This window comes from Camelus dromedarius, chromosome 14, assembly GCF_036321535.1.
Source record: "Camelus dromedarius isolate mCamDro1 chromosome 14, mCamDro1.pat, whole genome shotgun sequence".
NCBI classification, from domain to species: domain Eukaryota; kingdom Metazoa; phylum Chordata; class Mammalia; order Artiodactyla; family Camelidae; genus Camelus; species Camelus dromedarius.
Genome location: NC_087449.1, coordinates 52983765 through 53051462, shown reverse-complemented (window position 1 = coordinate 53051462; position 67698 = coordinate 52983765). Strand labels below are relative to the sequence as shown.

Sequence of the window (67698 nt, the reverse complement as noted above, 5' to 3'; positions counted from 1 at the left end):
GCAGCTGCGGCCTCCTCGTCTGCCTGTGGCCTCCTCCCCAGGCCCCGGGCGTCAGCCGCCGGCCCCCGAGGAGTCGGGGCAGTTGCAGGACTGGCTCCTCGGGGTGAAGGGCCTCGGGAGGATCCCCTCCGGGTTTCATCTGGAAGCAGCCGAGGAGGGGGAGGGCCTGATACTTGTCCAATGAGCGGGGCCCTGAGCCGCCGCGTCCGGCAACACCTCTGCCCAGGACTGGCCCTTCCCGGGCGCCAGCAGGTGTACGGCCTGGCGGGCCCACGTCCGAGCGCTGGGTTCGCCTGACAGGCACGAGGGCCCGGGGGTTGCAAGTCGTTAAGTCACCCAGGTTCGCACGGGACGCATCACCGTGCAGTGTTTTCATTCAAGATCTTATGGATTTCATAAACACCTCTCCTCCACTTTATTCAGGTGTTCTTTGTAGGGCGATATGGGACAGCTTCAAAGACACGAGCCACTTTAAGATAGGTAGTAATTGGAGATCCACGGAGAACAGGAAAGAATGTCCACTTTCATATTTGGGGCAGAGGATTCTGTGACAGGAAATCAGACGCTAGGAAATACAGCAGGAATTCGAAGAGTGGGTGTCCAGTTAGAGGAAGTGGGACTAAGAAGCAGCCTCAGAAACTTTCATTTTCTTTATTAAATCTATCCTACGGACTTAAAGTAGCTGGTCCCAATTTCTCAGGCTCTGGTGTCGGTACCTTTTTATTCCCCTAACTGTACAATATTAAAAATTGTACAATTTCAGGTTACTTTTCTTGCCCATGGTGGCAATCTACAGATGAGAATTTTTTCCCGAAGCGCATTAAAATTTTGACATTCTTCGTAAAGGGAAGAGGCACGCTTGAGAGTTTCTTGATTCAATACGTGAGCATTTCTATGTAGGGCCTTTGCCCCTGTCTTTAAATGATTCATCAAGTTGAATTCCAAAGAACTTAATATGAACTCCAGAGAGCCTCTTAATATGTAGGACAGTTTTTGTTGGCAAAAAAATGACCTAGACCTAAATAGCTATTGTCGAAACAACAGAAAGATAACCATATTCTAGGTAACTTACTTTATCTTTAAAGGAACATTTTTCTCCATAAACTTCATCTATTTTGCGAGAAATAAAGAAATAACAAAAGCAAAATTAAAATAAGAACATATACAGTTTGACTGTTTTAAATAATAAAAGCAACTACACATTTTCACTTCTATATGTGATCTGGTTCACTTTTAGTGCCTAAACATAAGCCAGGTGTTTGTACTTCTAACTGTGTGAGTTTGTTTTTCATTTTGCCATGTTTATGACCTTTTATGTGTGTGTCAGCTTTCAGGAGAAGCTGGAGTTTTGTTTGTTTTTTCATGATCAGTAAATAAGAGTACTGAATTTTTTTGGTTTTAGCAGTGATGTTTTGAAGCAGTTCATGTAAGAGGCAGTATAGTGTAGTGGTTAAAATTAAGGATGTCAGAGCTAGATGGCCTGGTTTCAAATCCCAGGTCCACTAGTTACTAGCTGTTTGACCTTGGCCATATTGCTTAAACTCTCTGTGCTTTAGTTTCCTCGACTATAAAATGACCATAATAGTATCTACCTCATCATATTGTTAGGATTAAATGAACTTAATATTATAAAGTGTTTGGAACAGTTCATGATACATGGTAAGTACTACATGTTAGCTGCTTTACTATTATTATTAAAATATTTAGATTTGCCCAAGGCATAGCAAATATTGCTCAAGCACTGCAAACAGTGAGACAGTTGGCAACTAAATTGTATATAAGAAGGAATACAAGCCAATAGGTATATTAATTTCAACAGAGTACTTTGTTGATTTTTCCAGAAACCTTGACCTTGAAGATGGTGAGTAGCCAGCCAAAGTACGATCTAATACGGGAGGTAGGCCGAGGTAGTTACGGTGTTGTGTATGAAGCAGTCATCAGAAAGACCTCTGCACGGGTGGCAGTGAAGAAAATTCGATGCCATGCGCCTGAAAATGTTGAACTAGCCCTGCGTGAGTTCTGGGCACTAAGCAGTATCAAGAGCCAACATCCAAATGTGATTCACTTGGAGGAATGCATCCTGCAAAAAGATGGAATGGTGCAAAAGATGTCCCATGGCTCTAATTCTTCCCTTTATTTACAGGTATGTGTGGTTGAATGGGAAATAGTAGTAATTTGATCATAGCATTGGTCAGCAGTAAGAGAAATGAGTCAGACGAACTTTACTTTTAAACGCAGGTGTTTATACAGTTAGGAGTAGATGGGGTCTGCCAAGAATTGAGTAGATGTTTGCTTTAAAGCAAGGTTTTATTTAAACCTGTGATGCAAATACCTAAAAATAACAAAGCCACCTGTTATGCCATGATACTTGCCAATCTGCATAGGAATGGGGCAACATAGGAGCTAGAGAAGTGATTGAGACTAGAATCTAATTAGTTCACTTATTTGAAATCAGTTTTTTTGGAACTGAAGGCAGAAGAAAGGGAAAAAATCCACAACCAATAGCAGCACCCATAGGTAATTGAACATTTCTTTATGTATCACTGGCTTGAACATAAGCCTCTGCTTTTTTAGGGGGTTATTTTATTTCTTAACTATGCAGTTACAGTTAATTTTCATGGAGTGTGTGGCTTAGCACCTGAATGTTATTAACAGTACTAATAGCTTACTATTTGGGTTCCTACTTGTTCTGTGCTCTGGGCTAAGTGCTTTAAAGGCAGTTGCTCAGAACAATCTTATGAGAAAAATACTATTATTATCATCATTACAAATGAAACTGAGGTTTAGAATCCATAATGAATCTATCCAAAATCATATAGCTAGCAAGTGGCAGAATTGGGAGCTAAACATCTGACAGCTAAAACTTGTGCTTTCTTAACCTCTAAATTGTTCACTTGCCTCCAAATTACTCTTCTGTAGACCTGGAGAAAGCATTAACATAAGAAAACAGAAAAGCTTTTTTTTTTTAGATTGGCTTCTGCCGTAGATCAAAATCTCTAGTAGCTCCATACTTGATAAAGAGAAAAGATACTTAAGACATAGCTAGCTAAAGGCCAGAGCATAATTTCTTAAGTCCAGTCATTCTTGGAACAGGAAACAACTTTCCATGAGTGTGTCTAAATTCAGAATTCACCATCAGGGTACAAAAGTCTGTTTTAAAACAACAAATGCTTTTGGACTAGAAACAACAAAGAAAACAAACACATTAATCTGTGTAAGTAGAAACTTGAAAGTTTCATTGAATGGTGAACAAATATCAGTCTTGAGAACCTAGTTTATACTGCAAGTTTAGCATGCTATAACCTGAAGTCTTAAGACAGGGACTATAAGACACAACCATTTAGCCTCTATTTATTGTTTATTTTTCTACAAGTGCTTATTATGTAACTTGCAAGGATAGGAAATATCAGAAACATTCTTACTATACTCCCTCCTAAAAAGGGATAGACCGTTGCTGGACTTTGCATTGAATTTTAGATACTAAAATGTGTAATCTCTTTCAGATTACACATGCAAGTACATAAACATATGACTTAGTGTTGATGGTATTCTTGAGTCCACATCAAGCAACCGTCATGGTAACTAGGCATTAGTTAGCTAATCTTTCAAGACTTTAAGATTTCAAGTACTTCCAGACTTGATTCAGTGATTTTTTGTTTTAATCTACAGCCCCTTTTTGTTTAGTAATCTCTTTCATCTTTTTAAAGCCCAATAGACTTGTGTTTCACCTGTGGTTCTTTTTGCTGGCTGTATGACCTTGGATAAATAACCCAACTTTTCCCAGCACCTATATCTTCATATGTAAGGAATGATAATTTCTACCTTCCATGGGAGTTGTCTAAATTAGAAGTGATGCAGATACAATAATTGGCACATAGGAAATATTCAGTAATAGGTAGCTCTATTAAAAGTTGTCTTTTGTATGGATTTATTTAGTTAACCAGACATTCATCAACACATTAACAAGTGCCTTCTCTAAATTTACACTAGTAAAGGCAACCAATATTTACATCTAATAAAGACAAATCTGTAGTGTGACCACACAGCCCCTACACATGGTCTTCTCCATTCTTTTACACGAATTTTTTTTTTCTCCATGTTTTTCTGGATATCTTCCTTGTTCTCATTTGGAATTATTCAGTTAGTTCCTCATAGCTAAAAACCTCATCTAGAAGAATTGTAAAGCAAAAATTGAAAGAGGACATATCTTATGCATAGGAACTTAGTGGCCAGTCTGTGTACTTGTAATAACTTGTCAAGAATGAAAAGTACAGGATGGTATAGGTGCATATAGTAGGGAACCTGTCATAATCCCTAGGTTCAGGAATTATGAACTGTTTCAGCTGAAACTTGTGGGGTGAACTGGAGTTAGCCAGGTGAGTCAGTGAGAAAGGTTCCCAGGCAGAAAGAACTGTACATACAAATGTCTAGAAGTAAAAAGCATGAAGCGTTCTAAGAATTGAAAGAAGATAGTAAGACTGCAGTGTACAGGGAGAGTTGTTTTAGATGAGGATAGAAAGAAGCAGGGATCAGAGCACACAGGGTCCCACAGCACATGTTAAACAGCTTAGACTATATCCTAAGAGAACAGGGGAGCTATTAAAGGATTTTAGACAAGAGAACCAATGGCTAACATTCTCTACACTTGAAAATAAGCAGATTGGGCTGTGTATTTCTGTAGCTCTCAACCAGGGGTCCTCAAACTATGGCCCTCAGCCTGTTTTTGTATAGCCTGGATGCTAAAAATAGTTTTTACATTTTTTAAGAGAAGAAGAAAAAGAAGAAGAATATGGAAGAGACCTTATGTGACTTGTCAAGCCTAAAATATATACCGTCTGACTTTATTCTAAATCATTATTTGAATGATGAGACTCTGCATTGCTCAAAATTATTTAGGAAGTTTGCTTTTGAGAATGAAGACAGAAGAAGAGAAGAAATGAAGAAAGAGTGATGGTGCTAGTCTTTAATCTCATCATATTAGTAACAGTGCATCTGGTAAAATAATTGTGTGATCCGGACCTTTCTGTTCTTTCTTTTGGTGTCTCAATGGCAAACAGGCAACAAGGAAAATGCACGCAAAAAAGACATCTGCAAACCATTGCAGTTATGGCTGTTTGCTGTAGGAGGAAGGTGACATGGAGAGGTGTTCCTTGCCCCTGCCCACCAAAATGACAAAAGAGAATACTAGTAGATATACACTTAAAATTAGCGGTTCACTCCCTCTTCAATAACTCTTCACCTTCCCTACTGAGTTTCTGTTCAACTCTTGAGTCTGAAAAGGACACCATAGGGCAAATGCTTTCAAAACACTGTATGCCTGTATTTTAGAATGGTAGTTCATGTTCAGTGAGGTAATTAATACTCTTGAATTTCACATAGTAGGAGAGTTATAATTAGATAATGATACAAATAAAACAGTAGTTTATTCTAGATTTGCAGCTTGTATCAAAGAAATACTTGTATTCAAATTCAGGTTTGAATTTGTATATCAAAATGCATATATGATTTTTATAAATTGGTTCTGAGAAGCCATTTAGTGATGGAGATAACCAACATATTTGTATTTTGCTTGTAGAAGTTTATGAAGTAATGATGTCAGTCTTTATTTTTTATCAGTGACTACAGGAGCACTTTATTTCTGTAACAACTAGTTGCTCCTTGATCATTTTTCCAGATTATGTTGGTAGCGTATGTGCAATGAGCAAGGAGTAGATTTCAGGCAGTTTCATGGAATAGAATTTCCTAATTGATGTTTATACCCCAGCTGGCAGTCTCCCAGGTCTAGCTGCTGAAACTTTGATCTTTTCAGGAAGCTATTAGCTAGATCGTTAGAGTTCAGCTCCATTGACACATGCATGTATAGCCAGTTGGACACTTTTCAAAATAAAGCTATTTTGAAATAAGTTTTTACCTGTCGACTTGGAGATTAGGTGTATTTGTTAGGGGCAGATTGACAGTTTGAAGCACTGAAGTTTAAAATAAAATGCACTGACTGAATAAATATTCATGAAATTTCCTTTTAAAATTAGAGACTAACTTAACCAGTAACTCTTTCTCTATAGCTGAACTGTATAAACTGAGCAGATTATTACAATATGGTTTTTCTTCCTTCTTATAGCTTGTAGAGACTTCATTAAAAGGAGAAATTGCCTTTGATCCCAGAAGCGCCTATTACTTGTGGTTTGTGATGGATTTTTGTGACGGAGGAGATATGAATGAGTATCTATTGTCCAGGAAACCCAATCGTAAAACTAACACCAGCTTCATGCTTCAGCTGAGCAGTGCCCTGGCTTTCTTACATAAAAACCAGATAATCCATCGAGATCTAAAGCCTGATAACATCCTGATTTCTCAAAGCAGGTTGGATACCAGTGACTTGGAACCCACACTAAAAGTGGCTGATTTTGGCCTAAGTAAAGTTTGTTCAGCATCTGGGCAGAACCCAGAAGAACCTGTCAGTGTAAACAAGTGTTTCCTTTCTACAGCATGTGGAACAGATTTCTACATGGCTCCTGAAGTGTGGGAGGGACATTATACAGCAAAAGCTGACATCTTTGCTCTGGGGATTATCATCTGGGCAATGCTGGAAAGGATCACATTCATAGACACAGAGACAAAGAAGGAACTCTTGGGGAGTTATGTAAAACAAGGAACTGAGATTGTGCCTGTTGGGGAGGCACTTCTGGAAAATCCCAAAATGGAACTTCTCATTCCTGTGAAGAAAAAAACTATGAATGGGCGAATGAAACAACTGATTAAGGAAATGCTGGCTGCAAACCCTCAGGATCGTCCAGATGCTTTTGAACTAGAACTCAGATTAGTACAAATTGCATTTAAAGATAGCAGCTGGGAGACGTGACACATATATTATTTGCAAATATTTTGGATGATATGCTGCTTCTGTTTTAACAGTGATGCAACATAATGTGGCTGAAAAAGAATATAAAAAGCTAAACTCCACCATCTAAGGGTTAAGACTTTATTGTGGGATTTTTTTTTTCTCTCATTTTTCTTAAGTCCAAGCTGGCCATTTTGTTAATACGTTTTAAATGTGTATTACCAATGTGGGTGTAAATTTTTTTAAATGGTCATTGGTAGAAGTTTGGCAGGAAAATTCTCTAAGAGCCAAGAAAAGAAGAGAGTCCAGTTTTCTGGAAATATGTCTCTAAGTATTTTAGACATTCCTTGTCAGTATTAGGAATTTCCATGGAAAAAGAGGTTTGCATGCTGGTAATGCAACCTTTGAAGCTTTGTAAAGGAAACATATATGTATATATTTATGTATATGTAGGTATGTGAATGTGTGCATTTTGCATTCCATATGAAAAAAATGCCACTTCTGTTTAAATTATTTGATGTAGGTTTGGGTTTTTGAGATTTGCTGGTGAAATCAGTGATGAAAAATAAAAGAACCTTCCCTCATCTTCCTACCCTGCCCCTCCCTCTAATGAAATCATACTAATTTTTTTATTTTTGTAATATTATACAGCTTTTTTTTAAGGCATAATTTTGGAGAGTCTAAAATTATCTGATTAAACATAAGTAAAATTAAGTGATCCAAAGCTGCTGAAGTATGCTTGAGCTCTCCAGTGCCCTATAGCTGCAGGAGTTGAATTAGCCATGCAGTCATGTACTGGCAGGTTGGCAAGGACATCCATGATTCAGTCATACCTTGTTTAGGTAACCAAGCATGCAGTTAACCAATTAAGCCACTGAACTGGGACATGTCTGCACTTGAGCATCTGCAATCTCAATCTGTTATAAATCTGGACGCAGGAGTCTTCTGTTTCTGAAAACTTTGCTATATATAACTCTAGTACTTGATACATTAATTTTTTATTTCAAGGCTTTGTCTAGGCCTCAGCATAAAGTCGAAGAAACCAAATGAGCTCTACCCTCACATTGCCTGCCCGAATGGTCTTTTGTTTAGTCACTGGAATTCCTTTCTTTTTGGCACTAATGCTGTTTTCTCTTGTCTAATTTGACAGAGTAATGGTAGTGATATAGTTGTATTCAATGTTGATCACCTTTTTCTAAACTGGGAGATGATATCTATACAGTTTGGCAAATGGGTAAAATATTGTGGCATCAGTTATATCTTTCAAATAGAAAAGTTATCAATTCTATACAATCACTTGGTATGGTCTTTGTCAAGAACTAATAGACCATTATTCTTCTTGAAGTCACTTTGATTTTAAACCTATATATAGGTTGTCTACAATTTGTTTTCCTGTAAATGCAGATAGTTCAAATCTAAAAGAAGAAAGTTTTCCTAAAACAGAACATTAACCTTTAAGGTTGTTAATAGTTTGAGACCATTGTGTATAGGTTAATCTTTATAAAGCACTAGAATCTTTGGTCAAAAGTAAAAAAACAAAAAAAAAGAATATTGAAATCATTGATAGTCTCCATAGTCTCCTGAGCTTTTTGGAACTTCCACAACTTTTGGAATATTGCTATCATAAATTTTCCTTATTTAAAATGTGTTAAGGGGACTGTAGAAGGTAAAAAAGCACACAAAAAAAATTGCAGTACATAAAATTTCTGAACTATGCATTACTTGGTTTGGAAGTTTAAAATTCAGACTGAAAGATTTTATTTTCAATAAAATCTTTTAAATAAAAAAATATGCTTTTCAACATCACTTTCAAGCTAATAAATGTAAGAATTCTTTTGGAAATTAGAGATGGAAATATACTGAAATTTCATGATAATTGACCCTGTAGATCAAATTATTATAACATAGATCTGGCCAAGGAGATTGAGTTACTGGAAATAAAAAGTGTCATTATAATGTCTCTTCAATAACAGCACTTCAGCAGAGGTTCATGATGATTTAGGTGACGGTATGCCAATGCTTCATTTGCTCTTTAAATATCTACATGTCATGGTTTCTGAAATACATAGTTTTTGTCCAGCTTCATTTAAAATAGTTAATGATTATAATTTATTTTGAAAGTTTACCTGTGAAGTAGAATTCTTTCTTTCATTGGCAGTAAGACTGTGAGGTGATCAGGAAGTTTTTTCTGAAATTTTCTCAAGTCCTTGTGTTCTAAAATAACCTATGATACCAAGCAAAATGATAGTTAAATTCTTTGTCTTTATTTGTTTTTTCAGTTAGGAGGTATTTATTAAGTACCTACTGTGTGCTCAGCACTAAAGGTCAGTTGATAAAATGACAATTTAAAATGGTGTATAGCCACAGGTCTTTTCCAACCAGGAGTAAGAAATAAAAGATGATTAGTGATATTTGGAAATTCCTGGATATTTGCTAGAGGAAAAATTAAAGCAAGAATTTGTGCACAGTGCCTTGCCCATAATAGGTACTCAATAATTAGTCCTCATAGAGTCTCTTGCCATGGTTTGTAGCATTTTTATGAAATTTGTCTTAATTGAAAAGAGACCAAATATTTCAAATAAGCTTATAGGCAGCTGTGGCCAGTTAAAATATGGGATTGTACAGTTAGTTCCTAGAATGTTATTTTGCACTAGTTGTCACTTAGAAAGATGGGGTTCTTTGTAGATTTTTGGTGCTAAGGGATACTTTGTCATTATGATGAAGTAAGTGTTAAGTGTCAGATAAATAGCACACTGAATAGTTCTTTCTGCTGGTCTGTTTCTTCCTCTTTGTTGTTGTTTTTAACTGTAAAATGTTTATCAATCAAACTATTGTAGCAGCTACAAATAATTCACCAGCATGACAAAATGGTCAAAAAATAAGTCATCAGCACTTCAAAAATGAAAGCAACTTCTGAAATTTTCTTTTAAAATTGTCAAATATATTTTATGAAGAATTTATAAAAGGGGGAAATGATTGTAATTTATTGTTCATGACTTTTTTTTTTAATAAAGTGAGTTTCAACAAAAACGCTGAAAATTCTACATTGCTGCTTTGGTGGCTCTCTGAGAAGTTCTGTAGTGCTTTACTTCATGAATATAAAATAGAGCGTATAAAATGTGAAACTGTCATTTTCAGCCATATGTGTTAAGTGAAACCTATATATAATACAAGCTGTTGCTGAGGAAAAGATTGAATTACAGGTGTTTCAGAATTTCAAGTTCTCTAAATTTTCATGCTTACAATCTTGCTGTATTAGAAGAACTTGTAGTGCCTGAAATAAATGATTTTTTTTCCTTTTTTCCTTCTATCTCATTAAGCTGAGAATGCATCCCAGACTCAGAATGAAGTATAGTAAATGTACTAAGGATGCAATTTTTCAATCTATAACTTGAGACCGTGGTTTCTTTTCTATAAAAAAAGTCATCTGAGCCACTTTTTTGTTTTCTTTTGTAGGTTTTGTTATGTATGCCTTCTCCAGAATAAAGTACTGAGGATGCAGTGTGCTTAGTGGTACAGTGAAACAGCAGAGGGAAAATGGAAGATACAAAACATTAACCCTACATGTGATCTAATGATGAGTAGGAAAGTAGGCATCAGGAATTGCGGCTGCTTCTGACTCTGCCACCTCCTGTATAGCCTTTGCAGACAGGTAAATTTTGCTGTGTATTTAGAGATTACTTTTTAAATTTTAATCTTAAAACTATAAATACTTGTATTTACTAGCCTTTTTGTAATCCTTTGCAGTTTACAAAGCACTTTAACATGGTTTTTACATATCTTTTCAGTGAGTTTTACTTAAAATAGGGGCTGACTTCTTGATGAAATTAACAGTAATTTAATCCCAGTTAGTAAGGTAAAGGTTTTACCTTAACACAGGGTTTTAGTGCCTAATCTCTGTCTCCAGTCTGAGTCTTCTCTAACAAATCTTTATCTTTCTCACTGAAGTAATGACCTTGGTTGTTTTGGTCTTTTCTTTAAATTCAAATGTTGCCCTCTTAGTCGACCAATCATAGATGTCCTCTAAAGTGCAGTGTAATGATAGACAGTTGGTTTGTGGTTAGATAATAACTCCCACTTGAGAAAACCTCCCAGCCACACCTCTCAGGGCCACACCTCTTGAGGGCAAAGTGCATCTTTTAAAGGCAGTACTTTCCCTTTTGCAATTGTCATTGGTTCAAAGGGAATGTTTAAAAAAAAAAAGACGCCTAGGCTTTTGACTTCACTCTTTCATTTCCTGTTCAGCCCTGGTATTTCAAGCTTAGCTTGTTCTGAGCAGAGGTTAGGCAACTTAATATTACCAAAGGCACTGTGGTCTTACAGCAGAAGCAAAGGCTTTGGTGTAACAGGTCTCATATTGAATGCTAGTGTTCACCAACTAGCTTTCACCAACACCTACATAATTAATGTATGGAGTTGGGCAAGTCACTTCATCCTGAGCCTCAGTTTACATGTCTATAAAATAGAGGTGATACTTACATTTCAGGGGTTTTGTAAGGGTCAGCTATAACACACATAAAGTGTCTTGCATATTAAGTTCTCAGTTGGTTACTGTCTCATTGCTGTTACTGTGTTCTGATTTTGATGTTATGTTGAATGAAAAAATGGATTCCCCAGGAGCCAGTGTTCAGTTGTAACTCTGATCCTTCTCCCCTCTGGGAGAATCTGATGAAGGCACTACATCCTCTCCTCAGGAAAATGTTTGCCTGTAATTTTAGGGGATTTATCGACCCTCACATCGACCCCGTGTTAAGGGACCCTGAGCTATAGTCTCCCACTGAGTACCTCTGTGCTAAAGCTCTTGAGTCATACATGAGGAGAAAATGGGCCGTATGTGAGGAGACTTGTAGGGTACTTGCACTGTTTTGTTTCTTAACCTGGTGCTGGTTAGATGAGTATGATTACATTGTGAAAATTCATCAAGCTGGATTCACAATTCTTACACTGTTCTCTAGTTATCTATACTTCAGTAAAACTATAATTTAAACAAATATGCATTGGGGCTGGAGACTACGGTGACAACTATTGTCAGAGGCAGAAAGGGAAAGGAGACAGACTTTGAAATCAGACACTACCTTTCTATTACTAGCTATGTGACTTTCATGAGTTCCCTAACCTCTCAAATCCATAGCTTCCCACATGTATAAAATAGAGATGGTACCAGAGCACTGTGACGATGAAATGAGATGCATGTAGAAATGCACGGCACACTCAACAAATCATTGCTTCTGATTCTCTTTGGAGGACTCAGAGATTGACTCTGAGCCACCTCTACTGCTAATTTACACCCCTGATAGAGAGCAAGTTTGTTTGTTTGTTTGTTATTTAATTTAGATTATATTTTCCCACAATATTTGAAAAATATCTTACATTCCATCACTATAGTGTCCTGCCTGGTTCTTTGCCTTGTACCCTCCATAGGTATAGTTCTTAATTAATAATCTCCTTAGCCCAATTTTCTTTCCTCTTTCTGTTTGCTGATAACATGATCAATAGCAATTCAGGATTTCTGCTGTCTCTCTGACATAGATTACCAAGCCTGGAAATTTGGAGAGTACTCATAAGTACTAAATACTAGAATGTCATGCCATTTCTCCTAGCTTTGGGTATAAAGCGGGGAGAGTGTGATTTAACCAGTATGATTTGAGAGGTGACAGCAGAAGCACAGCTGCAAGAGGGCGAGAGAAAAGCATGTCAATACTGACCAAAACTCCAATATCAAGAATAGAGTGAAACTATAGTGGTTTTCAACTCCAACCCACATTAGAATTTTAACTTAGGAAGGTTAAAAAAACACAAAATGAAAACTTCTGCTTCTGCTTCTGACCATTAGAGAGTGGCAGGGCCTAGATTTGTCTTCCTGCCTTAAATGACTAAAATGCCAGACACTGGACAACTAGCAGTGCAGGACAGTGACCCCTGAGAGAAGGGAATCAAATGAAGTAAGTCCTGTGATTGCCCCAGCCTACTTCCTGGAGAGAATCTTCAGGCTGCAATCTCCTTGAGTTGAGGATACAGCATTCAGAGTTCAGGAAGTTCAGGCCAACTAGAATTCATTGGGGAGAGGGAGCTGAACAGAGAAAGAACTCCAGGCATTTGCAGAAAGTTTTTTTTAAGACACTGGCTGAGCACTGATCAGTACGTGCTTGTGAGGAAACTGCCGGAGAGCAGGAGAAACTATCTGAAAGGATCAGGTGGAACAACTCTCTGAGCTCACACAGGGCCAAGGATCATTGCTGTTCCCACTAGCCAGAATGGAAAGACCTAATACATCACGGAAGTACACACATCAAGAGTGAGGCCAAATTAGTCCTAGGCTAGCAAAGCTTAAAAGTAAGTCTTGAAAGGATAATTTTTCCCCCTAAGAAACTTAATGTGCTAGGAGAAAGCTCAAAATTACCTAAAGGAGTACAAAAAATTTCAGTCCTCAGTAACGTAAACTTCACAATGTCTACCATCTAATTAAAAAGTATTAGGTATGCAAAGAAAGCAGGAAAATACAACCCACAATGAACAGAAGAACCAATGGAAACAGACCTCAGAAATAACAGATAATAGAATAGTATACACGGAGGTTAAATATACTTCATATGTATATTTAAAGGCAGAGGAAAGCATGAGCATGGTAAGGAAAGAAGGTATGGAATATATGTATTCCAAAATGAACCTTGAGAGATAAAAAATGTAATTACTGAGATGAAAAATACACAGAAATTTTATATTATAGAAGAAAATATTAGGGACCTTGAAGACATATCAATATAAGCTATACAAAATAAAACAGAGAATGGGGAAGGTTTAGCTCAGTGGTAGAGAACATCCTTAGCATGCACAAGGTCCTGGGTTCAATCCCCAGTATCTCCTCTAAAAATGAATAAATAAATAAACCTAATTACCTCCCTCCCAAAACAAAATAAAACAGAAAAGAGAAAAGACTGGGGAAAAAAAAAAGAATCCAGCATTAGTGAGCTGTGAGACATCAAGTGGCCCATGTACCACTGTGGTCCCAGAAAGAGAGGCGAGAGTTGGAGACAGAGAAAATATCTGAAGTAATAATGGTTAAAACTTTTCTTAAATTTGATGACAGTTATAAACTCAGAGATCCAAGAAGCTCAGCAAGCCCAAGAACAAGAAAACTACACCAGGGTGTATCAGTTACTTAAAATCAATGATAAAATCTTAAATGGAGCCAGAGGAAAAAGTTGCCTTGCATACAAAGGAAAAAATTTAATGACAGATTTGTTGGAAATAATGCAGGCCAAAAGACAGTGGGACAACATCTTTTAAATACTTAAAGAAAACAAATAGTCAGGACCGGCTGCTGAGACTAATGATTCACTGGGGCAGTCTCTGCACATCATGGGGAGATAGACGCTGCTGCTTTTGATCGGCCTTGGTCCTCATAGCTCCAAAAAGAAACAGGATCTCGATAAGCTCTATGAGCTGAAGTCCAAAGCGCAACAGATTATGAACCAGTTTGGCCCCTCAGCCCTAATCAACCTCTCCAATTTGTCACTGATAAAACCGGAACCAGCTAACACCCCTCCACAAGGCTCCATGGCCAATAGCACTAGTGGTAAAGATCCCAGGCACTCCTGGGACAGGAGGGCATCTCAGCCCTGAAAACAATGAGATATTGACCAAGAAGAAATTACAAGACTTAGTAAGAGAAGTGGATCCTAATGAGCAATTGGATGAAGATGTAGAGGAGATGCTGCTGCAGATTGCTGATGTTTTTATCAAGAGTGTGGTGACAGCAGCCTGCCAGCTTGCCTGGCATTGCAAGTCCAGCATCCTGGAGGTAAAGGATGTCCAGCTGCATTTAGAGCACCAGTGGAACATGTGGATCCCGGGATCTGGCTCTGAAGAAATCCGACCCTACAAAAAAAGCTTGCACCACAGAAGCTCACAAACAGAATGGCACTGATCCAGAAAACATCCAAGAAGTAACATGCAGAAAGGTCAGGGAATGGACAACAATGTATTTGGAGATACTTGAGCTGAGACCTCAGCTACCTCATCCTTGGATTATTTTTTTAATGCTTTACAGAGAAGCATATATTTTTTGTTAACAGAAATGCAATATCTATAATGACTGAGAGGATCTACCAAAAGAATAAAGCCTCCTACCCTAACTTCCGGTCCCTTTTCCCTGCCGTCTCAAAGAGGAGCCATGTATCTTTCAGAGAAGATTTTATTTGTGGTTTATTATATAAGTGATTGAATAGGGGACAAAGGATTATGGCCTTGTTTGGTCAGGCAATATTAGCAGGATTTGTAGAGATTTTTGTTTCCTTCTCCTTTCCCCCTTTCCCTGTACTTTGTAATGTCAGTATTTATATGAGTACAAGTTTCATTTGCTTTTCCAGGATAAAGAAGTTATCAATCAAAAAAATTGTCAATCTAGAATTTTACACCCAGATTAAAAAAAATCTTTCAAAAATGAAGATAAAATACTTTTTTCAGAAGTCCAAAAGCTGGAAGAACGCATCTCCAGTAGACCAACACTACAAGAAATATTAAAAGAAGGCTTTCAGGGAGAAGGAAAATGACAGCAAATGGATCTGGGGTTAGACAAAGCAATGAAGAGCAACGGAAATGGTAAACGTGTCAAAATACAAAATACTTTTCTTACTTTAAAATCTCATTAAAAGAGGAAAAATAATAACAATGTATTGTGGGGCTTATGATATATGTAGAATTAAATACAGGACAATAATAACACAAAGGCCAGAAGAGGGGTAAAGGAAGTCCGCCATCATTATGTTCTTAAACTATGTGAAGTTATATGAAATTTGAAATAAACTATAATAAGTTAAAGGTACATGCTTTAAACCTTAAAGCAACTACCAAAAAACAAAACAAAACACCAAAGAGATATAGCTAGTAAGCCAATAAAGGACATAAAATGGAATCATCCAAACTACTCAATCCAAAAGAAGGCAGAAAAGGAGGTAAAGGGAACAAAGAACAGATTCGACAAGGAGCAACGTGGCAGATTTAACAATGTGATTTACTGGGCGAAGAGGATAGGTATAGCTCAGTGATACAGCATGTGCTTAGCATGCATGAGGTCCTGGGTTCAATCCCCAGCGCCTCCATTAAAAATAAATACACACACACACACACACACACACACACACACACACACACACACACACCCCTAATCCTTCCTCCAAAAATGTGATTTACAATGAAGGCTTTGGAACATACCACATCAGTTCTAACCTTCGAAGGGACTGGAGACTCACAGTATTGACCTGAACCTCTAGGGGGGGCTGGACTGAAGGTCAGCCATTCAGATAGTATGTGACCAAGCCCCCATTCAAACTCTGGGCCCCAAAGGCTCAGGTGAGCGCTCCTGGTTGTCATTACTCTGAGTATTGTCACATTTCAACACCAGGAGAGTAATGTGTCTTTGAGGATAACAGAAACTTCACTTTTGGAACCCTCCCAAATTATACCCTTGTGTGTCTCTGCTTTTGCTTTCAATTCTAGTGGGTCTGGTTTTAATGTGTATCCTTTTGCTACACTAAAACTGCAATCATCGGTATAGCACTTTCCTGGATGTCTCCTTCCAGCAAATTATTGAAACGGGGGTGGCCCTGGGAACTCCTGAATTTGTAGCTAGCTCCTCTGAAGTGAGGGTGGCCCTGGGAATTCCTTAAGTTGCTGTTGGTGTCTGCAGTGAGGGGAGTATGCCCTTAATAGGAGACCGCAAAGGATTATAACTACAATGCAAGAGTTGATGTGAAATAAACCCTGACACTCACAAGGGAGGGAATATGAAAGTTTCCTATATCAACTTTGGCCTAGGGAAGAAGGGAAAATAAAATTCTCCTCTAAGAATTCATAACTTACAAGCCAGCTCTTTCATAAAATCTGAAGTCAAATCACATTACTTACGTAATGCTAAAATCCTCAAGCAGAGAATTTAAAGTGGTATAGGCTGGTGGTACCAACACATTATTGACAGAAGTACGTGCACATTGTCTCTGAAGGAACTCAAGACCAGCACAGGCCTCAATTCCCACAAATTCATAAGTAATACAAGCAGCTCATGATAAAAAAAAAAAAAAAATCACCAAACACACAAGGTAACAAGGCACCATGAGGGAGAATAAGTAGAACTGAGAGATGGCAGAAACAGACCTTCAAAGATACTGGAATTATAAGACACACAACATAAAATAAATCTGTTTGCTATTTTAAGGAAACAAAAGAGAAACTTGATACTCTGTGAGAACTAGTACATTTGAAAAAAGAACCAAACACAATTTTTGAAAATTCAAAAATAAGTTAATTGAAATAGAAAACTCTGTAGACATTAGGTTAGAATTGCTGAGGTAACCATTAAAAGACAGAGCCTATAATTTCCAAGCAAGCAGAAGCGAAGGGTAGGGAGATCAATCTACAAAAAAAGGGAAGTTTTTTTTAAAAAGAGAAGGGATTGCAGTAGTGAAGTTTTAAAGAAAAGTGACCTGCAGGCTCAGGTTAACCCCAAAAGATCTGACCTTGGAAACAAAATTAGGATGCTAGAACTCTCTTTCAATAACATTTCATTAGAGCCCTTGAAAAATAAAAAAGATAGGATTTTCCTTTTGACTTTATTTAATAAAAATATTGTTTATTCTTTGCTTGCTTTTTAGCTAATGTTATTCACAAATGGAGGAACCCCTATTAAATCTTGGAAAATGATGAGTGTACTTTGAGTTTGATTTTGTTATGTTTAAGAAGTTTACAGTATGAAATTAAGAGAGCTGTAGAACACAAAATATAGAGTAATAAAGTTCGATGAGTTTTCTGAAAATTAAAAGGGGAAAAGTATAACAGATATAATTCACATTATAAGAGAGAAAAAATAAATAAAAATATATTAATCTCAGTGAATGAGCTAAATTCTCCAGTTCAAAGATAATGGGTGTCAGCCCAAGTAAAAGAACAAATCCAGCAATGTTCTGTTTACAAAAGCCAGATCTAAAACATAAGAATACAGATTGACAAAGTTTGGAAAAAGAAATATTAGGCAAAAAATAAACAAAAATAAAAAGAACAAAATAAGTGTAGTAAGACAAAAAAAATATCTAGAGATAAAGAGGGTCACTACATAATAAAGTTCAATTCACCACAGAGAGAAAGCACATTTCTGAGTTGGTATACACTAATAACAGCCTCAAAATACAACAGGGCGAAATGGACAAATCCACCATTTCACAGTGGAACATTTTAACATAAATTGTTAAAATTTGTAACAGTAATTGATAGATCAAGTAAACAAATATTTAGTAAGGACATGTGAGATTTGGACCATACAATTAATAGGCTCTATATGTTCTGGTCGTCTGTTGTCTGTCCTCACTGTTAACTCCTACTTCACTGTCTTGATTACTGTAGAATCAAATAAATCAACCCTTAACATCACTCATGTCACACAGCAAGCCCTCAATAGATGTTAGTGATCACAGCAGCAGTAGTAACTTACTATGTGATTTTGGTCGAGCCACTTAACCTATGAGCCAGGTTACCTCTTCTAAAAATGGTCATAAAAAGAAATTATTTTTCCAAGTTGCTTTGCAAACCAAACGAAAATGTTTGTGAAGATATTTCAAAAACTACAAAGATATAAATGAATTATTGCTCTTAACTGGTATTACAAAGCACCAAGTGACGAGGTAAATAACCATCGGAGTGGTCACCAGGTAGAACAGCAGCACTAAGGAAGTCCTTGAAGTGCTCAGTATGCCAGTGGTGTGGACCCTTGGGCTATTGGTGCTGGGAAGAGAGGCGGCCAGTGAAGGCTAATCAGGAAGGCTTCTAGAAGGGTGAAACCTGCCCTCTGGTGGATGAGCCTGGAATACCTTGCTCAAACGCAGAAGAGCTTTCTGGGTGGCTTTGGGTAAACTACTCCCTAGTCAGAATTTTTACATCCTCTCAATTCCAGGGACTTGATTCCTATATACATTGTAGGGTAGGGTGGGAGAATTTGGAAACAAAATTCTCATTGTGGCCTGTGCCTCAGTGCCAAGCTCACCTCATCTCAGATTCTTGTTAGGGGCAGTCTCTAAAGGGTGATTGACCATAGCTTACACAGTGCCTCAGTAAACAAAACGGCCTGGGCTCCCATCTCCTGAGGACCAATCTCTTTTAGGTAAGGAGATGGCAAGGGCGGCCTCCCTGATTATGGATGGAACCTCAGGAAGCCAAAGGGGAGCAGATGACTCAGGATCTAGCACTTTTCCGGCCCAAAGATTTATCCTCAATTCTCTTCTAAAGGCATTGAAACATTATCGATGCTCTGGAACTAGAGGGTGCTTAATATTTGTTTATAGAATAAATGTTGAAGGGAGGAGGTAGGAAAGGGAGTCTAAATTTCAGGTAGAGTAGAAAGAGATGTTTTGGAGGAGATGCTCAGAAGCCCCCTTCAGATGGCCTTGGGGTCTCTGAAGGGAAGCCGGAGAGAGGCTGAATTGTTCCTGGGGGCTGGGTATATCCCCAGGGTAATACATTGCTGGTGTCATGGCTGGGTTCTCTGAAAACAGACACTGAGACAGAGTTTGAGGTGCAAGGTGTTTATTGAGGAACAACACCTATGATGAAAAGGGGGGAGGAACAAGGCTTAGGCAGAGGAAGAAGTTAAACTATGATGCAGGCCTGGCAAAACCTTGCTCCACCAATCTGGTGTGGAGCCTCTGAATTAGGCTGGAAGGGCTAGACCTTTAATACTCCACCTCCTCCCATCACCAGATATACAGGCTACCCTGGGAAGGGTGTGACCTTGGGTGACGGGGCTCCTCTGCAGGTTGTGGGCTGCAAGAGATGGGCAGCAAGCCCTTCCTTGAAAGTTGGTGTCACCACAAACCACCTGGAGCACTCAAATCCACTTCCCCGTACACAGTCAAGGAGCATCTCCTTCAGGAGTCCACTGAGGGAACTTGGGAAGGAATGTTAGTGGGACTAACTACAGTCCCCAGCACTGCAGCTGGTCTTGGGGCTGCAGTTAAGACTCATCTCCCTCCTCCTCTACCCATCCCAGGCTCCCCTTACCCTCGGCTACTTACTACTCAGTGACTCACATGGTGCTTTTATCCAGACCCTCATCCTCAGGGAGCCTTCTCAAGCCAGGGTTACCTTACCCGGCCACTTACAGTTACAACTGGGCTAGGGAACACCAAGAAGCACCCAAGTAGATCACCTGAGATCGACACTTACTCCTCTGTGTCCCCGTGGTGTAATGGCAGCCTATTTATAATCAGGTTAAACACTCCCACCGCAACAGTGACCCCACTTGCTGACTACTGATCCCAGTACTCAAGAGCTCAAAGCACCCAGGAGGCAGACATAGCTTATAATTCAATGCAATTTTTTTTTGGCAGAAGCGTCCTCCCCCTTTGATGACCAGGGCCCTTAACCCTGCAGAGTGGCTGGGCTGGGAAATACAAGGTCTCCAGGGGGTTATTAGAATAAGAGCAAATGAGGTCACTCCTGCTTCACCCCCTGGTTCCTATACTTCTACATTCTTCCTAATGGGGACATAGTACCATCAAGATCTTTGATTCAATCAATGCTTTGGAGCAAGTACTGCCCATCAGTGTCCTATTTTGGCCAGAGCTTTACACCCTCATCTCCTTCAATTGCCAGATATGGGCCACCCTGAGGAGGACATGACTTTGGGGAAGGGGACTCTCAGCAGCTGAAGCAGACCCAAAGGAGGTGACAGCCATAGGCAGTCAGCTAACTGCACTGCCTACAGATGGGAGCTGTGAGCCCTTCCCTGAGGGGACATGATGAGTTAGGGACCCAGATTATCCACGTATGGCTTCTCTTGCCCCCACCGCCCACACACACCTTTTTCCTTAAACTTGCTCTCCTCATGGTCTCAAGATGATAGAGTAGTTCTAAGAATCACATCTAGAGGAGGAAAGGGGCCGTTTCCTCCAGTGTCTCCTTGTGAGCAAGGAACCCTTTCCTAGGACCCTGCAGCAGACTTCCCCTCATGTTTCACTGACCAGAAAGGGAAACTGCATAGTTCTGGAAAGCCTTCTGGGGCCCAAAGGTTATAACACCCTGGTGCCAAGACCCACCTTCTCAAGAGGCTCCCTCAGGCCCACTCCACAGTCCTTCCAGATCCTCTTCAAAATTCATTTATGGAACAAATGTATTGAGAACCCACTAAGCACCAAGTACTGTTCCAGGCACTTGGGATATATCAGTGAACCAAACAGAGATCCTTGCCTTCGCTGAACTTACAGTCTAGTGGTCTAGTTGGGGGTAGGGGGGCATTTGTGAGCACAAATAAGCAAATTGTTCAGTATGTTAGAATGTGATAAGTTAAAAAAAAATCAAGAAGAAGCAAAGAAAAAGTAGAGCAGAGTAAAAAAAAGATTGGGAGTGCTGCAGAAAGATACTGGCTGACTAAGGTCAGGGTAGGTCTCACTGGGTAGGATTTTAATAAAGTCCTGAAGTAGATGAAGGAGGTATCAAGCACAGAACTAGAGGAAGGGCATTCCAGGCAGAGGGTCAAAGGCCCTAATGTGGACCTAGTTGGCATGCTCAAGGAACAGGCCAGGAGACCAAATTACCTGGGGCAAAGTGGGTGAGAGCAAGGTTAGTAGGAGATCAGGTCAGAGATCGAAAAGGGCCAGGTCATGTAAAGCCTTGCAAAAGCAGTGAGGGCTGACTTTACTGCGAGTGAAACTTTTTCCAGGAGTTGAGCAGAGAAGTGACATGATTGACGTATATCTTTAAAAGGACTGATCAAGCTGTTATGTTAAGAGTAGACTATTGGGGATGAAGTTAGTTGAAGGGAAACTTAGAAACTATTGCAATAATCCAAGAAAGAGATAGTGGTAATTTGGACCAGGATGGAGTAGGACAGAAGTGATATAAATCTGGATGTCTTCTGAAGATGGAGCCAACAGATGCTGCTGATGGATGAGAGGTGGAAAGTAAGAGAAAGAGTTGTGTCCAAGATTACGCCAAGCTTTTGGCCTCAGCAATTGGAAGATTGCACTGAGATGGAGAGGAATCAACTGAGATGAGGAAGGCAGTAGTGGGAGAGATTTAGGGGAATAGGAGATAGATTAGTAGTTAGTTTCGGACATGTGGATTCTTGGCTTCCCAGAATTAACATCAATTCAAAGCTAACGTCTAGTAATTAGTAAAAGGCCTGGATTTCCTTCCCTTTCCTCCTTGCCTGGAGGAAGATTTACAGTATATGCTTATGGCAGCGCTACAAGGTTCTCCCTTGGGACCTGGCCTCCTATTCAATCAGGACTTTAGGTCTGTGAGTTGGCTTAGCTATGAAAATTAGCTAAAAGGTTGAGATGCTCCATTGGGACAATTTAAGTTAGGCTTTTGGCCATAAGATATGAAGGGTTTTCTGTTATATAACTCAATATTTAATAAGTTGTTCATCTGTTTCATTCCTAGGGACACTGATCAAAGATCCCTGTAAGCCAAAACATTCTGATTATCACTTCATCCTGCTGCACATTACAGTGAAGTCCCCTGCCTTGCCTCTGGCAGTTCAGCCACTTGGCCTCTGCTCCTCTAGGACCCCATCCTCCCCAATGAAATCAGGGAGCCCATCTCAGTGGTGCCTCTTTCAATCAAACTGTAGAGGACATCCACCATACAATTTTTCAAGGATACTGATGCTGCTCTCACTAATGCTTATCTCAACACCTAGGTTCTTCTGCACCCTCTTGAAGAATGTATTTGGTGGGAATAGGGAGTATAAGCAATTTCATGTAATAAATCTTCTCCAACTTTCCTATTTTTTTCTTGTTTGGTTTTTTTTTGCGTGGGAAATTATTAGGTTTATTTATTTTTTAATGGAGGTACTGGGAATTGAACCCAGGACCTCATGCATGCTAAGCAAGCACTCTACCAATTGAGCTATATCCTGCCCCCCTATCTTTTTAGACGTCAGACACATTCACCAGGAGAATGCTGGCATCTCAACCTCACTGAATACAGGTCATGTTGAGTACTAGGTTCAATTAACTGAACAAGCCAACTCCAAGAGCTACTTTCAGCTGCAAGAGATAACACATTAAATCCAGAATCTCTAGTAAGGGCGCCCATAGCAATAAAATCAGTCTGATCTAGTGTTTTATTCTTTCCTTGACCCCACCTCAGTTCTATTCAACCAAGTTCTCCAAGGGTGGAGTCCTGACATCTGTCTTGTTAACAAGCAGCCTAGTAAATTATATATAGCCAGCTGGAATGCACCCAACGAATACCTTTGGGGAACTACTGTCTAATCCACTTTCCTGCTTTTGACAGATCAGTATCTGAAGCTGGAGAGAGAAAGTGACTTGCTCCAGACCAAAAGTGAGTTCATGTCAAAGTCAAGACCATAACTTTGGTCTCCTGACTCCTTACCAGAAGTCCTGCTACTCCTCCAGGCCAGCTTTACCACAAATGTGGAGGTATGTGATCAGCACACCTGAGAAATTAGTATGGAGATGGGTCAAAATGATAGGCAAACCAAGGCTGCACATGTTCAAGCTATGGGCACTGTGATAAAGGTGACCTGGTTTGGGAGAGAATGATGTGTTTCCTTCTGGTTGATTTGTTTTCTAAGAGACTGAAAAATCAACCCAAGAGGGTGAAGCCAAAACGAAATGGGCTGGCTCACCCAAGTGTAAAGACCATGTGTAGGTTTGCTTCAGACAGGACGACATACGGAGGCTCTGCTCATCAAGGTTGGTCTTCACTGTCTCCGCTGTCTGTCAGCTCCGTTCTGGGGCAGGCTGTCCTCTCAGGGCTCTGTCTTCCCAGGTTCTTGCACAGCAGGGCAGAGAGAGAAGATTTGTCTCAGCCATTGCAACAACAGTCCCATAGGCTGTAACGGAGTTACATGTCTGTCTTTAAATAAAGTACTGTAGCCAGAGAAATGCGATAGGCTTTTGACCCAGGCCTAGGTCAAGTGCCCCACTGAGTAATGTTCCCCTACTGTGGGAGCACAGGGGCTGAGAGTGGCAGAAAGGTGGCCAAGATCAGGGTAAGAGTGCCAGAAGAAAGACAGTAATTGCTGAACAGCAAAAACTGCAGGCGTGCCCAGTTCTAGGAACGATGGGGACACTGATGATGACGACATAGCCTAGTGGTAACGTTAAGATGTTAGTTTTAATGCTATGGTGATGTAAGAGATGGTGCTTAGAATGCGCACCTCCTGGGGTGTCTGCACAGCCCTCAACCTTCACCTTCTCTTGAAAATGCCCTCCTCACATATAAAAGGGTAAGTCCTCACGGTTGGGTATGTTCAGTGTGACACAACATCTCCATGACCACAGCTCAGTGCTCCCCTTACAAGTGGCTAGAGGGACTCCTGCCCATTAAAGGGCCCCTGATATCAAAAGCACCCAAAAAGTCATTTAGTAAGGACCACCTGGGCATCTGTCACTCGGGACCCAGTGCTCAAGACTGCACAGTGTAAGCCATAATCCTCAACGTCTGCTGAGACCTAACACCAGTCAGTCCCAAAGAAACAAACACTTCTTCACATCTCTCACCATGTCCTCGAAACAAAAGAGGATGGCATCCTAATGCCAGAAGATGTGCATCGCTGCTGACATTGCAGACAGCCACTGTCTGGAGTATGGGAAAGACTGGTGAAAGCACTTAGGTCAGAGAAAAATACAAATTAATTAACGTGTCAAGTCCTTCCTCTTGGAGAGCATGAATGTTGTGGATTCATGCATGAGGGAGTTTCCCAGCAAGTGCTAAGTGTCCATTTTCTTGCTTCACTTTGTGTTCCAGTGTGTAGTATTTGCCATAGTAGCATATGACGGCTGAGGGACCTCCTGAAGGTGCTGTTGGAGTCGTGGTGACAGAGGTGTAGGTGATGAGGCATGGAGCAGAATATAGTGGGGGCTGCCCTCCTTCCAGTCCTTGCTTGGGTCCAGAAGACTTGAAGTCCAGCCTAGCCAACAGAGAAGCAAGGCAGGAAGGCCAGTGGGTAGTGAGAGCGGCCTGCCTGAGCCCCACACGAGCGGCAGAATGGAGGCAGGCAGTGCTGCTCCATGGCTAAGAGCCAGCTGGAGTCCCAGCTCTGCCAACTGCAAGCTGTGTGACCCTGGGTGAGTGGCTGCCTCTCCCTGCCAGTTTCCTCACCCACTTCACAGAAAGTTTTGCAGGAGTAAGCGAGGTACTGAGTGTAAAGCACTTAGCATAGTGCCTAGCACAGAGTAAGCACTCAATAAATGTATTTGGTTTTGTTGTTCTAACGCTAGGTTGTAAGCTCCTGGAAGCAGAATCCTATCTATTTTATTCCTATTGTTCCTTGGCAACATGTAGGTGCTCCAGGAAAAGATGTTTAATGATACTTTCCTTCCCACCCCCGCAGCCCCTTCCCTACCCCCCCGCAAGTACCGGGCAGTGGGTGCGCCTGCCGGCTCTGCCCAGAAGCCACACCCCTGCCAGGGAGAGCGGTGGGAGCCAGGCTATTGTTGTGGCCGAGATTCTTTCCGAAACGGATGGCCCTGAATTAGGGGAGAGCGGCTCTAATCTCCGTGGGTCTCACACGTGGCCAGCGGAGGGGGGCTCTTCCTGTGGTGCTGGGGCTCACCCCTCCCTCTCTCTGAACTCTCCTCCTCTCACCGAACCCACGTCCCCTGCTCCGATTTGATGGAACCCCTGCACCCCATCTTCTCTCTTAGCCCTCCTGAGTGCCTCTCTCTCTCTCTCCCTGGCGCCCCTTCCCTGGCCTCTTGCCCTCACTGAGACCCTGGCTCCTGCTGTCCTCCTGGCCTCTTGCTCTCGCCAACCCTCCCCCAACTCCCCTACCCTCTCCAGCCTCCCTATGCCCTCCCTCCCATCGCACCCACATCAGAAATCCTCTTCAGACTCAGCTTGGATACTCTCTCCTCCTTGAAAGCTTCCCACCCTCCCTGGGGCAGAACAGATGCCCCCATGTCCCCTGCTTTGTTCGTCTCTGTCGCAGCAGCACTGCTCTCACTTGAGCTGTGATCAGTCCTTCACACCTCTGTGTCCCCCGACACCCCCACCTCTGCAGCAGGCCAAGCTCCCTGCCAGCAGAAGCCGGGTCTGACCCATCTGTTGACCCCACAGCATGGAGCAGTGTTCAGAATGGTTTGTTGACAGCAGATGAGCGTGAAACTGCTGGATTAGAAAAAAAAAAAAAAAGACTTAGGCCCACGGTGTCAGGAAGGTGGTGAAGATCTAAGAGGCAGACTCCTCTGATGGTTACCAGCACCTGAGCCACTTCTCTGTGCCACACAAGAGCTGGTCTTATTCCCATCTTACACAGGAGGAAACTCAGAGATGTGTAGTTCCAGCTCAAAGCCACACAGCCTGCAAGTGGCAGACCAGGATTAGAATCAAAGGCACCGAGGTGTGGTTGGCTGTGGCAAGGGACCTGTAGCTGGCTGGTAAGGGGTGTAATACACATTTCTCCTCTGTGATGATGTGGATCTGGGGTCTGAGACTGGATCTGAAGGGTCTCCCTGACCTGTCTCATTGTTCTGACACTGACCAGAGCTGCACCCCACACACCACCCCCTCCTGGAAGGAGCCAGTTCTGACTCAGGCCCATTCCCGTCAATCCTAATCCTCAAGGTGATCCGGGAATGAGCTGGAAATAGGAAGGAAACATCCCTCAGGTTTGGCCTCCCCTCTCAACCGAGGTCCTGGCTCTAGGGCCGGAAGGAGCCACTTTAAGGATCTCCCTGGGGACCCATGACCAGAAAGACAGATGATCTGGTTCAAGGCAAGTGTGGCCAAGAGGCAGGCAGGCAGGCATGCAGGCAGCTAGAGCTCCACCACACGGTCTCCCCGGCCTCATGCCGTCCTCTTTCAGGGCTTACTTCTTCAGGGATCTCTCACCCGAAAAGCCAACCCAGTCTGACCTTGCCCTCATGACCCTGCTCTCCAGTATGGTAGGGGTCTGTGTCTATTGACATCCTGGGATAGGGTACTGCCACCCCTCAGTCTGGGAGCTCCTGAGGGCGAGGTTGTGTCTCCCTGCTCTGACTGGGGGCCCCAGGGCTAGGGCTGTGTCTCCCCACTCTGATGCTCCTGAGGAGAGGTGGGGTCACTTCTAGTCACCCTCATCAGACCAGGGGCTACCCCAGGCAGCACCTGTGTTGCACTCTGAATCCCCTCTTTGTGTCCTAGGTCCCTAGAAAAGAGCTGAGAAGGAGGCCCCTGCTGCCCTTCCACCCAACCCGGATGCTCCTTTAAGACCAAAGGGATGGGGGTTGTATAAAAGTCAGACACAACAGCCCCATCCTCCCCCTTCTTCACAGGCCAGGTTTCCTGCCATTGACAGCATCCCAGCTGGGCCCTGCCCAGCCTCATGCTTAACCCTTTCATGACCCAGATCTCAGGGCTACTGGCCTGCACTCCCAACCTTCATCTAGAAAATTAGAATGAAAGTACATATTTCATTGGGTTTTCAGGATTAAATGTGTTAATCATGGTGTGAAGTACTCAGAAGAATGCCTAGCATGTATTAGGCTCTCAATAAAAGCTAACTATTATTCCTAATTGTGTGAGCTTAGATAAGTCATTTCACCTATCTGAACCTCTGTCTCTTCAGTAGTCAAATGGAGAAAATAATAAAACCTACTTCCCAAACATGGTCCTGGGGGTGAATTGTGATAGTGTACATGAAAGCATTTTGCAGAGTGCTGTAACAACACAATATAGGATTATCATGGATGGAAAAAAACTTTCTTTAACTAGGTAATAAAAATCTCTTACCCAGAGATTGGTTTTCTGGTTTTCAGACTTATTACCTTACTTGATAGGCAGAGGGTGCAGTGGAAAGAATGGATTTGGGATTGGAATTAGGTAAATCTCTCCTGCTCCAAACCTGTTTCCTTAACTATCAAGTGCGGTGGTCACCCCTGCTGGGTTCTGTTTAGGTTCCTTGGGAGGAACAAAGATCAGAGAACACAGGTGTGAATGTGTTTGCAAACATTAAAAAGTGCTAGAAGGGAGGGAAAGGGATTTGTGAAAAGTGGCCAGATTAGGGGGAGCAGGGAGCTGCAGGGAGACGACCTTTGGGTGGGGGCATTGATCTTTGAGCTCTGGATAGTGCAGTTTACCTGCTGGTGCAGGGGAGGAGTTCTCCTGACACCAGCACTGTGAGATGGGGCTCCTCTTTGAAACATGGAGTGTCAGATAAGAAACTGTGCCAGCTCTTAGAAGTCCCCAGTGTGGGCAGAGAAGGAAGGATATCCTTTACCCAGGCTTGGCCCCAGAATCATTCCTTCATCACCTTCTTCCCAGCCAATCCCATTTGCCATCACAGGACCTTGGGCAGAGGCACCTCCAGTAGGTTCTCTTGTGACCTTCATGTCAAGACATGCTGAGAGGGGCTCACCCTGCACATCTGCAGCACCACTGTCCCCACCCTTAGGTTGCAGATTCCTGGCCTCACCCCTGGGGAGAGCAAGCTTGATACCATCCACACACCCAGACCAGGACAGGTCTGAACCTGCCACAGAGGGGGAAAAACAAGAACAGTTAACTAGAACTCTGCTATGCTTTCCCAATCTGAACTAAGAGGATCTGCCAAGGCCCAGCAGAGGGGGCTGACCCCACCTGAATAGCATGTCCACACCCCAGGCCTCTGGAGGAAGCTTGGGAATCAGGAGACCTTGGTTGAGGTCCTGGCTGTACCCCAAGCTCACTGTGCCTCTGTGCAAATCACTTAACCTGCAAGGGCCTGTGTAAAATAAAGGAGCTGGACTTGATCCAAAAGCCTTCTCCAGCACTGAGTCTTTGACCAGGAGGGAGTTAACAGAGGCAAGGCTCCAGGTCAGGAAGGCAAGGGTTAATCTGGTGTGTGTGTTGGGGGGGGGGGTGGAGGCTCTCTTGGCTTTTCCTGTGGAGAGTGAGGTTTGGCTGCCACCAAAGTTCCTTCCAGTCCCTGCTGTCCCTCCTGCCCTCAGTCAAGACCTGCCCAGAGACCCAGGCATTCAGCCTCCCTACGCAGAGGTGAGTGTATCCTGAGCCCAAGACTGGGGTGGGAGGGCACCCAGGGACCCAAGGACAAGGAGTCTGGCACCAAGCCAGTGAGCACTGTCCCCTAGCCTGCTTCCAGAGCCAAAGGCTTGGGCAAAGTTTGGACCACTCCCCAGTACTGGGAGAAGATAGGCAAAGGGATGGAGGGCACAGGACTGTCTGCCAGGCTGCTAGGGTGGAACGTCTGTGGTCAGGTACCAAGGCAGCCCGGAAGGCAGGGAAGAGGCAGTAGACAGCAAACTATTTTGGTCCCTGTGTTTAAGAACTTTTTATAGCCTCCTGCTCAGGGCTGGGAAGAGAAGGAGGGGACAGGAGGATACCCATGAGGTCAGACAAGCACAGTGCCCTCCTGGGACCTTGGAATCTGACCTATTGCTGGGTTTAGTCCTTGGGAGGCAGGAAGGAGGGCACTGCCAGGCTCGCCTTGCTACCTGGGTTCCCATTCATCAACTACCTATGAGGCTGACTTACCAAACGCTAGATGGGTGTGTGTGTGTGTGTTTGTGTGTGTGAAGACTGAGCAGGGTGCGCTGGGGTGTGTGGGGTTGTTTGGCAGAGTCTCTGCCCCAGGGCTCCTCACCAGGGCTCCTCCCCCTCATCCCTGGCAAGTTCTGTTCCTTTGTTGCCTACAGACCTGAGGTCCCCTCAGCCCCTAGAACTGATGTGTCCCTCTCAGCTGAATGGAGGATGGGGGGAGTAGGGGAGCAGGGATGGGGTGGAGTGTGCTGAGCCATGTGGGTGGCCCATTCTGTTACTACCAAGGGAACTGTCAGTTCTTGATTTACAACTCTTCCTGGCCCCCTTCCTCAGCAGAAGGGAGGTGGAAGAGAAGGGTCACAGGGTCTCAGGATGAAAAAGGGACAGGGACCCTGAGGGCAGATTTCTGGGAGTGCAGATTATTGGGAAGAATTAGTGGAAGGAACTTCTTACTGAAGTAAGGGGCCCATCTCTAATGGAAATTGCTTGGTTTTACAGTAGTAGGAATAGAAGCAAAATGTAGAGGAAAGTTCTGATATACAAGTTCATTCTGAACTAGTTATGGACCACAAAGGAAGAGACCTGGGTTCTAGTCCCAAGCCCTAACTCTCAGTAAGACCTAAACAAGCCCCCTCCTCTCCCCGGGCCAGTTTTCTCTTCTATGAAATGGAAATGCAGAGGTAATGTTTACAGTTGGGCATTCTGGAATTCCCTTGGCAGAGGCACATAGTGGGTGGCAGCTGGCTGACATGACCTGGTGACCACCTCCCTCTCCTTTCCTGATGGCCCTGCTGGGCCTGGGCAGGACAGTTGGCTGCAGTTACTGGAGGCTCCTACCCTGTGGTTATATCCCTGACCTCTATGCTTGGGGGCGGGATGGGTGGAGCCAGCCTGTGGCTGGGAAGCATCCTTGTCTTGGACTCAAAGTTGCTAGGTTGGGAAGAGATATTTTTTCCGGTTGAGGCCACTTTCGGGAATTGGGCTGGGAACAGCTGAATTTCCTTTTCCAAGTGTCCTACTTGCTGATGCCTGCTTGGCATGGCCCTGTGGCCATTCTGGGGCACCCTCAAAGGGGCATATGTTGCTAGGTGGCCAGGGAGCCCCTGCCCACTGTTTTTGAGGGATGGGAGGAAGGGATACCTGAGCCTCTGCCCTCTGGGTATGGCACTAGCTGACTTGGATGGGGGAGGGGCGGCTGGCTGATCCTATTCCCGGGAGTGCCTGCAGCAGAGGGGCAGGGACATCTACTCTCCCCCTGACCATTCCTTTTTCCCCCAGCAGGCCCTAGGGAGCCCCAGCCAATTTCTCTCTGCTCCTCAACTATCTGCCTATCTCCAGTTGCTTATGGGGCACTGTCCTGCCCAGCTCTGCTGAGATGCTCCTGGCCTCTCCCTCTACCCCGTCCAGGGGACGGACCCCCAGCGCCGTGGAGAGGCTGGAGGCCGACAAAGCCAAGTATGTCAAGACGCACCAGGTGATAGCGCGACGCCAAGAGCCAGCTCTGCGTGGAGGTCCCGGGCCGCTCACCCCGCACCCCTGCAACGAGCTGGGAACCCCTGCATCGCCCAGGACGCCCAGGCCCGCCCGCCGGGGCAGCGGCAGGCGGCTGCCAAGGCCTGACTCTCTCATCTTCTACCGCCAGAAGCGGGACTGCAAGGTTTCGGTGAACAAAGAGAACGCCAAGGGCCAGGGGCTGGTGCGGCGCCTTTTCCTGGGCTCCCCTCGAGACGCCACCTCGAGCAGCCCGGGCTCAACGGAGCGACCCGCAGCTTCTGGAGGTTGGGCCGCGCCCCAAGATGCCCCGGAGGCGGCGGGAAAGCGGGCATTGTGCCCCACATGCTCGCTGCCCCTGTCGGAGAAGGAGCGCTTCTTCAACTACTGCGGCCTGGAGCGCGCGCTGGTGGAGGTGTTGGGCGCCGAGCGCTTCTCTCCGCAGACCTGGGGCGCCGACGCCAGCCCCCACCCCGGAACGTCACCGCCGCCTGGCTCCGGGGACGCCAGCGACTGGACATCCAGCGATGGCGGCGCAGATCGCCCGGACGGTGCAGAGGGCGGCGGCTCGGAGGCTGCGGGCTCAGCCCGGGACGGGCGCCCCCAGGTGTCGGTAGTGGAGCGCAACGCGCGCGTCATCCAATGGCTGTATGGCTGCCAGCGTGCCCGCGGCTCGCCGCGCGAGTCCGAGGTGTGACAGCTGCTGTTCGGGAGCGTGCTCTCGTGGAGTCTGGGATCCCGGGAAGCGCAAGGGGCGAGCGCGGGGCTGGACCCGGGCACCGGCAGGGACGCCGTGCCTCTGAAGCGCCGGGTGATTTGGGGCAAGCCCTTCCCTCTGGATCTCGGTTTCCCCTCTTGAACCTTGGGAGGATGGGACAAAATGATCCCGAAGGCCCTTCCCAGCACAGACGGCGGAGGGGAAGGGGGCGGGGGCGGCCTCTCGGCCCCTGTGGAGGCCGGGTCGGGCGAGTGAAGACAGGTAGGAGAACAGAGAACCTGCTGAATAAAGTCAAAACGTTATTTAAAGGAGTCAGGAGGTTGGATTGGAGAGGAGACGCACGTGAGTTTTGGAATGTGGGTTCCAGTCTGACTGTGTAACCCTGGGCAAGCACTCAGCCTCTCGGTAACTCAGCTACACCCGTAGGTGATCAAAGAATTTTTGAAATGGTGATAAAGTGCTTGGCAAAGTTCCCAGCACATAGGAAGTGCTCAATAAATGAAGCCGCTGTTACCACAACCGACCCCCAGGTGGGTCCAAACTAGGGCTGGGAGTCAGGAATAGTGCTTTTGGGGAGTTTTGGCGAGGGGTCTGTTTCCGAATCTGGTGTTCACCGGCCCCTAAAAGGCTCCCCCTCTTGGAGTTTTGCTGTCCCTTTTGATTACTAGGTATTGTAGGGCTGAGATGTGGAGGATCCAGAACTGAGGACAATTAAGAAGGACCCTTCAAACTAGGATTTTGAAAACCCACAGCCTCACATCCTGCCACTGCTTCCCTTTCCCTCAAAGACGCAGAAGGTCCCCTGTTTTCCTCACACATTCACATCTCTAAGTCTTTATTCACTATCCTCCTCCCTTTGCCTAGGTTACCTTCCCTTTTCTCTCTACTCATCCTTCTAAGATTACATATATGCATTCTCCCTCAGGAACTCTTGAATTTCTTAGTGGGCCTCATCTCTGAGCTCCCAAGTACAACCTTATTTCAGCCAACTAGTCATCTTATGTGGGGTCTGCTGGTATGGATCTGGGTTCCCGTTAGCCACTGACCTTCCCCTAGTCACGGGACAGTGCACGTAGCAGGGCCACAGACAAAGTTTGTCGACTTAAAAGGAGCTGGACAGGACGGCGGGACGTGTCCTCTGGGGTTCCCCAGATTCCTGGAAAGTTGTACCCTAAATCGAGCACAGCCTATCCAGATACCTGGGATGTCTCTGCATATTTTATGCCTGTACGTTTGTAGGGGAGAAGGTGAGGACCACTCCAGCAGAACCCCGCCCTGAGGTTGTCCACCCCAAAGCAGCCTTCCCCGCCGTCTGGACAAAAGCACGCGGTCACACGAGGTGTCAGGCCACGGTTTTTATCGCGGGAGGGGGCAAGCGGGCGCCCAGTTCGGCTGGCCGGCTAGTCGCTCTTGGGCGCAGCTTTCACCCTCATCTCGGCCAGTTTGTGGGTGAGGAAGCCCCACTTGAAACCAGCCGCGGGATCGGCTTCCCGCGGCTCGGGGCGCTCGGCAGCCTCGTCCCCGACTTCAGGGTCGGGCTCCAGGGTGGGTTCTGCGCCACGCAGGATGGACGCCGCCGCCGCCTGCTGCTGCTGCCACCTGCTGGCGAACGAGTCCCAGAACCCCGGCCCGCGCGGCTCTGCCGCCGCCACGGCAGCCTCCGAGGCAGGCTGCGCCGCCAGGGGGCTGTGGAAAGGGGGCGTGGTCAGGGGGCTGGCCAACAGGCCCCAGAGAGGACAAAGGACAGGAGGCGGGTTCGATGGACTAGCAGAGAGGACAGTGGGGCCCCGGCGAGGTCAGGCGCTGGAGGGGCCCGGGAGAGAGGGGGCCGGTCAAGACCTGGAGGCAAGGGGAGGGCTCAGAGGCACTGAGAAAGGGGGCTGGGGTGGGACAGGGTCAGAGGAGTAGATGAGGGATCTGGGAAGAGGAGGCCGGGATGAGTATTCCTGGGAAGAGAGACGGGATCAGGGGTTCAGGGAAGGAACCCCGGGCGAGGCCAGAGGAGGAGAGCCGGAGGCGCCGAGTTTGGGAAGCTGGGGGAGGAGCCCTGGGAGAGGGGCGGGCCCGAGGATGCTGAGAGACAGTGGGACAGGATGGGGAGTTAGATAAGGGGGAGGGGGCAGGGTCAGACTCTGGAGGCTGTAGTCCGGGAAGACAAGAGTGAAGCCTTGAGGAGAGAGGCGGGGCGGTAACAAGTTTCTGGTTCTGGGATGGAGGGATAGAGGGTTCAGAAAAATGAGAGATCCTGGGGAGATGGACAGGTGGAGCGATCCCAAGGGAAGCAGAAAAGCCTAGATCAGAGGCTTAGGGGAGAGGGGGACTGGGAGGTAGCAGGGACATGTCGGGGGAAGGGCAATCTAGGAGTAGGAGCGGTGATAAGCCTTGAGGCTGAAGCCTCAGGTCTGAGGAAGTCCTTGAAGAGCTGGGAGGGAGAGGGATGAGCAGGGAGGGAGAAAAGGAACCGTGGGGCAGGGGAGATGGGAGAAAGGAATAGGGGAAGATGTGACTAGGCTGGAGGAAAGGGCAGAGATGAAGTGTGTGTCAGAATAGAGTTCGGAGGAAGACAAGGCCCTGGGTCCGACCCCCCCCCCCAAGCCCCCAGCATAAAGACCTGCTAAGACAGTCCCTAAACTAGTGTGCCTTGAGTCCTCAGGGAGCTTGCTGATAATATACATCCCAGGACTCAGCCAACACCTGCTGAATCAGAATCTTTGAAGGAGGGTCTGGGAATTTATGTTCATCACAAGTTCCCTGGGAGGATGAGGGTTTAGACTAATACTTAGGAACCATTGATCTGAACCTCCCTCTGTTCAAACACCTAAAGCTTCTCTCCTGGGTTCCCTGATTCTGGGCAGATGACCCCTCCCACGTGCATGGGGAGAGAGAGTCCATAATACCTTCTAGCATCTCAATCCCAACAGCTAGTAAATTCCTCATGAGATCTAACCTAATCTCCCAGATATGCTGATTTGGCCTCTTTCCTGCTGAAACAGAAACAGAAACAGCCAGGGGCTGGACCTCTCCTGTCCTCCCTGGTCAGTAAGACTAACAGACCAGAAGGAAAGGACATGGGAGAAGGGGGATCCCAGGCCTGTCCCAGACTTCCCCCACCACCACCACATACACATAAACACACACACATACTGGTCAGCACAGGGCTCTGGTGGCAGCAGCTTGTCCTCATCTTCTTTGTTAAACAGAGATGACATTGTCAGCCAACCTTTCACCCCAACTCCTTGAACCTGGGAGGAAGGGGCTGCAAATCAGGGAACTGCCCCAGCACCACCTCCCAGGACCCCACAGCAGCTTCTGCCAGGCTCCTCAAGGCAGGGGTGGATGAAGGGCGAACTCACCTGGCGGGCCAGCTGTGACAGGGGATTGAAGGCCTCTTCAGTTGGTTCTGCCATCTCAGACTCCACTAACGCTGGGTTCTCCCTCTGGGACACAAGACCGCTAACCAGCATGAGAGAGGCCCCAGAGGAACAGGACCTCTCTCCCCCACTACTAGCTTGGTACACACAGATCAGACACCTCAAACTTCATAGACAAACACATATATTGTGGCTCACTCACATCCTCCAAAAATGCATAAGGTGTACCTCTACACAGTTACCAGTCACACACACACATTACCTGTAGAGGAAATCCCTGCAGACGCCCTTGAGCTCACATATGTGCCCACCCACAGACACATTCATACACACCCCAAAACGTGGACAAGGGCTTGCATGCCGACATGGCACACACCTGTACATGAGCGAGCCTCTGCATGACTACAGCTCTTCACCTGTACATAGACATACCTGCTGTGAAGCACCTACACAAGGACACTTACACAGTTACACCATTCACACCATTCACACCTGTGCACTTCCACAACTGCAGACAGCTGAACAGAGACCCACCTACAGCACACAAAACCTCTCCACCCCTCCACAGACACAACACAGATGCACATACACACACCCAAACATTATACCTGCAGGTGCCTGCGTGCCTCCAGAGACTTTTGCCCAAAATAGACACACCTGAAAGTTCACACCTGCACACACATCTTAACTGGGGATTCCACACCAACACCAGCCCCAATACTGACCCACAGATACTTCTATACAAGCTCAGCCCTGGACACCAACCTGTGTAGACACACACTTATTCACACTCACATACACACACCCCAGAACTAGTTCCTGCCTCTGCCATATCTATTTGTGCAATTGCCACTTATCACAGCCTCCAGATGTAAGACTGTTTCGGAGCCTTTTCATTTTTTTTTTTTTTTAATGTCAGGACAAATACGGTCCAAGTATGGCTCTGATCTGGTGCTGCTACAGTGACCCTCTGTGTACAAGTGCCACTTCCCCAACCTCCAGTACCAGGGGGCTTGCTTTCTCCCAAGGCAAGTCATCTCACTTCTGCTCAGCTCTGTCCATTAGAAAGCTGAGGCAAACTGAGTGTATCTGTGTGGGTTCTGCCCACAGGTCCTAAAAGGATTTCTTCCGTGTGGCAGCACTTAAGATCTTTGGAGGCAGTGACCACTCCTCCAAGTCTTCTCTTCTTCCTTGGTTTCCTTAAATGTCCTGGCTTTCTGACACTGCATGCATCCCTGAATTGCCAGTTGTTTCTGCCCAAATCTCTTTCTCTCAGAGCGTGTCCCTTGCCCTTCTTTGTACCTTTCACTCCTGCTGCCACTCTGCCACCCAGCAAGCAGGACAGTACCCACCTCCGCTCCCAGGTCCTCCTCAGATTCCCCACTCAGGGTCTGTAGTACTTTAGACTTGTAGGTTTTCCAGAAGGCCTGGTTCATGGCTGCAAGGGAAATGGGCCTGGCACCCAGGCACGGGAAGGTGGTGGCTGAGTGGACACCCAGTAGGTCTGGCTCCAGGAACTCAGTGAGGCTCAGAGCCTGCCCCAGGGATCAGATGACTTCATTAAAGATACACCAACCTCCCCAGATGGCACAGTGCCCAGCAGGCAAACCCAATCCAAAGGAGTCTGTGGTAAGAGTCGGTGTCTGCCAACTTAGCCCCTGATCTTGACCCATATTGGCCAAGAATAATGAAGACATCTCTCTCCACAGAGCCTCCTTCCTGGGCCCAGGAGTTCTTGAATTTGATCATTTGGAATGGCTCCAGAAAGATCCTCTTCCAGTCATGAAGTCCATTTACAAAGTCCTTAGGTTCAGGACCCACAGTGGTGTCCCTGTGACTATAGCTATATAGCTGTGCCCTCAACAGGGCCTTGCTCTATGTCCACACTCAGCCTCTGTGAAATAGAGTGGGAAGGTCCCAAGGCCCCCAGTCAGTGCCTTGGGCTTACATTTCACTGCTTTGTCTGGGCTGGAAACTGATTCCTCTCCCCAGGGATGCATGTGCCTGTCTCCCTGTTTCCTGGCAACACATTCCAAAAAACTAGAGCCCCTGAATTATTGCTGAGTTCCTCTGGTCAGCCTGGAAGGAACCAGGCTCTGGTGCATGGGGAAAAGCTCTCTGGCCCTCTTCCCACTGTGAGCACACAACACTTAGGTTGTACCTCTGCATTTGATGCTAGCCCATGCCTGGAAGCCCAGGACTGAGAGAAAGGGGTCAAAGATAAGAGGTCTTTCTGTGAGTACCTCCTTTTCTTGTGAGAGGAGCTGACCCCTCTTGAGTCTGACAGGATTCCTAAGAACTGTGATCTCTGGGGAGGAACACCCCTCCTTCCCAGATTTGGCTGAGGGGTGGGGGTGGATGAAAGTTGGAGACCACAGGGAATAACTGGGGAGGGGTAAGAAGTGGTGAGGGCTTTATGAGAGACTAGAGGTATCTCGGAAAGTGCTGTGGGGGCCAGGATTCCAAAACTTTGGAATATTCACTCTCATTCATTTATTAATATATTCGCATCACAGACATTTCTCAGTGCCTTCCAGAGATGTTTAAAGCACGCCCTCTCCAACGCGGAGTCTAAGATCTGGAAAGGGGTGAATAGGCCAGATTGAGATAGGTTGGGCCAGGTGGAGCGGGCAGGGCAGCGGACTGGCCTGAATCCCCCCAGGGCACGCACCGCCCCCCTGCCCCTCCAGCAACGGAACAGGATTCTCTGTGGGGCCCCGCCTCAGCTCCATCACTGCCGTCGACGGCCGCTGGGGGGCGCTCAAGGAGCAGCCCGCGCTATTGACGTCATCAGAGGCGGTCTGGCGGAGTCTCATTAGTCACCCGGCGTCACTTGGCGTCATTGATCAGTCCGGAAGCGTCCACACGTGTTCTCTTAACTAGGCTCTGGGACCCCTGGTCCCGCTGTCACCCTCCATGGGTCGCTCCCGCCGGACCGGCGCTCACCGAGCGCACTCCCTGGCCCGCCAGATGAAGGCGAAGCGGCGGCGGCCGGACCTAGATGAGATTCACCGCGAGCTGCGGCCCCAGGTTGCCGCACGGCCCCGTCCAGAACCGAGCGCCGAGCCCGACCCTGACCTGCCAGGGGGCGGCCTGCATCGCTGTCTGGCCTGCGCGTGAGTCCCAGCCGGGCCTGGCCTGAGGAAGAAAAGGGTCCGCGGTACGGGCCGGGGATGTGAGGTCCGAGCCCCGGGGCGCGCAGTGTCTCCTCTCCTGGGACCCGTGGGTCTGCTGGCACCCCATCCCTTCAAGCCTGGAGCTGAGCGTCAGGGAACGAACTGGGGTCAGGGAGATAGGCGTATCTGAGAGGCATCACCTTCTCACTCTTCTCCTTACCCTCCATCCCTACAGGAGGTACTTCATCGATTCTGCCAACCTGAAGACTCACTTCCGATCCAAAGACCACAAGAAGAGGTATGAAGGAGTAGGAGAGGATTGATGGATGGGTGCCGGTTGGACAGGGCTGGCTTCTGGTTAGCTCTCAACTCCTATTCTTTTTCCCAGACTGAAGCAGCTGAGCGTGGAGCCCTACAGTCAAGAAGAGGCGGAGAGGGCGGCGGGTATGGGTTCCTATGTGCCTCCCCAGTGGCTGGCAGTGCCCACAGAAGTATCCACTGAAGTCTCTGAGATGGACACGTCTACCTGACATGGCCTGAGGATGCAAGGCAGAGGAGCTGCCCATGGACAATGATGCAAGGGCCAGGCTGGGAGAGACTGTGCCAGTCTCTCTTGGCCCTGGGTCTGGGATTTGGATGGCCTCTTCTGGGTGCCCTCCCTCCCAATAAAAGAACTGGATCAAGAAGGCTTTCCTCTGACTCTCTAACCTCCAGGCCACTCCCCAAAACTCCTGCCCTCCAAAAATTCCTCTACTACTCCTGCGTGCAGGGCCCAGGGTGTCTCCTCCCGACTTGATCCAGCTTTGGAACCTGCATCCTTCCCTTCCCTCAGGGGTCCTGGCATCTGAGTTGAAGCCCCCAGTTGGAACCCAAGTGTGTGGAGGGGTAGGATCAGGTTTATACTATCCTGCTTCCAATGAGGGCAGGGACTGACCCCCAGAAATGAAGATTCCTGAGATTGTAGCCTCTGCTGAGTCACCTACCCCCCCAGGACCCAGGTGAGAGGCCGCCCGCTTCATCATGGAGCCTGTGGCGGCCGCCGCTGCGCCACCATCTTCCAGACAGCATAGCAGGAGCCGCCCAGCCCGAGGACAGCCAGCAGTGCAGCCACAACCCCAGCCAGTGAACTCTGGGGCTCTGCCTTCAGCTCCCCGGCTATCTGCATCTGGAGGTGCACAGAGGGTCCGCTTGAGGGGTCAGTTGAGACCACTGGGAAGGTGGGGAGTGGAAGGGGGCTGAGAAGCTACTGGGGGAAGGAGATACAGATGCCATTGCTGGCCAGGGAGATTCCACCCCAATCCCTCTCGCTTCACTGCCCATCTGGGCCCTGGCTGCTCAGGCGGCAGGGAACGTGACAGCCTGGCTGCTGGGTGTCAACCCAGCCATGGTAGGGGGAGAAAGGGGTCGGTGCCAGAAACTGCTGGTTAGGGGTGCTTACCTGTAGCACTCGGAAGTAGCCAGGGGTCAGGCGCCGAAATCGCATGGTGGGTGCCGCTAGTCTCCCTGGTGTCCTGTGGGGTGGAAGCGGTAATGAGGACCAGGGGCGTTCAAGGTACCAGGAAGCGGAAATTGGGGCATAGAGGTTCCTGACCTCTCATACACAAGAGAGCCATGCCCTCGGAGGATGCTCACCAGTGTCTGCCTTCCCAGGTCTGTCAGGGGGCGGGGCAACTAGACCTTTAAATCTGTCCCTTCCCCCGCCTGCCCGCCCTGCCAGCCTTAGGAGCAGCTGTCAGGAGAGATCAGCATCAGGCCTGAGCAGCACCTCCCCCACCCACCAGGGAGTCCAGGCTGGGTAGGCAGGAGAGGCCTTGCCTTGTAGCATTCAGAAGTCTCAGACCTGGACCAGGTGTGGAAGGGCCTCCCCAGCCCTGCTCCTGGCCCTATCCCTGCCTCAGATGATTGGATGTCACCAGTTGGCTCTCAGCAAAGGAGGGGTTGGGTGCTTCTTAGTACCCCCCAAACAGGAGTAGGCCTTTTTCACTTGGTTTCTGTTAGGACAATCACACCTGCCTTGGAGAAGGGTGCATTCCACCTCTTTCCCCAAGACGGAGTTCCTGTAGAGATACCCCTACCTCAGTTTGGGGACTATAATAAAAGATCTGAATCTACTGATTAAGAACGCTGTCCGAGGTGCGCTAAAAAATAGTAGCTGACTGTGCCGGGCATTGTTCTAAATACTTTACGTGGGTTATTTCACTTGGTATTGATTATCTCATAAAATGGGGAAAAAAGCATATTTTCAGAATAGCAGCATGTAGAGTATCAGCTTACAGAGAGAATGGAAGGACACCCAGAAAACTTAACAGTGGCCCACACTGGGGAATGGGATGAGGACATGCTGGGGAAAGGGCACGTCCTCCTTACACTTAATGACCTACTGTTACCTTTGAAATTTTTACAGCATATATGTCCAAAGAACTTTTATAAACTCATAAAACTACCTTCAAAATAGAAGCTGCAGTTTACTCTGTTCCTTGCTGCCTAGCCCTGCCAGTTGCTGGGGGCCCAGAGTAGAGGCACTGGTGTGGTTGTTAGGCCCCCAGTCCTTTTGGGGGCATATGTGAGTATAAGTGGTAAGTTCTTGTTCGTTTCTCTCCTACAAGATTGTGAGTTCAGGGAGGGTGGAGGCTGGCTGATTTCTCACCTCTATATCTTGTGCCAGCTCAGGGTCAGTGTTGGATGAAATCAGGATGGTGGAGATGGGTCTGTGTTTACTGGGTTTCCCTAGAGCGCCACAGGGAGGCTAATGTAGGAAGAGGCAAAAACATTAGAGGAAGCAGCAAGGAGGAGTGTTGAAGGGATACACACCGTGCAGTGTGTGAAGTAAAGGACAAAGCCAGAGGTGAGGGCCATGTTGCAAATTTGGAACCCACTTGTTTATAAATGAGGGAGCAAGGCCTGTGGGGACCTGGAGTCCCCTTGAAGGAGGCAGCCAATGATCTGCATTCATGTTTGATGCCACCTGTGAAGGGGGAATGGGGTCAGCAGAGCTGGCCAAATTCCAGAGAACTCAATTTGTATGTGAAATTGTTAAATGATGACCATTAAAACACATTACATGGACATCCATGAGCCAAATTTAGACTCTGTTTCGGACACTCCAGAGACATAGCTGCTGTTGATTGTGCCAAGTAGAGGGTCAGTGACCAAATGGTGAATCCACCTGTTCCCACACTGGCGACCCCAGCTTCTCCATTACTCTCTTGCATTCCCTGTCTTTAGTTGTTTGCTGATCAATTAGTGTGAGGAAGTGAGTCAAAGGCCACCCCCACAGTTCAGTGTTATTCATGCTGAGCAACAACACACTGATATCATTCGAAAAGGAAAATTTAAACTTGCCAGTCTTGTTATTTAATGCTAATAAATACATATTACTATGTCATAAATTTGTGATTTTTAATATATTTTGATGGTAATTGTCCTTGTAATCTTTAGCAGTTTGCTTTACGCTTTTAAAAGCATCATTCTGAGAAAGGGTCCAGAGGTTTCCCCAGACTGCCAAAAGGGTCCCCAGTACAAAAAAAAGACGGGGCTAAAAACCAGTTCTGAAGGTTTTAGAGCTGTTAACGTGGGTACTCTGCACAGCAGCACTCTGAAATAGGACTGATGATATCCATTTTACAGATAGGGAAACTGATGCCTGGTGGGTAGCCCTTGGTCTCACAGCTAACAAGCTGCAGAGCCGGGATTTGCACCCAAGCTCTGGCTCCCTAACCTCTGTGCTTTGTTGCTCACTGCTCATTTTTTGGCCCCTCTTTGAGGAGCCTGAAGGTCAGGGTTTCACTTTGCCATCTGAGGTCAATTTTGGGCGGGGATCCCAAGCCAGTTCTGAGGTCGCCTGGGTCACACACCAGTGGCACCGCCCCTGGTTGCCCTGGGATGCCTGAAGAGCTGAGCAAGAGGAGGACAGGCAGTAGGCCAATGGTTGTTGCAGCTCCTCACCTGGGCAGCCACGTGGGCTTAGGTATGCCAGTGGCTCCGCCCTGGGCCCAGCCCAGCCCCTCCCCAGCCAGGGCTCTGGGAGCGGAAATTCCTGTGTGGGCCAGACGGAACGGGTGTGGATCCCAGCTGCCGGACTTGGCCATGGAGCCAGTAGCGACCTGGACCCCCAGGAAAGTGGCGGCTTGGCTGAGAGGTGGGTGGGGCTGGGGCAGTGTTGGGCTTGAGAGGCACTGGGACAGGGAGAGGAAAAGGAAAAATGACCTGTTGAGTCCGTCAGTTGGTTAGTAAGTCAACAAGTATTTATAGAGCGAGCGTCTGCCACGAACCTGGCAGAAGGATAGACGAGAAGACCTCGGGGTCCCTGGAGGAAACAGAAGTGGTCTCCTATCACCCTGGCAGCCTCTTGGGCTGCCAGGGTGGGAATGGGGAGGCAGTAGTTGTGTAATGAAAACAGAGGGTGTCTCCCCAGCAGGCACCACCCCCACTGTACGTCCTTCATCTTCCATCTACCCCAGGGCTCAGGGGGCTGTTACTAAACCCACTTTTCAGAAGCTGAAACTGATGCACAGAAACCGAGACAGGAAGTGATTTGCTCAGGTTTTGGAAAAGGGCCGGCCCTGATGTCTTTTCCCTTCTCCCCACCTTGAGGCTCCCAGTGAGAGAAGCAGAAGCCCCAGCCAGACTGAAGAGTTTGGTACAGCCCCATCCTAGGTCACAGGGGGAGATGAGCCTAGATGGATGCAAAAGGGCCTAGACTGCCGAGATACTCAGAGGAGTAAAGACTCTTTGACATGCAGCTGGGAGGGCGTAGGTGAGTCAGGACATCCCTCCTCGACGGGGGAGCTGGAGTACATGGATGATGGGGGGCAGACTCAGGGTGATCAGTCTCAGTAAAAGCAGGGATTCAGGGCCAGAGTCAGACTCTCAGACTAGGTTCCAGGCCCAGCCCCTCCGCTCAACAGTTCTGTGACCACAGGTCTCAGTTTCCCTATCCATAAAGTGGAAAAGTTTCCCTATCCATGAAGTGTCTCATTTGGTCCACTTCTCCTGACAAAGGCCTGGCACGTGTAGCTCAATGTCAGGGTCTGTTTGGAGGGAGGCGACCCGGCACATTCACCGTACACAGGAGATCGTGATCAAGTAGGAGAGGTTGATACTCTGGTGCAAGAGTTTATGGAGGTGCAGGGAACAGTGAGAGCAGCAGAGGCCCCCAACTGAGACTGGGGAGTTGTGGAAGGCTTCCTGGAGGGAGTTAGATGAAAAAGGACATGAAAAGCTGGAAGAGCAGTCCAGGCAGAAGGAACAGCACATGTGAGGCAAAAGAGCATTCCAGGAGCTGCAGGGAGTTAGCGCTCTGGTTCTGAAGTGCTGAGTTTGAGGGGCTGGGCCAAGAGATGAGGCTGAAGAGGCAGGTGGTGGTCTGATCAGACAGGGCCTTGTAGATCATGGTAAAGAGCCTGGCAATAATAATATGGGGGCTGTTATTGACTGTCTACCATAAACCAAAAGAGGCCAAGTGCTTGACATGTGTCATGACATTTAATACATATGATTCGAAGGCAGGTGTTTTTACTACCCTCATTTTATAGGTGAGGAAATTGAGACACAGAGTAACTAAGTTACTTGCTCAAGTGCTATCACTCAGGTCTCCTGACTCCATAGCCCCATCAAGCATGACTTGAGCAAGCATCAGAACACCTGGAGGATCTGTTAAAACACAAACTGCTGGGCCTTGCTCCTGAGTTCTGATTCAGCAGGTGGAGGGTGGGGGTGGGTGGAGAATTTGTATCTCTAACAGGTTCTCCAGTGAGGCCGCTGCTGCTGGTCTGGGGACCATCCTTTGAGAGCTGCTGCCCTATACTATCCTACTTCTCAACTCAGTAGCCTTATCCGTGAACTGGGTCTCAGAATTGTCATTAGGACAAGAGCTTTGCAGGAGTGAAGAAGTGACTGGAAAGGCCTTGACACCCCCTGGCTCCCCCTACGCTGACCACCCTCCCACCCCTCCAGGCCTCGATGATTCCCTGCAGGACTATTGCTTTGAGGACTGGGAGCTGCCTGGCAAGTACCTGCTCCAGCTCTGTCCCCGAAGCCTGGAGGCTCTAACTGTGTGGCCTCTGGGCCACCAGGAGCTCATCCTGGAAGGGGTGGAGCAGCTCCGGGCCCTGGTGAGTGAATGGTGGCCACACTGGCTGCAGCTTCTACCCACCTTGGGGGTGCTGATGGGGGGCCGGCCGCTGCCAGGAATTAACCTGCCCCTTCTCTGGCACAGAGCTCTGGGCTCCAGTCAGAGAACCTGCAGAGCCTGACAGAAGGGCTGCTGGAGAGGATCCAGGCGTTTCAGAGCTTAGTCCAAGGTCACCTGAGGGGCTGTGCTGACACCCCTGCGAATGTCCTCAGCGCAGCCGTGGAGCTGGTGCAAGAGGCCCGTTCCCTCCTCTTCTGGCTCAACAGGTACCTTAGGCTTTTCCCAGGGTCTGAGTTACTGGTAAGAGGACCTGTTTCATCTTTGGGCTCCTCCAGGCCCTGGGAGAGAAAAATAGAGTTTGGCTTTTGTTCAGATATGGTGCAGCTGGGCAAAGAGGCTAATTGGTCTGTGCAGGAGCATTGGGATGCCTGGGTTCCCACCCCATCTCCAGCTTGTAATCATGACAGTCATATCAACAACACTGCATAGAGAGCTTCTCCACTCCCTTCACTGGCTGCTGCTTGTCTCATAAGTCCTAGCGCTAATGTCACCTCCTCAGGGAAGCCTTCCCTGTTGTACACTCTCAGAGCTCCCTATGCTTCACAGCAGAAGTTAAATCATTATTGATGTAACTAGATGTATAACATCTGTCTCTCCAGTGCCTAAAACAGGGCCTGGCATGTAGTAGGTGCTTGACAGATAAGTCCTATGCTAAAATCTTTAGCTGTATCAGTCATCTTTACCCCAGATCAAAGCCCATCAGAGTGGGTATTACCCGTAAGTCTCAGATGCATAATCAGCTCAGAGTGGTTCAGTGACTTGACTGGTAAGCTCAGTTCCCTAACCATTGCTCTATCCTTCCCCCTGCCAGGTACCTCTTCTCCCACTTAAATGACTTCTCATCCTGCCAGGAGATTGGGGAGTTGTGCAGGGAGCTGGGCCAGGCCTTGCAGGAGGTAGGAGAACCAGGGGCCAGGCTTGGCCCAGACCGTAGAGACCAAGTCAGGGTAGAGCTTTTTATAACTTGTGAATCAGCACAGGATCGGATGTGAGAGCAGAAAGAGGAGAGGGCAGAAAGGGAGGAGGCACAGCCACTGGGTAGGAGGCGTTGGGGGTGTCAGTGGCTCCTAACTGATAGGGCAACTCAGGAAGTTTGTCTCTCAGGAGGGGGAGGGGCCAGGGAGGGCATGTATGGTGACTTCTGGGGGCCTGGCATCAGGGGGAAAGAGATCTTGGGGCCAAAGCTCTGGGGCCATGTCATTCTGGGAAGGGGGACAGGGTACAGGATGCAGGGAGGGACTGCAGGGACTCCCCTGCCCTCGGGGGAAGGCAGTGCCCCCTACTCAGGGTAGGCCTCTGCTCTCTCACTCTGCTTCCAGGACTGTCCAGCGGCTGAGAAGGAGAGCAAAGTCCTGAGGATTGTGAGTATTGGGGCGGTGAGTGGGATGTGGAAATGGGGTGGGATGGGGCTCAGGCTAGACACGCTGCTCTCCCCACGCCAGTGCAGCCACGTAGTTGGGATCTGCCACAGCATCCTGAGCTACAGCCCGGAGGAGCTGCGGGAGCAGAGGGCTGTGCTGGAGCGCGTGCCGCTGGACGATCCTTCGGTGAGCCTGACCTCTCAACTCTCACCTCTGTCACCTCAGCAGCTATGTCTGGGCCCTGAAATCTGGTGCTAGGTTTCCATAGAATCCTATACCGTTATAGCTGGAAAGCCTTTTTTATACGAATGTTAATGGCCCAGAGGACTTCCCTGGGGTCTCGCTGTCATAACCCCCTTCTCCAGTCCTGGGGGGCTGCAGCTGGTGTGGTCTCAGGTGACACATCCCAGCCCTGAGACATGGACCTGGCAGGTTAGGGGAGAGGGAAAAGGACATGACCTTTCTCTGCTTTAATCTTTGACCAGTTAGGAAAACCAGAGGCCCCAACCCTGCCCTGTCCCATTCCATCCCTGCTCAGCCCATAAGAACGTGGAGAGGGAGCTGCTGCGGGAGCCAGATGGGGTTCTGAATCTCATACCTTGAAAGTCAGCAACCTGCTCCCCTCGGCCCTTGTCGGAGGAGAGGGCAGAGCCCAAAGAGGAGCGGCAGCAAGTTGGAAGGCACACAGCAAGTTGGGTGGTGCCACCTTGAGGCCAGCTCTCCCCTGTCCCAACCACCTACCAGTCCTGGTGCCCAGTGAGGTCTGGCCGTTAATCCTGAGGCCCCTACACCCTCAGTGACTGCAGCTTCTGTCTCGCAGGGCCTGGAGATCCACACCACCAGCAACTGCCTGCACTTCGTGTCTCGAGTGGGCCCCCAGGTGAGAGCCCTGCACCCTTCTCAGCTGCCAACCCCCACAACCCTCTTACATGCCGGCCAAGCCAGCTTCCGGCCCCCCGAGGGTGCACCTTCTGAGCACCCCCACCCCATACCAGGTCCCGGACGACTCCCAGCTTCAGATTCTTCCTGGAGACGAGATTGTCCAGGTCAATGAGCAGGTGGTGGTGAGTGAGGGAAGGGACATGATGGGAGGAACGGCTTCCGAGTAGAACCCAGGCTGGTGGATAAGGAGGTTCCCTGGGGGAGACCAGGGTTATGGGAGCTGCCGTCCATGAGGTGAGCCACCTCACACAGGCCAGATGGGCTCGTGGAGGCTTCCTGGAGTAGGACGAGGGGGAGGCTGAGAGAGCGCTCTGCAGGCAAGGGCTGCTGGGTTGCTTCAGAGCTTCCTGCCAAGTCCAGAGTCCCTGCCCTGTCCCCTGCCCTGTCCCCCAGGTGGGCTGGCCCCATAAGAACGTGGTGAGGGAGCTGCTGCGGGAGCCAGACGGGGTCAGCTTAGTGCTGAAGAAGGTCCCAGTCCCAGAGACACCCCCACAGGTACCTGCTGCCGAAACCTGTTCCCTGCCTGCTTTCAGGCCCTGTCTGTTGCCAGCTCCATCACTCTGTTTCTGATTGTTTTTTAGACCCCTCCTCAGGCCCTGAGCTCCTCACACCCAGTGAGCCCATCACTGGCTCCAGCCCCACTGTCTCCCAGGTAACAGGCTCGGCCTGGGGTGCGTCTTGGTGGGTGAGCCATGGCTCGCCTCATCTCTCCCTGATCTCTCCAGGGCCCTGTCTGAAGACGTCTTTGCCTTTGACCTGACTTCAAACCCAAGTCCTGGGCCCAGCCCTGCTGCCTGGACAGGTAACTTCAAAGCTCCACCAGTTGGCAGATTCCCCAGGCAAGGCATATGGGGTGCCTGGCTCTGATCCTGGCCCCTGACACCCCCACCTAGCCACTGGGCCTGGGGCTGAGTTCATAAACCCTTCCTCTCTCTCCTTTCTCCCTGACAGACTCGACTTCCTTTGACCCCGAGCCCCTGCCCGGCCCACCTGCACCCCCAGCCACACTCCCAACAGGGGTAGCAGACACCCCGGAGCCCCTAGAGCACCCTGACAAGGTAAAGCTCAGGGGCTCAGCAAGAGGGGGTGTGTGGCTCTGGACAGACCCTTCTCTAATCTCCTGCGGTCCTTTCAGAGTCCTGTCCTTGGTCGCAAAAAATCAAAAGGTATGAGATGCACTTGACTGGGTGTGTTTGGGCGGGGGGCCCTGGTATAGGAGCTCTTAGAAATCTGCAGTGCTGAGCAAGACTACTCCACACACTTCACACATAGCGTCTCCTGGAAACAGCTCTGTTTCTGGGGTCAGATAGACCTGTGCTCCAGCCTGGGCCTCTCGCCAGTTCTGTGACTTTGGGCAAACAGCTCCTCCTCTAATCTTTGGTTTCCTTGTCTCTAAAATGGGAAGAGGCATCCCCACCCGAGAGCTGACACAGTAACATTCCAAGCACAGAGCATGGGTTCAGAATACCAGCTGAGGGTGCTCGTGGAGGGCAAGGGAGCAGGTCTGAGGGTCTGGGTTGCCTCGCCAGCCCCTCACCAACCGGCTGTGCTATGCTGCTGCAGGCATGGCGACACAGCTGAGCCGCCGGCGGGTGTCCTGCCGGGAGCTGGGCCGGCCTGACTGTGATGGCTGGCTCCTGCTGCGCAAGGTGCCAGGGGGCTTCATGGGCCCGCGCTGGCGCCGCTGCTGGTTTGTGCTCAAGGGACACACGCTCTACTGGTACCGCCAGCCCCAGGTGAGACCCCGTACACACACACACACACACACACACACACACACACAGAGGTAGGCAAGTGAGTCACCTCAGGGCCATGGCTTTTGTCCCTCCTCCACCATCAACTTCCATCTGTGGTCACAGGTGGATCCCAGACCCTCCTGGGCCCCAGTGTTCCTATCTGTAAAATGCAGGCACTCTTCAGAGAGAAATGAGTTACTGTGTGTGTAAAAGCAGCCTGGAAAAGGTATCAGAGGCCGTGTAGAATCACTTTAATCCTGCCCGCCTTTCCTTCCTCTTCTGTTAATCTGTTCATCCTAGTGATGGGCTGTTCAAGCAATTGTTTATTCATTCAGTTAACATTCAGGGGGCTACTGTGCACCCAGCTCTGGGCTGGGCACTGGAACACAGGGAAGCATTGGACCATTCCTGTTACTCAGGCCACTGGGGGAGAGGGATGGATACACACCCGGGGACAATACCAGAACACCAGCTATGATGGAGGAAGAGCTCAGGGGTAGGTCGGAGTCCAGCAAAGGTGGCCAGTCCACCTGAGGCATGGCAAAGACTTCCTGAGAAATCCATACCTAAGGGTTAGTCAGATGGAAAGGAGAAAGGAGACCAGGCAGGGAGAAGAGCATTTGCAAAGCTTAGTGGTGTGAAGCAGCTTTGTCTGTGTTGTTGATGCGGCAAATGCAAGAGCAAGCTCCTCTTCTCTGGCTGTTTCTCTGGATATCTTGGGCTCCCCTTTCCAGGCTCAGAGGCACCCCATGGTCACCATCTTGCCCCTACCCCAGATTCCTGCCCTGAACTTTGGGCACTTAAAGATTTGTAGTTAGAGAGCCCAGGAAAGCCCTCTCCCCTCCCCTGCACTCAGGAGCCTGAGCAGGCCTCAAGGGTGTTCGGGCTTCAAGCTGACCCTCACACTGTGATCCCTCCAGGATGAGAAGGCTGAGGGCCTCATCAATGTCTCCAACTACAGCCTGGAAAGTGGACAAGATCAGAAGAAAAAATAGTTAAGTCCTGGGGTGTGACAGGCTAGGAGTGGGGAGAGAAAGGGAGAGGTGGGTGTCAGGAGGGCCAAGGTGAGGGCAGCAGGTAGCTGGGATTCCCAGTCTAGCCTCTCTGAGTTCTGGGTGGGCACCCCCAGGTGAGTGAGGCCCCTCTGCTCCTTGGCAGTGTGTTCCAGCTCACCCATGAAGTGTATAAACCCTTCATCTTTGCTGCTGATACCCTGATGGATCTGAGCATGTGAGTGTTACCTACTTCAACCTGCCCCCCCACTCCCAATTCCCAGCTTGGGAGCCTGAGCTTAGGAGCCTGGATTCGGATCCCAGCTCTCTGACAGCAATTGGTCAAGACACTCACTTCTCTAAGCCTCAGTTTTATCTACTATAAAATGGACTAATAAGAGTTCCTATCTCTCAGGGTTGCTCTGAGGATTAAATTAAATGATATAGGTGAAAGGTCCTGGCATACTTTAAATGGAAACTCCCTAAGACCTGTTTGCCCCTCTGCAGGTGGGTGCGCCATCTCATTACTTGCATTTCCAAGTACCAATCTCCAGGCCGGGCCCCCCTGCCCCGAGAGGAAGGTGGGTATCTCACAGGGGTGGGTCTCACCTGGTTTCACCTGAGCCTCCGCCTTCCCTGGGATGGGGGCTGGGACTTAATTCCCCAAGTCCACTCCCTCGCCTCCCAAAACCCTATGAAGCATAGTAGCTCTCCAACTGCTCCTGTCCACCCCAGACTGCTACAGCGAGACGGAAGCAGAAGACCCTGACGATGAGGCTGGATCCCTCTCTGCCTCTGTGAGTTGGGGGTTGGTGGAGACTGGCCCGGGGGGGGGGGGCGGGGGGGCGGGGGGGTACAGCTGTTAAATAGCAGTGCATGGAGCTCAGACTGATACCCTCTTATCCTTCCGCCCTGTCTGCAGCCCAGCCCGGCCCAGGCTGGGAATCTACTCCACAGAGACACATCACCCGCCACCACTCCCACGCAGGGCAGCCCGCGGACCTCCTTTGGCCCTCTGACAGGTGCCGTGTCCGGGTTGGGAGCAGAGATGAAGGGCTGGGGGCTGGGGCGGGCACACCCTCATCCTGCTCTCCCCCTCCCACAGACAGCAGCGAAGGGGCACTGGAAGGAATGGTACGGGGCTTGAGGCAGGGTGGCGTGTCCCTGCTGGGCCAACCTCAGCCCTTCACTCACGAGCAATGGCGGAGCTCTTTCCTGCGGCGCAACCGGGACCCACAGCTCAATGAGCGAGCGCACCGCGTGCGGGCGCTGCAGAGCACGCTCAAGGTCAGCGGGGGGTGCTGGGCACCGCAAGCATATGGGCTGGGGCTTTCGGCTGGGTTCCTGGCCCTCGGCTCTGGGGTCTGCTGTGGTCCGGGCCAAGTTCTAGGTTCCTGGAACTGGGCCCTTGATTTGAAGATGGGGGCTGGACCAGGCCAGATGGTAGATTCTAGGCCCTGGACTCCAGAGCTAGCTCCGGACTCGAACTCTCCCCACTCGCTGGGTGATCATGGCCCCTTAGGCCCTACTTCTCTTCCAGGCAAAGCTGCAGGAGCTGCAGGCCCTTGAGGAAGTACTAGGGGACCCCGAGCTGACTGGAGAGAAATTCCGCCGCTGGAAGGAGCAGAACCAGGAGCTCTACTCAGAGGGCCTGGGGGCCTGGGGAATGGGGCAGGCTGAGGGCAGCTCCCAAGTCCTGAACTCTGACTCTAGAGAACAGTCTTCCCACCCCGTGCCCTCTGACCCTGAGGAGCACTCCCATCTCTGCCCCCTGACCCCAGAGAGCGACCTACGACCTCCTGACCTCTAACCCTAGCCAGTACCCTAATTCCTGATCTCTGGCCTTGATGACCACCTCAACCCCCAGCCTCTGACAGGTCTAGGACCCAGCATCCCTGGATTCTCTTCCAGGTTGGAAGTAGTGCTAGTCTATGGTTTCACTCTAAGCTGACCTCCTTTGCCTGAGCTTCTGCCATTTCTGTTCCTCTCGCCCCTGGAGTAGGGTGAAATGAAGTGAGCTTTGTGCCAACGAAGGAGCGGGAGGCTGGGCTGAAAGAACTCTCTCCCACCCCGTGCTCTGACCTGTGGGGGCACAGACATTTCCCCTCCATCCCTCAGCACTTCTTCCTTCCCCAAACCAGTCTGCATGGGCATTCTTCACTTTACACAGGAGACGCTTTTAACCAAATAAAGTCAGTTCCTCTAACGTGCGTGCCTTTGACTTCCATATTATAATCTGGAATCTGCTTCCCAGAGGGCTCTGGGGTGAAAAGCTGTCAGATGGGGGTGAATGCGCTTGATTACTAGCCCACTGCACAGCCCACCAGCCTGGACTCTGTACCCAAAGCCCCATGCTTGCCAGGACAGATTGCTGATCTGTGGCTGGTGAGGGCTTCTCATGCCCATCTCTCCCTAACTCTTCAGAGACCAGACGGTGCTCTCCTCCCCTATCTCCAGGAGCGGGACAAAGTGAGAAATTGAGACCAGCTTTCACTCTACAGATGGGGAAACATACCTCACATGGAAATGCAGGGTGGGCAGCCCTGGAGATGGGTGGTGCGATGGGTAGCCCGTGGGCAGGGGTGCAGGCTGAGGTCTGCTAGGAAGGCCCAAGAAAGAAATACCTTTCTCTTCTCTCCCTGGCCTAGTCTCACCTCCAGCTCCTCGATGCAGAGCAAGGACATACCCCTGTGTCTCCAATCAGGCTGCACAGGAGACGTAACCTGCTCTCATCAACCTCTGACCTCTGACCCTACCCAGCCCCATGGTGTCTGTGGCCTTATCTGTGGGGTATGGAGGGGAGGCAGTGGGAGGAACTTCTCTTAGTATGGGAATTCCTTGGTGGAATGCAGACAGAGGTCACAGAGTCCTCTATGATATCACTGCGAGGGGAGCAGGACCGCTTAGAATGAAGTTTCTTTGACGAGTGGGGGTAGACTGAGCAACTATGGCAGATAACCAAAGGATGTGGTGGCAGCATTGGACAGACACCAGCAATATCAAACCTTTGAACCACATGGTAGGCAGCCCCTACCTGGCTCCACTGCCCCAGCTGGGCATCCTGGGGTGGGGTGGGGCCCTGGAGGACCATCCTGTGTCCAAGAGGGCAGTGGATGTACTGATGGGCCCTCCCCACACCCTTGCAGAGGGCTGTTCATGAGCCCTACAACCGGCCAGAGGAGCAGGGGTTCATCAACCGCCGAGACATCACTAGCAAAAAGGTAGGGACAAGCTTAAGGGGCTGCAGCCCATGGGGGGGCCTGCAGCAATCCTCACCCCTACAGTGACCCTTCTGCACCTGTGACCCCACCCCCTATGGTATATTAGTAACCTCCTGGCTGTGCCCCTCACAGGAGTCCCTATATAATGACAGTGACTCCCCAGCAGAGAGTCCAAAAGAGTCTGCCTTGCAATGACCCCAACAAAGATCCCCCAGAAGTGACTCACTTTTAGTGGCCATTTAGGTTGTGACCTCTACACTGATGCCCCCATCCCATAATTCCTTCTCAGGCAATCTTTCCCCTAGAGTGGCCCCCAAAGGTTCCCATTCACTGAGAGCAAATGTCCAGGCAGAGGCCTCCTATGGTGATGCCTGCCTGAAGGAAGGTCCCCCGCCCTCTCCCAGGATGCCTGGGACATGCAGGAATTCATCACTCACATGTATGTCAAGCAGCTGCTCCGACACTCGGCCTTCCAGCTGCTGCTGGCCATGTTGCTGGTGATCAACGCCATCACCATCGCTCTCCGCACCAACTCCGTCCTTGGCCAGGTGGGACTCCAGCCTGACCTCTGCCCCTGCTTATCTAACAGGGGCTTGGGCAAGGCACTTCCCTTTCTGGGCCTCAGACTCCTCATCTGTTCATGATGGTTGGATTGGATGCTCTTCAAGAGGGTCTCTAGACCCTCTTCCAGGGGTCTAGAGATCAAGAAAGACTTCATGGTAGAGGGGGCCCAGCTTTGATAAATGCATTGGATTTGCAGAGGAAGGGCAAGAGAAAGACAGTGTGAGCAGAGGAAGGCAAATGGGTGCCTCATGGGGAAGGGTATCCCATTTTACTCAATAGTCACTGAGAGAGAATCACTCTGCACTGGACACTGCACTCAGTGCCAGGGTTCCAGGAACAGACACAACAGACCCAGTTCTGTCACAGACAGGTACAAACATGTAATTACGAGTGCCTGGGTGTCACAGAGTATGTAGAGGCTCAAAGGAGGCATTGGGCCTAATCTGGGGGAGTCAGGGAAGTCTTCCTGTAGAAAGGGACATTTAAGCTGAGAGAAAAGAATGAGTAGGAGCTGGCCAGGCAGAGAGGTGGGGAGGAGTGTTTTGGGCAGAAAGAAACAGCATAGAAGTGAGTTCTGTGTGTCCGGCTTGAAGTCCACTATGACATGAGTCTTATCCTTGATGGATGAGGAGTATACCACATACATGAATGCTATTGAAAATCAATATTTTTTAAACATCCAAGGTGGTGACTGATGAGTCCAGTAATGTTAAGTAATGTTAAGGAGGATTGGGCTTTATCCTACATCATTGAAAAGCCAAAGTTTAAAGTATGAAAGTTACATGACTAGAAATGTATTTTAGAAAACTTACATTGGCTGCCACAGTGTGGACTGTGGAAGGAAGAGACTGAGAATGGGGGCATATGGAGCAAGCAGGACATGTTGCAGATGCTCAGGTGAAAGATGATGGGGCTTGGATGGGGACAATGGCAGTGGAGGGAAAGAGGTTACATGCATTTGAAATTCACTAGGAGTCAGATCCATAGGCCTTCCTGATTGATTTTCTTTATAGCGAACCCTTAGCGAGCACTTACTACAAGTTACTTTAACATTGGTCATTGTCTCACACATGGAGGAAAAGGGAGAGCAGGAAGTTATGTTTCTGACTCAAGCAACTGTGTTGGGATGGTGCTGTTTGTTGGGACGTGGGGACATAGGGAGAGCAGGTTTGGGGAGGACACTGAGGTCAGTTTGAGTTCTGTAGTGTTTGATGTACCCATGCAATATCCACACAGAGATGTTAATGAGTTGCTGGTGATGAAATCTGAAGCACCACAAAGAGCACTGGGGTAGAGGTGGCAACCTGAGAGTGACCAGTATCTAGGTGAATGGTTGCCAAAGCTAAAGGGATGGATGAGGTTGCCTGGGAGAGAGTGTTAAGTGAACAGAAAGCCAAGACAGAGCTCTGAGGAGTGTCTCCACATAGAGAGCAGAAAATAGAGGAGAGGTGCAAAGGATACTGAGGAGGAGTGGCCAGGGGCACAGAGGAACCCCAGGTGCACTATCAAGGAAGGGGCGCAGGGTCAGAGGTTGCTGGGAGACAAGGCACAATAAGGACCATGAAGCATCCCTTGGATTTAGCTCTTGTGACCTTGACAAGAGCTGCCTCTGATGTGGTGGAAGCAGACACCTAATTGCCAAGGTTTGCAGAATGAGTACACTAGTGGGAAGATTGCAACCTATCAGTGGATCATGAAATCATTTCAGAGCGCAGATACCAGCATTTTTATGTAGAATGAAAGAGAATGAAAAAGAATAGAAATTGTGTGTGTGCGTGCATGTGTGCACATGAACAAAAGAGAGAGCGGGGAGGGAGAGGGCAAGCCAGCATTATGATGTAAAATGTAAAATAAATTTATGTTGAGTCCTAGTCAAAAATGCTAAAAACCCTGATATAGGATATGGGCTCATAAAGGTCAAATCCTAGAAGCCTGTGAATGCCAGGCTGGTTTTGAACCTTATCCTGTAGGCCATAGAGAACCATGGAAAGTTTGTGGGTGGAGAAGGCAACTCTGATTTAGCCATAGATGCTCATGATTTAAAGAAGACAGGGGGACATCTGGGAAGCTCTTTCAATAAATAGTGAGGAGAGCCTATTGCCTCCAGTGACCAGCAGAGTGGAGATGAAGGGACAGAAAAGGGGAAAGAAAGCCCTTCCTTATAGGCAGACATCCATGGCCCATGATACCCTTTGGGAATTTGGAACAGGCAGGGAATCCATGATCTTTAGCTCCCATCTGAGTTAAAGGAGCTCTGTCCAGCCTCACATTGGCCAGTGGATGGGGGTGGTGGCAAGGTGTGGGGAGCAGGAGGCTTCCACGTGTGGCTGTGAGACTTGAGACACTGTCTTTGGGCCATGAAGGTGAAGAAAAGGAGGAGTCCAGGTAACTTTGGTAACTGCCAGGGTGCAGTCAGGGCTGAGGGCTGTTCATGTCACAAACTATAGCAGGGTCACAGCTTAATGGGAGATTGGGTGAAAGTGAGTTGGATTTTAAACAGAATTCAGAGTCATCCATCCATCAATCCAGCTACCCAGGGGACGTGTTTTGGACTCATGAGTGGGGGAGGATACCCAGGAGTTTGGTCAGGCCTGGCCTGAGGGATTTGGGAACTGGAGCAGCAGGAATGGTTGAGACAACCAGAGAAGCAAGGATGGGTCTTGGTGTCCTCCATCTCAAGGGCCAGGACTTTTCTTCCCAATCCTGGAGTCTATTCTGCCTTTCCTCCACCTTCCTTTTCCTACTCTAGAGGTTAGGAGCAAAGGTTTGTAGTCAGACAACAATCCTTATCACTAGCTGTCTGACCTTGGGCACCTCTCTGATTCCTCAAGTGTAAGATGGGAATATAAAACCTACTGTATAGGCACAATGGTAATGGTAAGATGAAATAATACATTTGCGGCCTTAGCACAATGCCTGGTACATACATGGAAGGTGTGCTCTAAAGGGGGCTACAAAGATGCTAAGGATGAAGAACAGCAGGAATCCAGGCCTTCCCCCGCCCCCCTGCAAACATCCCTTCTCCCTCACCTTGCCCAGGCCCCACTCCACTGACCTCTCTGCCCTTCTTTTTCTCTGTCTTCCATGTAGAAACACTATGAGTTGTTCTCTACCATAGATGACATTGTGTTGACCACCCTTATCTTTGAGCTTCTCCTTGGCTGGTTAAATGGCTTCTGGATTTTCTGGAAGGTGAGATCCTGGGCCCTTCCTGCCATCACCTCTATTCCTCCTTAGGGACTGCACTCCGCCTAGGCCTTACCCCTGCACACCTGACCCTATAAACTGAGGGGTGTGTGTGTGTGTGTGCATGCAGAGAGAGAGACTGACTACTTGTGAGGTGTCTGTGACACGGCAGAAAGTAACTCTTGTACTAGTAGTGCAGCCTCCTGGGTTCCAACACCTGATCCAGACTTCTGCAGTTCTGTGATCTTGGGAAAACCTTGATTTCATTATCTGAGAAATGCAATCGAGAGTATCCATCTTAATTTACAGAGTTCAAGAGCAGGAATCAGCAAAGATTTTCTGTGAAGGGTATTGACCTTAAAAATAAAACAATTATTTTACTAGCAAAAATGGGTTTATTTGGAAATAGCAGAGGAATTGCAATTCAGGACAAGCAAGCTACAGCAAAAGCAATAGGCAAGTCCAACAAACAAAGAACGTTATTTTATGGAGAAAAAGGAGGAAGGTGGGAGGGGTTGTTTTGAACTAAAGTTCATTGGAGAAAAATGAGAGTTCAAGGTGATGATGGTTTCTCATTGGCTGGGATGCTGGAATAGCTGATTTCTTGCAGGAAATGGAGTGTACCTCTTTTCCTGTTGGGGCCTGTAACTGATAATTGTTTCCTGTTGATGATTCTTCTGCTGAGGTTGGGGCTGAAACTGACAATTCTTCCTGTAATTGACATCTAGTGATAACTGTGTGAGAGCTCCCTCTTCTGGCCCACCGAATCCACTGTAGTGAGGTTTCCTTTTATTAATTTTCACAAGGGCCAGCTTTGTGGGCCATCCAGTGTCTGTTGCAAGCACTCACTTCTGCTGTGGGAGCACAAAAGCAGCCATAGACAGTACTTAGACGAATGAGCGTGGCTGTGTTCCAAATAAAATTTATTTGTGGACACAGAAATTTGAACTTTATATAAATTTCACATCACAAGATATTGTTCTTCTTTTGATTTCCCTTCAACCATTTAAAAATATAAAAATCATTCTAAGCCTGAGAGTCTCACAAAAAAAGGGCTGCTGGCCAGATTTGGCTGTTGGGCTGTAGTTTGCTGACCCCTGTTCTGGAGAGTATCAAAAAGCCATCTGGGTGGGAACAGATCTAAACATTACATAAAATTAGATAAAAACTCAAACAGGACTTCTAGAGTCAAGGGATTTCTCTTGCCTTTGAGCATGTGCAAAAAGAGGCTTTAAAGGAAACTTTATACCTTTCATAAAAGGGAAGCATCATTTAAATACCATGGGGGGCACGTATAGCTCAGTGGTAGAGCACATCCTTCGCATGCCCCAGGTTTTGGGTTCAATCTCCAGTACCTCCATTTAAGTAAACAAATACATACATACATTACCAGGACAACCAATTAGAACTACAAGCTTTCCAGGAGTTAGAGGTGTCACTTCATAGAACACAGAGTGTAGAACCTAGAACAGTATTTCTGAAGTCCGCATGTCTTAAAGACTGCTTTGTGAAAACAGCACTTGAGAGGATGTTTATTAACAGATAATAGAACAGGATGGTTCATGTTTGCATGTCTCCACAGTGGAGACGAGAATAGGCACCATGCTGCTTTTTTTGGGAAGGAGGCACCATGCTTTTTGTGTACATTTCAATGCACCACTTTTTCAGAACTTGTTATAGGATATTTGCAGACATTTTCTTTTTCTTTTTTTCTTTAAAACATTTTTTTACTGAGTTATAGTCATTTTACAATGTGCTGTCAAATTCCAATGTAGAGCACAATTTTTCAGTTATACATGAACATACATATATTCATTGTCACATTTTTTTTTCACTGTGAGCTACCACAAGATCTTGTATCAGAGATTTTCATAAGAGACAGCATTTCTTCCTTCATGTAGACCTGAGATTTCTTTCAGCAGTGGTTAGGAGGGCTTGCACTTTCAAGGCTAAGCGTTTTGTTAGCATAGGAGAACTGGAGCCAGCCTGAGTATCTTGTGTTTCTTCAAGCCACTCTGCTCATCCCCTCAAGGATAAGGCTTCTCAGCTTCAGCATTGTTGACATTTTGGCCTGGATAATTCTTTGTTGTGGGGGATTGTCCTGTGCATTGTAGGATGTTTGGCAGCATTCCTGGCTTCTACCCACCAGATGTCATTAGCGCACCTTCCTGGTTGTGACATCAAAAATGTAACCAGACATAGCCAAATGTCCTCTGGAGGGCAAAATCACCCTCCAGAACCAATGTCCCAAACCGTAACCTTCATCTGGGGCCAGGCTCCTAGTACCAAATGCCAGGGCTTGTTAGAGGCTGTTTCTGCTGCCTTCCTCCCTACCCCCATCCCCTCTCCTGGTACCAGTGTACAAAGACTGCTCCCTGTTGAATGGGCAGACAGAAAGGGAAGCCAAGGGGAGGGAAAGGGAGAATGTAGGGAAGGGAAGAAAATCTGCAAGTTAATATCTCAAATATCACCCAGCCACATGGGGTTCCCCAAAGTTTTGCCCCCAGCTCTCCCTTTTCCACTGCCCTCATGTGGCTCCTCCCTCCTCCTTATCTCCACAATCTATTAATTACTATTTCACCACCTAAATATTTCTCAGATTTCTCGCTGCCTCGCCATCTCTGCTACCCCCACTAGCTCTTGCCTTGTCTTCTCTCACCAGGATGTTGCTATGGCTTCCGGTGTACCCGACCTGCCATCAAAGTGATTTTCCCAAGGCCCAGGACAAAGTACCCTTAAATTACTGCAGTGGCTCCCTGTTGCTTATAGGATCAGGTCTAAATGTCTTATTGTGTTTAAGGTCTTCCGTGATGTGGCCCTTGCTTACTTTTGCAGCCTCATCACTCTTGGCCTCACCCTTGGGTGTTCCAGCTACATCAAGCTGCTTGTAGTGGCATTTCCCTGATATATACATGCACACACGCCTGTGCGCGTGCGCGCGCGCGCGCACACACACACACACACACACACACACACACACTCTGCTGTTTCTCACCTTCATGTCTTTGTCCATGCTGACCCCTGGTCTATGAAAGCTCCCTGCTGCTCATTCACTTGCTTTACTCCTACTTACAGCTTAAGATTCATTCAGGTGTCTTCTCTTCCAGGCAGTCTTCCTGTCTCTCTCAGGCTAGGTTAGTTGTTGCTCTGTGACCCCCTAATACTGTGTACTTACCTCTCACCTGGAGTTAAAGTGTGCTGTCTATCCACTTCCTTCAAAACAGTCTGTGAGCCTAGCAGGGCAGGAATCCTCTGTCTTCAGGATCTGATTCAAGGTGTAGCATATAGTAGAAGCTTAAAGCTGAATGGATAGAGGGATGGATCTTAGACAGACTTGTGTCTCCTTGTGTCTGTGATCAGGTACCGACACTCTGAAAGTGAGACACCAGGAGGGCTTGTGTTTATTATTGGACTGTCCAGTAAACTTAGGACCATTTTTGTCCATTAAAATGGTTTTCTTTTTGAATATTTAATGCAGCTACATATTGTTCAAAATTATATTGAAAGGCACAGACAGAATTCTTGCTTCCACTCCTGTCCCTTCATCTCCCCCCACCCCCACCCTCTTCAGATAATCTTTGTTATTTATAGTCTCTTGTTTATCCTCCTAGTGTTTATTTTGCAATCATAAGCAAATATGTATTATTTTTAGTCCTCCCTTTCCTAACAGTGGCATACTGTAGACACTGTTCTGCACTTTACTTTCGTCACTTAATGGGTCTTTTGCTATCAGTACATAGAGATCTTTCTCATTTTCTTTCTATTCTACACTGTATCCCATTGAATGAATGTGCAGTAGTGTATTCAACCATGTCCCAGTCGATTGCTGGACACTTTAGTTGTCTTCAGCCTCCTTCAAATGTCATTTTGTACGTGTACCAGAGTTTATGTGAGTTGGATTTCTAGAAGTGGGATCACTGGTCAAAGGTAAGTAGAGATCATTTCTTACAACAAATTCCTCTCTGTGGTGGCTGTGCTTGAATTTTTCATACCTGTGAGTCTCTTTTCTTCATCCCCATCCTAAAGGAGTTTGTGCTGTATTGGACAAAGGGCTTGCAAAATGTGTCTTTCTTTCTTCTACAGTGAGAGCTAGATCACCTCTGAGCTGGCTGTGGAAGCACTGCTCCTTAATGTTTTTATCAGTTTAATTTTTTTAATTTTTAACATTTTTTAATGGAGGTACTGGGGATTGAACCCAGGACCTCATGCTTACTAAGCATGTGTTCTACCACTGAGCTATCTCTCTCCCCCCAGTATTTATTTTCATCTTATTATTAATGGGAGTGTGCGTTACACAAAACTGGAGCATCCAGACACTTTCAGGTCACCTGACTGCAGGGCAAGGCCATTGTCAGTAGTGTACTAGCCAAGGTGGGTGCTCAGCTTAGGAACTGACTGTGTGTGTTTGAGAGACTCCATTGTGTGTTTCAGGGACTGCACATGGCTGTTGACACGTATGTGAGACAGTGAGCGCATGCATGTTTTATGGCATGTTTGGGGCCACAGCAGGATGAGTAACAGTGGTGGATGGCCTATGACTGGCCCTTCTCTGAAAAGGCCACTGATGCCCCCATCCCTGGGGTATAGGGAGGGCAGACCCATGAAGTCCCCATGGGCAGGGCCTGACAGACCCTGCTGGGGCTGGCCCACTCCCCAGGATGGCTGGAACATCCTCAACTTCCTTATCATCTTTATCTTGCTCCTGGGATTCTTCATTCATGAACTCAATAATATCTCTATCACCTACACCCTCAGGTAAGCAGGGAACTTGGAGAAAATAAGGGACCTGCCCTGGGAAAGAGACAACAGATTGTTAGCAGGTGGGATCAGCCCTACCTTTCTGGGTGGGGAGGGATGGTGAGGAGGAGGGGTCTGGGAAGGGCCAAGGGGCGCTCCTCAGAGGCTCTGCCACAGGGTGCTTCGTCTGGTGCATGTCTGCATGGCGGTGGAGCCCCTGGGCCGGATCGTCCGCGTCATCCTGCAGTCAGTGCCCGACATGGCCAATATCATGGCCCTCATCCTCTTCTTCATGCTGGTCAGTGCCCTCCCCCACCAGTAGCTCCCTTTCCCTGGACAGGCCTGTGGGTCACTAGGGATGCAGGTGTGCCTGGAGAAGAAGAGAGGCAATGGTCCTGAGTCTCTGTGGTTCCCTCGGCAACTGTTTTCATGTCCTATCTCTAGTGCCCTTGGGTGAAGTCTGGGCGGTCTCTGGTCTCTCTGACAGGTGTTCTCTGTATTTGGGGTCACTCTCTTTGGTGCGTTCGTGCCCATGCATTTCCAGAACATGCAAGTTGCCCTGTATACCCTCTTTATCTGCATCACCCAGGATGGCTGGGTGGACATCTACAGTGATTTTCAGTAAGTGCCCATGGACTTTGTGGGGGAAGCCCAGCTCAGCCAAGCAAGGCAGGGACTGGGGCTCCCAGGGGTCAAAAAGCTGACTGGGGAGGGAGAAGGGCTCTCAATGAGACTGCAGCTCCAGGGTTTGAGATGAAGACCGTCCAGCAGGAGGGGGGTTCCTGGGGTTTTAACTGGAGAAAAGGAGACTCCCTGGAGCTGGGGTCTGTGGGTTTATAGTCTATTTTAAGCCCCTTCCCCCTGAAACCCCACCCACTCAAGATCCCATTGCAGGCCTGTTTTGGAGATTTCTTCCATTGTACTAAACAGTTGGACAGCTAGGCCTTGGGCAAGGGAGCAGGTCGGTGGTTGCACTGGGGTTTCCAGGGCAGCCTCCCAGCTGCACTGGAGCCCCCAGGCTGCCTGGACTCCTGGGAACTTAGGGTTTCATTTTATTCACTCTGAGAACCACTGCCCAAGGTCATTTTTGGCCACAGATGGCTACCTGGGTTCTGGTCTTTACCTCTTTCCCATTAAGTCTAAACACTATTTGTTTCCAGTCCACTCCCCTGACTGATTTCCTTTTACCTTCTTTGTGTGAGAGTAGAAGCCCAGTTGGTAAGGGGCTTCTGCACTCATTTCTCATTATGATGCAGGCAGTGGGGAAATTATAGAGTGTGCAATAAAAGTGGGCTGGGCTTTTAAGTCTTTGCTCCACCGCACTAGTCATGCAACCTTCTGAGCCTCAGTTTCCTCATCCATCAATTGAGGATTATAATACAGTATTAACTGTGTCATGGATTGCCATGAGGATTAGCAGAGACTGGCATGATATACACACACAAACACACACACACAGACACACCACAGCAAGAAAGAGAGAGAAAACTATTATTTGGGAAAATATTTTATGTGAGATTTAAAACAGGTATTAACAGTGGGTGGGCTTTTTTTTCCTGTAATATTTTTCTTCTGATCTTTCTATAATGAGCTTGAATTACTTTGTATAATTAGAACAACATAAATAAAGAGTATTACCAATAGATTAAACTTGATAATGCTGATGTACAAATCCCCACCTTGCAGGGCTGGCTTGAGGACCGCCCACTGCCTGGCAGTACAGCTGGTGCTCAGTAAAGAGCAGCTGCAGGGATTATTAGGAGTAAGGCATTAGATCTGCACAACAGCAGTGAGGCACAGAAGTCCCAGTAGGCCTTGAGATAATTTCCCCATCTCATAGATGAGGAAGTGGAGGCCCAAAGGGCCAAGGAGGTGATAGGGCCCCTGACTGCCATCTCCAGGATGGAGAAAAGGGAGTATGCAATGGAGATTGGGGGCGCCATCTACTTTGCCATCTTCATCACCATTGGTGCCTTCATTGGCATCAACCTGTTGGTCGTCGTGGTAACCACCAATCTGGAGCAAATGATGAAGGCAGGAGAGCAGGGGCAGCAGCGTCAAATAGCCTTCAGTGAGGTGAGTGAGACGGGGAAGGCAGAGGGGGGAAGAGGGAGAGTGTATATGAATGCTGACTTGAGTGTGGCTGTGTGTGTGTGTGTGTGTGTGCGTGCGTGCGCACTCACGTGCACACTCATACACTTGAGGGTCTGGAGAAAGCAAAGCCTGAGACCTGGGGGCAGATCCCCCATCTTGAGTGTCAATTCTCCAGCTGGGGCTTTGGAGGGATGTGGAGGTCCTAGATATCTAGTTCTATGGCAACTCAAAACTGAGCAGCTGGGTGACCTTAGGGCATTTAGTCAATCCAAGCCTCAATTTCTTCTCCTATAAAATGGAAATAACAATAGTACTTACTTTATAGGGCTATTTTGAGAATTTCATGGATAAATGAATAGCACTTGGCATATATTAAGAGCTCAGTAAATGTTAGCTACAGTTTTATTCATTCAGGGATAGAAATTCTAAAAGGCTGGGGAGCATAGGATGGAGTGTTACCCAGTGTTGAGGGTTGTGGGCTGTGACTTGAGACTAGACGGGGCTTCAGAAGTTTGCTGGGTAGGATTTATTAGGAGTGACATGAGGGAGGGGGTAAGTTTTGAAAACAGGTTATCAATTTCTAAAGAGGTGTAGGATAGGCTTGGCATTTGGAGGTGAGGTCCCACAGCAAAGTAGGGAGGCTAATATTGGTTGGAGCTGAAATGAGAGACATTAGAACCCTGCTGTCCTGAGTGTCACCCTCCCAAAAGCCAAGCAGGAAGGGGCCAGGGGAGAGGAAGTACCAGCTGTGCTGTCCTCCCCTCTCCATTTCCCCCTCCCCAGACAGGTGATGGCGAGGGAATCTGGAATAACCAGCTGTCACTGGTGCACTGTGTGGTCGCCCGTTTGGAGAAGCCTGGTGTCTCCCAGGAGCCGCTTGTGCGGGGCCCCCTGTCGAACCTCTCGGAAAACACATGCGACAACTTTTGCTTGATGCTCGAGGCAATACAGGAGAACCAGATGCAGTACAAGGAGATCCGAGATGAGCTCAACACGTAGGGCGGGTACTGGGGGTACCCCCAAGTCTCATGAGTCAGGGCTGAGTGGAGCCTCAGATTCTTCTGGCCTCATGCCCTCATCATTTTATAATGCAGACCCTGGTGCCCAGAGAGGTTAAGTGACTTGCCCAAGTTTCCCCAGCCTTTCGGTGGAGGAGCTGGAATCCAGACTTCCCAGGTTCTCCCACCTCACAGGAGCCTCGAGCCTCAGTCTGGGTCTCTATCAGAGTAAAGCAGGAGGGCGAAGAGGAGTGGTCACCAGGGAAGACATGGGAGGGCTGCCCCCCAACCCCCACCCCTGGGACGCATTTACCTCTCCCCCTTCAGGATAGTGAACGAGGTACACTCCATCCGCTTCAACCAGGAGCTGGAGGAGGAGCTGAAGCACAGGTACGTGTCCTGGAGCCTGTCAGAGAGCGTGTCCTCCATGGACATCCAGCAAGACTTAATCACCGCGCTCATCACCAGGGAAAAGGTTAGTCATGAGAGACAAAATTAACAAATAATACCTAGATTTGAAAAATAAAATCAAGAAAGTTATCAAATTTCAGATGTCACCAATTAAAGGGATCTCCATTATTCTATATACCCCTTAGAATAAGAAAGACTCAAAGATCTCAGAGGTACTGAAATGGCGAGGAGGCAAGAATATATGGTTTAGGAATATAGCCATGTATTCCATGAGAAATAGGTAATAGTTCAAATTGGTTATGTCTATAGAGCAGAAATCCAAGTGAGGAAGGCTGGGGCAGGTGGCTGCTATTTCTATTACAGTTTTTGTTTGACTGGTTGACTTTTAAAAATAGCATATGTATAACTTTGTTATTAAGGGTTTATTAAATTTTAGATAAATAAATAAGAAAATAGTATATATCACAACCTCCAATTAAAAAAAAAAAAAAAAACAGGGAAAATGTGCGGCTTCCCAGCTTCCCTTTCCTACCCAATCACTGCTCATCCGACCACCCTGCCCAGTTCAGCCTCTGCCCCATTAGCCAAGGTTTCTGTCTGTTCCAAGATCTGGTCCACCCTCTAGATTACCAAGCACCCCAGCAGTCACCGCCAGTCCGGTTAGGTTCCAACCTTGCCTTCTCCAGGAGGCCCTGCCCCTCCTGTAGGGTTCCACCTACTGAGCCGTCTGGGTTTTAGGTGCCCTCAAAACCACACTTTATTAGTGGGGCTTGAGCTACTGATTGCCTGCTTAATGGCAGATACTTATTCCCACTGGGGTCATAGGATCCTCAGGTCCTGTCTAGGGTGCATAAAAGCAGCCTCCTCCTGAGGGAGGAAGATTCTAGGGAGAAAAAGGACACACTCCCACATTAGGTTCTTTCTCTGCTTCCCACACCATCTGACTGGGAGCGTTGTGAATGTCCACAGCCTGGGCTCCCACGCTCAGAGAAGAGACTAGGCAGGCTAGAGTTAGACATGAAAAACTTCCCTGGGAAGCCTCAATGGGCAGCTGTTGAAGCCGGAGGAAGGGAGTAAGAGTGCATCTGCCATGTCAGGGTTGGGGGATTGACAAGACCTCTTGTTTGCAGGTTCAGGAATCCAACACAAATTTACTCCTTAACAAACATAAGACCAGCCGCTGAGAGCGCAGGATTGGAGCCAAGGGGCATGAGCACACACACCCAACTGCTGCATCTCCCTGTATCACTAGCATGACTTGGCACAGCCTGGCCTGAGCCCAACCTCTCCCTTATACCTAGGCAGATGCCTAGGGATGTAAAGGGGGCGGCATCTCCAGGGCTTGTGCCTGTGAACCCCAGGTCCAGAGGAGCCAGGTTGGAGAAGGATGCTGGATGAGAGTGGGAGCCCTACAGCAAGGATGAGCACAGAAGGGGGTGTTGACCAAGGCAGCCGGGGTCCTAAGGATGGGCATCCCTGGTCCCTTGCCAGACCAGAGTTAGGTGGGGTCTAAGTGGCCCAAGCAGCAAGAAGAAAAAGGTGAGGTCAGTGTGGCCAGGTATCTGTGTGTTGACAATAAAGTTTTGAGTTGGGATCAATGTGTGTGACTGGTGGATCTCTCTAAGCCCTTGGGGCAACCTTGCCCCTCAAAAGCCTGATATCCGATGGGAGAGTCACCGGCTGTCCTCCAGAGCTTCCAGTCTAGTGGGAGAGAGAATCCACACCCTGAAAATTTCTGACTTTAGTGATAGAGATCTAGTTCCTGTCCTTGGGGTCCTAAATTCTGGGGGTGAAAGCCTGGGTCTTATGGTTGGAAATGGCTCTCTGTTGAAGGAGACAGCTCTACCCCCTCTCTCTGTTTGGAGGTAGAGACCAGTCCTCATTCTGAGGAGTTCTAGTCTGATGGGGTCACCATTTTTCAAGTCATGCATGTACAGGAAGCTCCATCCTGGGACAAAAGAAGAATGACTGGGCAAAGTGTGGATCCTGGCAGGCTCTCTGGAGAAGAGCACTGAAGCTTCCTGGAAGACAGCAGGAGGAATTTGAGAGTCAGGTGAATGAAATCTGGTGGAGAACTTGGGACCTGTGAGACCTCTTCAGAACCTTCACACCAAAGACCATTGAGAGCCACAGCAGGTTCCTGAGGCAGGCAATGCAGAGTCTGAGGAAGCTGTGAACAGTCCTGGGCACTACCAACAGCTTCCTTGGAGGGTTCCTGTCCTTGGGCAAGTCACTGGGCCTCATTTTCCCCATCTGTGCAATGGGGAGAAGATAAGATTGATCACCAGCTCTAAAATCAAATGGCAAGATCTCAGCCCCCAGAGTTGGGAGACTGAAGAGATCAGCCCTATGGCTGAGACTCAGGTTCCCTGATGTTGGGTGAGGGGAAGGGAAGGCTGGAAGGCCCAGCTGTTCAGCAAAGACTAACAATTAGAGACCTTGGGGATATTCACCATCTGAAATGGGAGTCCCCAGAGACCCACTGATTGCAGCTGATGGGAAACTCCACCCTCCATCCCTTCCCACCAGCACTGGTTCCAGCCCTGCAAAGCCCCCTGGGGCCTGCTGGGAAGGAATCTGGACAACTGGGGATGGGGTGGTACATTCAGCAGACAGGTGAGAGGTGGCACCAGTGCCAGCAGTGCCTCAATGCTTGGAGCTGCTGTCTGTTCCCCTGTTCCAGCCAGAACCCCTTCCCAGGACCTTCCAGGACCATCAACCAGCAGAACAATGGGCAGCCAGTGGCTTTTGCTGCTGCTGCTGCTGCTGCTGCTGCTGCTGCTGCTGCTGCTGCTGCTGCTGCTGCTGCTGCTGCTATTTATTGAAGATGGAGCCCTCAGTCTGCCTGGTGAGTATCCACATACACTCTTTCCATCCATCCTTCTCTGGGGGCTCTCACAGCCCTTCTTCTGGCTCACCAGGGAGGGGAAGAAAGTGGTGGAAGATCAGGCAGTGTGCCCAGGAGGATCTTATAATGTGAGCACAGCTATCCTTCACCCCACCCCTAGATTGTCTGAAAGGCTTGGGGCACCAATGAGTTTAGAGGCAGAAACATGATGGTATGAACTCTAAGGAGTTTCTGGCTTTACCCATCCATCCTCATCCAGGATACTGTCTTTTTCTGTCCACTCCCTCCATTTTGTCTGTCATCTCAGCTGTATCCCCTTTTCTGTCTGTCCTTCCCACTGGGGCTGGGCCAATAGCTCAAGGTTTCAAAAGGCTAATTCCCTCTCAATCTGGCCCAGAACTGAGG

At 48.1% G+C, this 67698-nt stretch overlaps 7 protein-coding genes and 1 pseudogene across 11 annotated transcripts in view; 6 read left to right on the top strand and 2 right to left on the bottom strand.

The window, feature by feature from the left end:
* PDIK1L (PDLIM1 interacting kinase 1 like) overlaps nt 1-9868 on the top strand; it is a 10997-nt gene extending 1129 nt beyond the window's left edge. Inside the window, 2 exon segments of the mRNA XM_031464420.2 lie at nt 1842-2143; nt 6119-9868. Of these exon segments, the coding sequence (XP_031320280.1) occupies nt 1842-2143; nt 6119-6859 (1043 nt within the window). The 3' untranslated portion in view covers nt 6860-9868.
* Nucleotides 9869-12289: 2421 nt separating this feature from the next.
* Nucleotides 12290-15287, top strand: LOC105100676 (transcription initiation factor TFIID subunit 12-like; annotated as a pseudogene).
* A 13393-nt stretch (nt 15288-28680) lies between these two features.
* FAM110D (family with sequence similarity 110 member D) lies at nt 28681-31831 on the top strand. Of its 2 annotated transcripts, none has more exons than XM_031464421.2 (2): nt 28681-28810; nt 30596-31831. In XM_031464421.2, exon 2 carries the CDS (start codon nt 30690-30692, stop codon nt 31500-31502), a length of 813 nt encoding a protein of 270 aa, XP_031320281.1. In that variant the 5' UTR covers nt 28681-28810; nt 30596-30689; the 3' UTR covers nt 31503-31831. The 2 variants fall into 2 exon arrangements, with proteins under 2 accessions (XP_031320281.1, XP_010992024.1); XM_010993722.3 differs by having other exon boundaries at nt 28682-28810; nt 30593-31620.
* A 1092-nt stretch (nt 31832-32923) lies between these two features.
* Nucleotides 32924-36453, bottom strand: C14H1orf232 (chromosome 14 C1orf232 homolog). Its single transcript, XM_064493342.1, has 4 exons — nt 36247-36453; nt 34877-34960; nt 34668-34765; nt 32924-33209 (listed from the first exon to the last, which is right to left on the bottom strand). Exons 1-4 carry the CDS (start codon nt 36328-36330, stop codon nt 32924-32926), a joined length of 552 nt encoding a protein of 183 aa, XP_064349412.1. The 5' UTR covers nt 36331-36453.
* A 1170-nt stretch (nt 36454-37623) lies between these two features.
* ZNF593 (zinc finger protein 593) lies at nt 37624-38696 on the top strand. Its single transcript, XM_010993724.3, has 3 exons — nt 37624-38010; nt 38246-38308; nt 38399-38696. Exons 1-3 carry the CDS (start codon nt 37811-37813, stop codon nt 38538-38540), a joined length of 405 nt encoding a protein of 134 aa, XP_010992026.3. The 5' UTR covers nt 37624-37810; the 3' UTR covers nt 38541-38696.
* Nucleotides 38697-38975: 279 nt separating this feature from the next.
* ZNF593OS (ZNF593 opposite strand) lies at nt 38976-39493 on the bottom strand. The gene is made up of 2 exons (XM_064493322.1): nt 39449-39493; nt 38976-39175 (listed from the first exon to the last, which is right to left on the bottom strand). The coding sequence occupies exons 1-2, from the start codon at nt 39491-39493 to the stop codon at nt 39029-39031; spliced, it is 192 nt and encodes a 63-aa protein (XP_064349392.1). The 3' UTR covers nt 38976-39028.
* Nucleotides 39494-41561: 2068 nt separating this feature from the next.
* CNKSR1 (connector enhancer of kinase suppressor of Ras 1) lies at nt 41562-51440 on the top strand. 4 transcript variants are annotated; one of them, XM_064493901.1, is made up of 21 exons: nt 41563-42148; nt 43966-44123; nt 44228-44413; nt 45019-45099; nt 45523-45564; nt 45646-45750; nt 46385-46444; nt 46560-46628; nt 46900-47001; nt 47088-47158; nt 47232-47308; nt 47458-47564; nt 47642-47672; nt 48070-48242; nt 49163-49236; nt 49401-49472; nt 49742-49815; nt 49970-50031; nt 50157-50256; nt 50340-50521; nt 50775-51440. In XM_064493901.1, the coding sequence occupies exons 1-21, from the start codon at nt 41893-41895 to the stop codon at nt 51042-51044; spliced, it is 2352 nt and encodes a 783-aa protein (XP_064349971.1). In that variant the 5' UTR covers nt 41563-41892; the 3' UTR covers nt 51045-51440. The 4 variants fall into 4 exon arrangements, with proteins under 4 accessions (XP_064349972.1, XP_064349971.1, XP_064349973.1 ...); XM_064493903.1 differs by lacking the exon at nt 46900-47001 and having other exon boundaries at nt 41569-42148; XM_064493902.1 differs by lacking the exon at nt 48070-48242 and having other exon boundaries at nt 41562-42148; nt 47458-47672.
* Nucleotides 51441-52136: 696 nt separating this feature from the next.
* CATSPER4 (cation channel sperm associated 4) lies at nt 52137-66035 on the top strand. The gene is made up of 11 exons (XM_010993726.3): nt 52137-52253; nt 52381-52455; nt 52860-53003; nt 56110-56211; nt 60863-60960; nt 61120-61240; nt 61430-61563; nt 62844-63018; nt 63820-64031; nt 64362-64509; nt 65576-66035. The coding sequence occupies exons 1-11, from the start codon at nt 52182-52184 to the stop codon at nt 65627-65629; spliced, it is 1335 nt and encodes a 444-aa protein (XP_010992028.3). The 5' UTR covers nt 52137-52181; the 3' UTR covers nt 65630-66035.
* Nucleotides 66036-67698: the final 1663 nt, after the last annotated feature.

What these genes read in the sequence shown, in the direction of transcription:
- CNKSR1 (XM_064493901.1), top strand. Translation starts at nt 41,893, where the DNA reads ATGCCTGAAGAGCTGAGCAAGAGGAGGACAGGCAGTAGGCCAATGGTT. An exon ending in CCCTAGAGCACCCTGACAAG is followed by an intron (nt 47,565 to 47,641) that starts GTAAAGCTCAGG and finishes CGGTCCTTTCAG; the next exon opens with AGTCCTGTCCTTGGTCGCAA. An exon ending in CGCTGCAGAGCACGCTCAAG is followed by an intron (nt 50,522 to 50,774) that starts GTCAGCGGGGGG and finishes CTTCTCTTCCAG; the next exon opens with GCAAAGCTGCAGGAGCTGCA.
- CATSPER4 (XM_010993726.3), top strand. Translation starts at nt 52,182, where the DNA reads ATGGCAGATAACCAAAGGATGTGGTGGCAGCATTGGACAGACACCAGC. An exon ending in GCTTCTGGATTTTCTGGAAG is followed by an intron (nt 56,212 to 60,862) that starts GTGAGATCCTGG and finishes CCCACTCCCCAG; the next exon opens with GATGGCTGGAACATCCTCAA. An exon ending in TCTATCACCTACACCCTCAG is followed by an intron (nt 60,961 to 61,119) that starts GTAAGCAGGGAA and finishes GCTCTGCCACAG; the next exon opens with GGTGCTTCGTCTGGTGCATG.
- ZNF593OS (XM_064493322.1), bottom strand. Translation starts at nt 39,493, where the DNA reads ATGCGATTTCGGCGCCTGACCCCTGGCTACTTCCGAGTGCTACAG. An exon ending in GCTACTTCCGAGTGCTACAG is followed by an intron (nt 39,176 to 39,448) that starts GTAAGCACCCCT and finishes GTGCACCTCCAG; the next exon opens with ATGCAGATAGCCGGGGAGCT.
- C14H1orf232 (XM_064493342.1), bottom strand. Translation starts at nt 36,330, where the DNA reads ATGAACCAGGCCTTCTGGAAAACCTACAAGTCTAAAGTACTACAGACC. An exon ending in AGGAGGACCTGGGAGCGGAG is followed by an intron (nt 34,961 to 36,246) that starts GTGGGTACTGTC and finishes CTTGTGTCCCAG; the next exon opens with AGGGAGAACCCAGCGTTAGT. An exon ending in TGTCACAGCTGGCCCGCCAG is followed by an intron (nt 34,766 to 34,876) that starts GTGAGTTCGCCC and finishes CCTTCCTCCCAG; the next exon opens with GTTCAAGGAGTTGGGGTGAA.
- ZNF593 (XM_010993724.3), top strand. Translation starts at nt 37,811, where the DNA reads ATGGGTCGCTCCCGCCGGACCGGCGCTCACCGAGCGCACTCCCTGGCC. An exon ending in CATCGCTGTCTGGCCTGCGC is followed by an intron (nt 38,011 to 38,245) that starts GTGAGTCCCAGC and finishes CCATCCCTACAG; the next exon opens with GAGGTACTTCATCGATTCTG. An exon ending in TCCAAAGACCACAAGAAGAG is followed by an intron (nt 38,309 to 38,398) that starts GTATGAAGGAGT and finishes TCTTTTTCCCAG; the next exon opens with ACTGAAGCAGCTGAGCGTGG.
- FAM110D (XM_031464421.2), top strand. Translation starts at nt 30,690, where the DNA reads ATGCTCCTGGCCTCTCCCTCTACCCCGTCCAGGGGACGGACCCCCAGC.